This window comes from Dipodomys merriami, unplaced genomic scaffold (genome assembly GCF_024711535.1).
Source record: "Dipodomys merriami isolate MVZ:Mamm:240054 unplaced genomic scaffold, mDipMer1.0.p SCAF_20, whole genome shotgun sequence".
NCBI lineage: Eukaryota > Metazoa > Chordata > Mammalia > Rodentia > Heteromyidae > Dipodomys > Dipodomys merriami.
This window is the reverse complement of record NW_027203382.1, coordinates 26027757-26099845: the sequence shown is the minus strand read 5'-3', so window position 1 is coordinate 26099845 and position 72089 is coordinate 26027757.

The following is a 72089-nucleotide window of genomic DNA, read 5'->3' as shown; positions in this document are numbered from 1 at the left end:
ACATTTTACTGGAAATTTCAGTTCCACTTAGTGAGTTAGTTTACTGTGGCATCATATCACTGATTGCTTTTAATGTAATTTAACATTTTTGTCATTAGATAAGGCTTTGCTTACTCTCTATTCCCTTTGGTTTTCTGAGACAAGATCTTACTATGTAGTCCAAGCCAGACTTGAATTCATGAGTGTTTGGATTCTAGGCATGTACCATTCTGCCTGGCTTTAGGTAATACATTTTAATTAAACAACACCAGCAACAACAAAACCCCAGAAAATAAAGAAATCCAGGAAAAACTAAAGTTATCTGTATAGTACCACTACAAAACATGGCCTTGTAGATTATTTCTCTCTCTCATTCTCTTCTCTTTCTCGCCCTCATATTTTTATTTATACTTTTAGATGCTTTAAAGGTTTAAATTTTTTCCATTGTGCAATTTCTTCATATCTTCTTCATATCAGTTGTATTTTGTCTACTACTATTATGGCTTGATTTCCTTCATTTAAATTTTTTATTTTAATAGTCTTGGTTTAGGAGTAAATGACTGGCCATAGTTTGTTTCTTTTAATTGGTGACTAGTGACTCTGACACTGCTTACAAATAATCTATTTCCCCTGTTGAAGTATACTTTTATCACATGGTCAATACCTCAAGGAGCCTAAGGTTTGTTACTAGACTTTTCATTCTGTTTTATTGACACATCTGCCTATATCAACACAGAACCATATCTATGATTTAGATTAATAAATGTATTAGTATTAACTTGGTGGGTATTATTAGAAAATAAGTGAAAAGGGAAGGAGGGGTTTGGGAGAAAAGAGGATAATTGTTAGGGCAGCCAACAGTCAACAGACAAATGCTTTCAGGGTTACAGGAACAGGATCTTCTGAGAGAAGTTTAGTACTGTTTAGTCAGCTCCTGGCATTATGTTGCAAGGTGAAGAAGGGGTTGGCAAAAGGCTGGAGCCAAATTACTCTACTAGTGGGGATTTGTAGAGAAGTGGGAAAAGGGGAAGGAAATGGAAGGATCAGCTAGAAGCTGAAGAAATCCTTCAGGGAAGAATCTCCATGTTCAGTGATGATTTGTTATAAAAGTTCTGCTCTGTGGAGGATGATTTCCTGGTTTCCTTCAGCCTTCTGTAAAAGATCTATTTTCATTATTGTGTTATACAGCTGTGAGCTGCACAATTTAAATCCAGTAAGAGGGACTTACAAAATAGCTGATTGCAAATGCAAGTTGTGAACAAGGTATGAAAGAGGTTGTTAGTGGAAGTCTGCCTTGCCTGGGTCATAATTCTGAGATCTTGGTAGAAACATATATGCCTCTAGTAAAGGCATGAAGGGAGGCACTAGGTAGGGTGGATGAGATTCTGGATCCATTCTGCTTTCCCACTAACTCTATGAGGGGAGAATGCTGACACCAATTGACGAGCTCAATCCTCCTGGAAAAAAAAGATCTCTGTCTATAGATCTAGATCTCTATATTTCTAGAAATTGATCTATCTGTATCTGTATCTATCTATAATCATAAAATTCAACTAGAGAGCCCAAATAAAGCTGTTTATCAGAGTGCCCACACAAGCAGTATATGCAGCCAACAGAACAAGTAAGTGAAGGAATAAATAAGTCTCAAGGAAATCCAATCCTGCTGAGCAAGGCTTAGATTTGTAGCTGTGAGCAGGTTTATTTCATTGCCATTGTCTATGTCTTCCTCATTTGACGTCATTTCATTAGAAGATGCTCTTAGAGCATCACAAGTCATAACACTGGGTATGCAGTTTCCATACTGATAGAGTGAGATCCTCATAGTTGTTGCACTCAACATCTACAGTCTTGGACTCAGTTAAATGGTCTATTCCTAATTACACATACTGCAGCCAACAAACTCTATAAGACCCACCATTCCTCCACATTAGCTGAGGTAGCAAACAGAAAAACAATCACATATTGTGCACTTTTTTTTTTGAGGCAAGATCTTGCTATGTGGTTTAATCTGGACTTGAACTTACAATCTTCCTTTGTCTGACTCCCAAATGCTGGGATTATAGACATGTGTCATCACACCCAGCTGCTCTTCTGTATTTGTTCTGAGTTTCCTCTTGACTTGATGCTATTGATATTACCAGCTCAAGAGCTTGTAACCTGGACCAACCCCAAGGCCCAGGGTTACTTTAAAACAGAACGATCCGCTTATGAATTCATCAGGGAGGGCCAAGCATGTTTAAGGATGCCATATATTCTTCCTTGAATGAGGACGGAAAGGCATGATACAAACAAAACTGTCTGTCTGCCAGATAGATTTGAGTTTGACCATCTGTGTGAACTTGGGCTAGTTTCTTCATGTCATCAGTACAATGAGGCTAATTGTACCCCAACATATTGTTGAGACAATTTATGAAATCATGTTTGGAAGGGCTTCTTTCTCATAGGGGAATATGGAAGATGTAAACGATGAAATATGTCCAGCCAATGGTTCCTTAGCATTGGGACTTTGAATATGTGATTGAGGTTTGGAACTGAATGGCAATGTTGACTCTGATGCTCTTTTATTAAGACCTTCAAATTAGCCAAAAAATTACTCCAGATAGTGAGGACACAGCGGTTATTTATTGCACTGTTGTTCAGCATTTAAAAATTCTTTGCTCTGCACTAAATTGCTGTCTGTCCCTGTTGTAACACACAGTGAGAGCTAATGTTTATGGATTCTTTTTCTGTATGTGTGTTCCAGTCCTGGGCCTTGAACTAAGGGCTTGGGTGCTGTCCCTGAGTGTTTTTTGCCCAAGGCTAGCCCTCTACTACTTGAGCCACTACTCTTTTTTTTTCTGGCTTTTTGGTGGTGAAGAGGATATAAGAGTCTCATTGACTTTTTTGCCTTTGCTGGCTTTGAACTGCCTCCTGAATAGTTAGGATTATAGGGGCATGAGCCACCAGCATCTGGCTGTTTATAGGTTCTTTTAGGAGGGATTGTGCATTGAAAGGGATAGGAAGGCACAGAGGTCCAAAGACCCAAAGAATAAAGGAAGCCAAGATGCTGATAAATAAGAAAAACATATCTTCATTTGTTTTTTATGTTTTTCTTCTGATCAACTGGTAGTGGATATTCTAACAAATGGGACAATCTCTCAAACAGTGATTTAAGAGATGTGCTTGTTAAAAAAAAAAAAGTAAAATGGGGTAACTGAAAAACTGAATGTCCTAGTGCTGGTTAACCGAGAGTTGGCTCTAAAAGGAATGGAAACATCTGTTGGCTTCACTGAAGGGGGGAAAAAAAAACCCAATCCCTTTGGGTTTTTACTACAACAAATCCTGTTCTCAATTTTCTGTTTGGGAGTCATCCAGGAAAAAAATGACCTCTCCCATTCTAGTAATGAATTTCTGTTCCCTTTTGAACTTTAAATATGTTAATTTAATCCCCAGATGGCCACCAAAAAATATGTATTGTCAAACTATCTATCTCTACACGGTGCTCCAGACCTTGCCTTACCTTTCACTCCAAGTTCTCTGATTCTAAACACAGAGCTCATGGAGGGGGAAAGACGGCCCTGCCCAGCCCAGCCCAGCTCAGCCCAGCCCAGGCCTGTCCTTCCAGTGTTTACAAGAATTTTGCCTTTTGTCACGATGTCCCTTTACTGAGTGGAAGCATGCCCAACCCTTCCATAATATCGGGGATTGGCTAGGAACAGTCAGTGGAATGCTATCAAAAACCACATCTTGTTTTAGGACTTGAAATCACCAGCATTTGGAACACATTATCCTACAAGATAGTACCTCCCAACAGGAAAGTAACTTAGTTATGCCTGAAATAATTCAAGTGCCTGTTTTCATAAGACAAGAACATGAGGTAGATTGCACTGAAGGCAGAAAGGCCTTGCACGAGTCTGAGTCTGTGTGGAGAATTGAGGCTGTTGGAGGAGCTTGTGCTCCTGGTGATACAGATCCTTGCTCTTCCCTGTGTCTGGCATCAGAGATGATTCCTAGAGCGGTCAGGAGTCATTTCTGCAGTCTAAGATGCATTTGGCAAATATGATGTTTTATAGCCAGTCCGGAAGCTAATCTTGACCCTGTCTTTACCAGTGTCTAGATCTGTTTTCTTAAGCACCCTGAGTCCCCCAGAACTCATGTGAAAAGCATTTTTCTTTTTGTGGTGAACATTTGAGCATCATTATGAGCATTTGTAAAAACAATATATTATTATCAATAGATAGATCTAAGCTGTTAATTCACAAGTTTTATTGAACAATAATTTGTTTGAGCACTTGTGTAGTCCATGTGTCTCTTTTTAAGGTATCATTGGCTGAATAGAGCAAATTTGAAATATACTCATCTCCATACTATGGAAAGAAGCTAAGAACCCCAAACTGTCTAATCCACATAGTTTTGGCCACTTTCTATATCCAATGATGACCTTTCTATATAGTTCATCTTGCTGGCTACTTATCATATTTCCTCTTTACAAGTATTGGAATTGGCTTTTAACAAGAAGATATACAATAAAACAATGATAAACTATTACCAGAAAAAGACAAATATTGGCATCATCATGAGTGTCATCAAAACCTACTGGTACACTCTTTCAACAAACTTGCCTGTAGATGATTCATGTTACAACTTGGGTCTTATATGGCAGTACTATGCCTCCATTAAAACTTAAGCCTTAATTTATTAACTGCTGACAAACTTAGTATCCTTCCTCCTTTCTTCTTCCCATACTTCCCTTGTGAATGTTATTCAACATCATTCCCTGCAAACTTCCAGTACTGTTTTCCTTCTCTACTGATGATCCTGCCCATGATTTGCTTCTTTCCTTCTCCAAACTGGGAGCAGAATCATCACTCATGGTTGATTTTTCTGTTGTATCTGCGTCTCTCACCTCCAAATCAGAATCAACTTGGCTATCTTCTCTTTCTGTCATTGAACATTACTGTCCCTATTTATTTGGGGTCTCCAAATCCAGCTTTGCCCTTGAGGTGCTGGGTGTCATTTTAAGATTTCTTTCTCATTTGCCACCTGGGTTGGGCTTTTACTGTAAGCGGCATGCTACCCTCAACACCATTTCTGTCCATTTTTCTCCCATAGGAAAAATGAAGTTTTCCATGTGAGATATTCCTGAAACTCAAGGACTTTTTAAAAAATGAAATATCTACCTTTTTACCACCCTCAGCTCATTATCTACTAATGCAGTGGAAGGGCCATCTCTTTCCTGGACCCCTCTGTGTTGCTGAAGCAGCTTTTACACAACATGGGAAGACATGAGCTTTCCCTGTGTCAGCTGGAGTCTGTGCTTCTGTCTAAGGTCCCCACTGGTAACAGATTTTAACATTGATCCTCATAGCTGAATCTCACAGCTACACTGAGGATCTCCTAGGAACCAAAATATTATAAGACACCAGTGTGCTAAGGTTTTGAATAGCCTATTCTTTATTCTATTGTGGATCCTTCATTTCAAATCTATGCAGGATTTATACATTTTTATTTTTTATTTTTTGTTTCCTTAGTCTTTATCAAACCAGGAGTTAAGAGAACAAGGTCCACGTTTACTGAAACAGGGAACAATCAGGACCAATTTCAATTTGTCAACAATCTAATGATAGGAGAGAGTGAGGGAAAGGCCTTGTAAACATGACCACAAATGGAACTTCAGAAGAGACATGCAGCAAAGAAAATTATCTCTAGAAACAGGAAGCCCTTTCCTCCAAATAAATATAGCTCAACAATATTAAATTTTATGAATGTACCTGTTCTAGAGATGTTTTTGCAAGCATAATTTCCAAGTCTTCTCTGGTGGGAAAGAATGACCCTGGTCAATCTACTTTAGATAAAGTCCCAGCCAGCTTGGAGTCTGACATTTAGCAGTTCAAAGATCACTCCAACCATCAAACATATAGAATCTATTTATTGAATCCAAACTATTATCAAATGGAGCCAAACTTCTAAACTATTTCAGAGAGAAGGACATAATTCTAAGCGTATGGAGCCCATGCTACCAACTTTTGTGATGAATGCACAATCACATAGCAGTGGGCCAGGAAGAAAAGAAACTTTTTTCTTTTTCTGATCCTGGGACTTGAACTCTGGGCCTGGGCTCTGTCCTTGAGCTTTTTGCTCAAGGCTTGTGCTCTACCACTGGAGTCACAGGGCCACTTCTCCCTTTTTCTGAATAGTTTATTTGAGATAAGAGTCTCATGGACTTTCTTGTCAAGGCTGGCTTTGAATGGCCCTTGCTCAGATCTCAGTCTCTCAAGTAGCAAGGATTATAGGCATGAGCCACAGGAGCCTGGCTAACCGAAACTTTGGGAAAGAGAAGTTTAGTACTTAGAATTCATATATTGCATATTTACTAAATCTCCTGTAAGAAACTCTCATAGACTCAAGCAATGTGCACAATGCTAGCAGGCAACCCAGGGTTTGAATCAAACTAGATACTCTGTAAGTCCTGCATCTTTATCTGGAAATGTGATGGCAGTAATATCTATCTAAAAGGGTTGTTTCCAGGGTTAATTATGAAGCTGATAGTTGTACAGCTAATAGTGTTATCTATGACCTGTTAAAAAAGTGTGTCTGTCATTATTTGCCATTGGGCAGTATGCTGCAGAGCTATGCTTGAATCGAAGCTGCTGGTTGAATGCATTGGCTTGCTTTTAGTAGGCCATGTTCATTTCAGCCAAGACATAGGGATCATCCAGTTCTTTGTGGTAGGAAAATCTGAGGACTTCCTGGACTGGGTTACCCACAGAGGCCTGGCTCTGTGGAGAGGCCTCAGTGGGGACAGTGGAGCTGGATTGGATTGGTGGGGAACAACCCAGGGAAATTTAGATTCTTAGCAGGGAGGGATTTGGGACAGAGCAAGGTAGGTCTTAATCTGAATGCGAAAGGCAGATTATAAATCAAAATATACCTTTCCACTCAGTAAGGTGCCCTAATTCTAATTGTATGCAGTTTCCTTGTGAGTCCAAAGGTGTAAACATGACTTTATCTGTACTTACAAAAATAACTGTATCTACAAACACATGAACATTATAGCTATAATGTATTATGTACATGTATAATCTATATCTCTGTCTAAATGTTTTTCAATAAGTAGCATAAAGTTTATATAACAAAGTTGGGTTTTCTTTTGGTGCTGGTCTTGGGGTTTGAAGTGGGCACTATCACTTGAGGTTTTTTTGTTCAAGGCTGGTGACCTATCACTTAAGCTGGCTTTTTGGTAGTTAATTGGAGATCAGAATGAACTGCTAAGGTTACAGGTATGAGCCACTGGTGCCTGGCTACAACAAAGTTTTTTTTATACTGGATATATTTAAACACAAAGCCTTACAAAGTTACTAAGGGGTAAAAGAATTTAGCAAAGAGATAAATTTTGGTTCTATATGATTTTATAAGCAAGTTTATCATAAGTCAAGTATTTGGCATATACCAATCCAGTGGTTTTACACCTGTATTTCCTGTCTGATGGTCATGTCTTCTTCTCTTTTGAGGATACAGCTACACTTAGGAAAACATGAAAGTTACCTGATTACTCTTGTGGGCTTTATAGGAAGCCACTTCGGAAGCGGGAGAGGTAGCACAAAGTGATTTCGTATGAAAGTGATAAATGAGTGGGATAACCTAATGAGCAGTGGCCACTAATGGATCTCATGTTTTCTCCTTGTACAATTTGCTGTGTCAAATTTGGTTTTCAGATCCACATTCAGTTAAGGATTTCACATTTAGAAAATGGCTATTGCCTCAGTAACCTCCAAATCCATCAAAAATGTCTTGGGGATAGCTTCACATATGACTTGGAAGGAAGGAAAGTAGAACCATGATCATGGTCAGGATGCAGCTGTGACTCCATTCCTGTCTGCTCTGTCTTCTCATTGCAGTCAGCGAGCAGCGAGCACATGCTTGTTTGTTCATGTATCTCTTTCCTGAATGATATTTTCCTCTGTGGTTTAATCATCTCCATGGGGGAGATGAACATTTTATTTTAGGTTTGATGACATGACAATTTGGGTTTAAGTAGAGGAGTTGCTTATTGATTGTTGTCACGATTTCATGATAAAGCGGCCATCCTAGAGGAATATTTGTATATCAAATGATGGTGTTTACCTATGTTACTTTTCCTAGAGCTGCCATAAAAAATTGCCTAAAACCTGAAGATTTCAAAAGAAGACTTTTCAGAGGGGAAAATTAAACACACATACATTATATGCATGTGTGGAGATATGACAGTGAATTCCTTTATACAACAAATATTCGTTCATATAGCAAGGAAAGAGTAGTGAATTGTATATTTGCATAGGATGCTAGAAATCCAGTTTAATACATTGTGGAGTGTAAATAAGTAAAAATACCATATTTGGGCTTTTGAACTTTATCCTCACCCTTTTGGAGATCAGAAATACAAGGTCACAGTACCATTGAGACCATATTCCTTCGAAGGTTCCAGGGGAGCTAGAGCCCTTGCCTTTTCTAGATTCTGATAGTTCAGGTGTTCAATGTCTTGTACCTAAATAGCCACTTCCTCTCCCTGTCCCATCTTCACAGGGTTCTGTCCTCTTCATGTCTGTCTTCCTTGTGTTGTCTGGAAGGTTCCTTGTCATTGGATATAAGGGCCCTCCTGGGACAATCCATGGCTTTCTCATCCAGAGGTCCTTAACTTAATTATCCCCCAAAGTGCCCTTTTCAAAATAATGTCTCATCCACAGATTTCAGGAAATAGGATGTAGATTATCTTTGGGGGGGGGGCTACAAATTACCCTACTCTAAGACCCACGATGAGGAAAGCACAAAGGTTTTTCTCAGCAAAAGTGATGGATTTCTACTTTTGTATCTCCACCCTGAGGTAGAAGGTTAAATCATTTCTGATAGACTAGCCCAAATTAGAGATTAAAGAAGGTGTTGTAGCTTGATGGATTCAAATCCAAAGTATTTTAATGTTTGAATTAAACTTTGGAAAAGGTCCTAAACTTCTATTTAAAATTGTCTTTGTCACATGAAGAAATGTTCATCCTCCCTAGCCATAAAAGAAATGCAAATCAAAACAACATTGAGATACCACCTCACTCCAGTTAGAATGGCTAAAATCAAGAACTCTAATAACAACAGATGCTGGAGGGAACCTTACTACATTGTTGGTGGGAGTGTAAACTTGTTCAATCACTTTGGAAAGCAGTATGGAGGTTCCTCAAAAGACTTCACATAGAACTCCCCTATGACCCAGCAATCCCACTTTTGGGCATTTACCCAAATGATCACAAACAAGACCACACTAAAACTACCAGCACGACTATGTTTATTGCAGCCTTATTTACTATAGCTAAGATATGGAACCAACCCAGATGCCCCTCAGTAGATGAATGGATCAAAAAAATGTGGTATATATACACAATGGAATTCTATACCTCCATCAGAAAGAATGACATTGCCCCATTTGTTAGGAAATGGAAAGACTTGGAAAAAATTATATTAAGTGAAGTAAGCCAGGCCCAAAGAAACATAGGTCCCATGGTTTCCCTTATTTGCAAAAACGAATATATGTCTGAGTCGAGCAGAAAAGGTCAGATAAGGTGATGTTAGGGAAATGAACCCTAAGATATGTATTCAAATGTTTTTCTTTCATGCTATTGTTTCTAATGTATTTATAAGGTGTTTTTTTTTGTTGCTTTGTATGTCCCTCCCCCACAGTATAACCCCTGCTTTCACTGTATTTAATGTCGGTATAATTTGTGGAGGGGAAGGGGAAAAACAAATCGTTTAAATAGCGATACAGGTGGACCCATTGCAACAATGAGATGTACAAGTCGTTATGTAGAAAACGAATTTTACAACTTTGGTGGGGAGGGGAGCGGGGAGGATTCGTTGGGGGGCCGGGGGGGAGGATGGGAAAGGGAAACAAAGGAGGAGGCTACAATGCTTGATAAGAAATGTACTCATTATCTTGCCCATGTAATTGTAACCCCTCTGTACAGTATTTTCACAATAAAAATAAAATAAAATAAAATAAAATTGTCTTTGTAATCAGATATAATTCTGGCCCCAAATATTCTCTCTCAGCAACAAGATTGGTACTCATTCCTTCTGTTGAGGTCCATATTGCCTACCACTCCTTGCTGTATGTCCTTGTCCCATTTCACTCATTGCCATTATTTTTTTTGGCTCCCTGGAGCTTTTGAATGAACAATGTTTAGTCCTTAAACATAGGACAAAGGGCAGCTAAGCATTCAGTGTAAAATCCTATCAGTTGACTCTTGACTCATGGTCATCATGGAGCTAAACTCTGAAAGTTGTTTTCTAAGGAGTTTGTGCTGCCAATAATAATGAGCGAGGTTAGAGTCTCTTGATATATTCCTTGGTAGCTGAAGCCCATGATCCAGTGATCTACAGTTCCATTACAGGGTGATAAAAACCCACAGTTAATGAGTCTCTTTACTTGGAATAATCTAACTTTTTTCAGGCCCAGCCTTGCATAAACATAATTTTTTAATCTTGAATTTTGCAGGACTAAAGTAATGCCAGAAAACTTGCTCATTGCTTTCTAGACTAGTTATTTTACCTGTTTTATTCATATAACACGATAAATATCTTCCTGGGGCTAGTAAAATCTGTTTGTCATGCTTATACTCACAGAGCTTACTCAAGCTAAACTTCTTAGTATTTACTTGCTTACCCCTCTTTCTGGGACACATGGAGTTGGGGAGGGGTCTCTTTTTAGTAGGAGTGGGTGAACAGACATTTACTGCCTTTTCGTTTGCTCTGAAAGTCTGACTCATGCAGTGTCAAGAACAGTCCTGGACCACAGAGATATAGAAAGACATTCAACATGCAAGACCAATCTATTATTTGGGATTAGACTGACAGTTGGCAATGAATAATTAAGGAAACACTGACCTAGCAGTGTTCCTACAGAGCCATTTTCCCTAAGATTAACTGTTCTTGCATAGTTTTTCCCATGTCATTCTCATTTTTTTTAAAAGCACGATTCTTGTCTTAGCAGAGAGATATGTCATTTATAAAATCAAATTTCCTTCATATATATTGTGCCTTTTAAAATACAACCCAATATAACAAAGGGAGGGTTGTTTAAAATTATCCACAGGCTGAACCTGTGGCACCTTTGGATATCAAAGTAATCAAGGGTTGATCTAGGTGGAGTGACATTTTAAGAGGTAAGTGGACAACACACAACCACAACACTTGAAGTACATTTAACTTACTATTTTTTTTGTAACCTTACCAATGTATGTTTTACAGAAAGAGGGTTGTGACTGGCAAAAGACTCATTGCAAAGCCACCTGCTTTAGCATGTCAACTGAGATAATGTATAGTATGTAAGCTGTACTATAATAATTAATAATAATTAGACAACATCTATTGAAAGGGGCATTTCCTTGTACTTTCACCACCCACTCAGGCATTTCATTGATAATATCTTAGAAGAAATTCTTTTAACTTAAGTAAAGCCAGTAAGTTTCCTTTTGATCTTTCATGTGAAGTTTGAGAAAGCTCAGGGATTCTCTGAAGACTGACTCTAGATTTCTCTGTTAACTTACTATGAACATGGAGATAAGGCATAAATTGAACAACAGGTAAGCCTGAAGAAATGAAATGCTAATTAGCAAGACCTCCCATTCTCAACATATGTCATTGATCTTTGTGAGTAATGAATTCCATTCCTATGAATTACTTTGAAATAGGTATAAAGTTGCAGTGCAATCAGTGATGATAAATAGCTATATCTGAGGGTACTGCAGCTCAATCAATCTTCATTTTTCAAACTGTTGCTTACTCTTAGGGAAAATGGACATGGCCATTATCTACTGGCAAGATGAGGTTATGAAGCAGGGATTGGCAAAGACAAAGGAATGACTTTCAAAATGTGCATTCTGTTTACACCTGAGCTATAAAGCTAGTGCATATGGTTTCGTTCATTTCTTATAACAGAACAATCCTGAGCAATAAACACTTGTGTTTGAAATTTGTTTCACTATGAATGCAGATTAATCTCAAAAATTAATCTAAATTAATCTAAATGATTCCTTTTTTTGTGAGACGGTGTATTGCTATGCAGTTCAGTCCAGCCTCAAACTGGTGATCCTCTTGCCCCAGCCTTGCAAACGCAAGGACTACCTGATTGCATGACCCTAGAGTTTCCCCCCATCCATTTTTAAGTTACAAACAACTGAAATGTCCTGATCTCCATCGATGTGACATGTAGTTAACAGTGGTCTGATGGATGCCTGTCACTGTGGAGAGGTCAGGGAAGAGAATGATGAACTCACGTGACAAGATCTGAGATCCTGAGTAGCTTGAGATGTAGTGAAATTGGAGGGACCCACCAACAGAACCATAATTTAAATGGTTACATTAGCATGTACAACAAAGAGGGGCAGAAAGGCTGTTATAGCAAGTGTCAGGCTAAGACACCAGTATACTCAGAAATGGGGTGAGGGGGAGCATTTTAGAGAAGATACAAGAAATTTACCACCAATATAGCTAGAGTTGGTGGAGAGCCTACTGGCTGACTGTTGAGACTTGGGAAAGCAATCTGCTTAGGTTGGACTAGGACATCTCTAAGCACCAATTTTGTTGTATATAAAATGGGCATAATGATAATCACCATCTCATGGAGCTGTTTTGAGAACTGATGAAGACAGCAAATCTCATGAGGAGCTTACTGTCTAGGCCAAGGAGACAATGATCACATTTATGATTATATGTTCCCCAGTTTTAGCAATAATTTAGTGTCATATTCAATATAGCTAGATGTGTTGATTTTGGTTTTCCCCAATTGCAGCAAAAAAAAAAAATAACCTAATTGGATCCTTCTTTTATTTCTTGCCTCCATGAATTTTTATAAGTTGAACTCCTAGAAAGGTCTTTGGATAAATCATTATGAGATAAAGCATTTTAATTGGGGTGCATACTTGATTTGACAGATACTGAGTTTGGCTGGGCCCCAGATTTGCAGATTGATAAATTATCAGCTTCTCAGCCCTTATGTGTTTCTATGCTCATCTTTGTTGTTTTCTTCCCCCTCCCCACCCTCCCCCCCCAAACTGTGAAGGCCTGTGATGTGAGAAATTTTCTAAATGTACGGCAGCTTTCCAATACAAATCATTGTCCCCAGTGGCTGTAACTGGCCTTAGTTGGTACATGAAAAATCCTTTACCATAACCCCCTTTCTGAAATGAAGGAACACAGAGAAATCGTGACTTTGATATAAGCGGAACACCCAGCTCTCTCTTCTCCTTCCTCCCTCACTTCTCTAGGGGTTTGGGTTAGATGGGAAGATTGAACCTTGCAGAAAGAACAGAAGCAATGGATATAAAAAGAAATGTGGCCATCATAGACCACCTCCTTGAACTGTTTTGGTGCATTGCACAGGTACACAGGTGTCATTATTGCTTTTCTTCCTTTCCCATCAGCTGAGGCTCCATCTGACTCATTGGCTGTGGACAGAATTCCACCAGTGTTACAACACTGGGTTTAAAGTTGATCTCCTTTAACTCAGGTCACCTCATCAGCTCCAGTTAGGTGCCAGCAAACTTGCTCCAACATGGTTTCTTTTATTGTTTCCCAACTTTGCTTGAGACCCTTGGTACTCACATAGATACCAATAGCCCTTCCTTGGAGAAGGTTCTAAAGGGGAGCCCAGGGGTCTGACTTTTGTCCACTGGGCAATAATTCTTAGGAGATGGGAAATTTGAAAAGCACTATTTAGTCTTTCTCTGGGTCCCATGGCATTCTGACATTAGGATTTTGCTCATGAGGGATTTGAGGGGGGGAGTGAAAGAGGAAGGGGGAGGAAGGGAGGAAGAAAGGAGAGAGGGAGAGAAAGAAGGAGAGAGAAGGAGAGGGAGGGAAAGGGGGTTTCAAGAGTCTGACAGCAAGCTTAGGAGAGAGATGCCATCCCTGTGAAGGTGAGCAGTGGGGTATAGTACAGCAGACAGCAAATGGGCTCCCATCTTCTCCTAGTTGTACCTTAATCTTGGTATCCCTGTCTTGACCTATCTCCTCCATGCTCTGGGCTTCCTTGAAGTTGGGCCACCAACTCATTATGGTTGGAAGCCTTGAAGACTTCTTGAAAAAGTGCCTAATATAGTTTTTCTGGCAATCAAACCATTTATTTGAGACATAAGAAAGTTCCTCCTCTTCCTCCTCTTCCTCTTCCTCTTCCTCTTCCTCCTCCTCCTCCTGCTCTTCCTCTCCTCCTCCTCCTCCTCCTCCTCCTCCTCCTCCTCCTCCTCCTCCTCCTCCTCCTCCTCCTTCTTCTCCTTCTTCTTCTCCTTCTTCTTCTTCTTCTTCTTCTTCTTCTTCTTCTTCTTCTTCTTCTTCTTCTTCTTCTTCTTCTTCTTCTTCTTCTTCTTCTTCTTCTTCTTCTTCTTCTTCTTCTTCTTCTTCTTCTCCTCCTTCTCCTTCCTCTTCCTCTTCTTCTTCCTCTTCCTCCTCCTTCTCCTTCTCCTTCCTCTTCCTCTTCTTCCTCCTTCCTCGTCCTCCTCCTCCTCGTCCTCCTCCTCCTCCTGCATTTCCCCCTCCTTTAAAAAATAAGCCCACAGATTTTGTCAACATTTTTCCAACAAAGAAACACAAATGGATAAGAAGAATGGAAAAGATGGTCAACACCATTAGGCCATTAGGTAAATGTAAAGGAAGGCTGTCATGCAATAGCACTGCAAACCTCTAGCATTGTTTTTTTTTTTTAAAAGGAATGAAATAAATGTTGGTTAGCATGTGGAGTATACTTTTTAAAAAATGAAATGGAAGGGCATGAATGGGAGCTACCTTCTCCTTCACCTCAAGTCAACATACAAGGGCCATAAAAAGCCTAGCGGTAGGTGTTTGCTATAGTTTACAGGCCTAGGATGGTGGCTTCACAATCCTTTCTGAAAAATCTAGGCAAGGAGAGGTGGCTGTGATAGTAACCATTGGAATGGTCAGCACTATGATGCTTGAGTGTTTCTCAGGGCTTGGTAGGAGCATGCATTGGCGCATGGTCATCCTGGATCTTGTTCAAGAGGACTACCTGAGAGGGTAAAAATATCAACAGAGGTAGATTGCCACATAAGCTAGAGTGGAAGAAGCAGCTTAAGCTTATGACTGGTCTTACTTAAGAGAACTTCAAGTGAAAAAAATCTTTAAAAAGAAGAAAGAAGAAAGGAAGGATGGAGGGAAGTAAAGAAAGGACAGAAGGAAGGAAGGAAGGAAGGAAGGAAGGAAGGAAGGAAGGAAGGAAAGAAGGAAGGAAGGAAGGAAGGAAGGAAGGAAAGAAGGAAGGAGGGAAGGAAGGAAGGAAGGAAGGAGAAAGCTACTGAAGTGTCTGTTTCTGGAAGATGGCCACCCCTAAATACTAGCCAGAGAAAATTCATACCACAATATTGTGATAGTGGGACATTTCCTGCCACTTTAGATCTTCTTCCCACTCTTGACCTTAGAGGTGGGAGTCAGAAACCACACCTAACGAAATGGGTAGGAAATGGGAATGTACAATATTGGGAACAGGAAGGAAAAAGTTAACTTTTCTTTCTACCATCACTTGTGGATTGCTATCCTAGGTTGGGCCTGTTCTGGGAGAAAGAATTAGCTCTTAGATAGTTTATATTTTAGTTATTTCACTGGACTGTAGAACTTCATATTAAGATGGACTATAAAGTCTTGGGATTATCCTAGTTTCATTCAGGCATGCAGAAAAACTAGACCGACTGGATAGTTGTTAAAAGGGGTTTCAGTTTAACTTGTCAGTTTGTAAGTACAATGCATCTCCATCCCTTTCTTCAGTTTATTTTCTTTTTTTCCTTTCTCAACCAACTCAACAAGAAAAATTCTAACATAAAATAAAAACCCTGACATAGAAACCAAAGAAAAAAGACTTTAGTGTATAATAACATTTAGAAGCCAATCGGAGGTTTGTGGGCAAGAGGTGAGGAGTATGATACAGGTAACTAATACAAACTAACTACATACTGTGTTTTCCTCCACTTTCATGATGTGACTTCACTGGGAAGTATCTTAATCACATAACTCCTATAGAGCAGAGACATCCTTACCAGTCTTGTCTTCTTTGTACACATTCTTTCTTACATTCTCCTTTGATAACAAACCTGTAGGCTATAACTGAAGTGCAGTAGCAAATAGTAAACATTGCATAAGTGGTAAGTTTTGACCCAACATCATGCCAATCAAGTTAATGAACTTGTTTTTGTGTCCTCTATCACTCATATGTTCTCTCCCCATCCCTATAGATCAGCTCACATTTGCTTGAATTTTATACCAATGGAATCAGGCAACAAGCATTTTCTTTTAAGTTTGGTTTATATCACTCAGCACAATTACTCTGAGACTCACCAAGCCTGCTTCCTCTTTTTTTTTTTAATCAACACCTCACTCCTACTTACTGCCATTATATGCATATAGCACAATGTGTTTATCCATTCATGTGTTGATAGATATCGGGGCTGCTTTTAGTTGTTTGCTATCATAAATAAAGCTGCTATGAACATTCTTGTATAAGTCTTTTGTGTGGGCATATGCTTTCATTGCTCTTGCATAAACACATAGGAGAGGGATGGCTGAGTTAGTATGGCAGGTTTACATTGAACATTTTATGAACTGACATATTATTTTCCAAAGTGGTGGGCTACTCGAAACATTTAACATATTTGCAATATTCATTTTGGGGAGGTAAATTCCATGAATGGGAGATAAATTGGATTAAAGACCGTGAACAGTGTTAGATAAAGTTGCTAAAGAAAAATTATGTCTAGTCAGCCATGTCAAGTCATAGGAATGAACCCTTTTGTGTCTGCCTTGCTCAGCGACAGACTGTAGATTTTCAGCAACGTGAGGACACATGCCAAACAGAAATGCATTCACCCCCCCCCCCCAAATAGCAGCTGTCCTTGGAGGGCTGTTGATTAACCAGCCGGCCTGTGATAGCACTGAAGCTTAAACAGGGTGGCCCTGGGCCAGGAACATAACTATCTCATTCATTTCAATGGTTTTGGCAACATTCACTACTCATGTCATCTTATCTTGATGAAGCTTCCAATTTTCATTACTCCTTTGGGAAATCAATATCAGAGACACTACTGAAGGCACGGGGTATATGTGTGGAGGTATGTACATGTGTATACTCACCCATGTGTCTATTCATTGCAGAGTTGGTTACACATAAGAGTGAAGGTCAATAGTTATCCAAATCATGACCATTTGAGCAACTGCTCTCATGTGACCGAATAACCCTGGCGGGAAGTCTATGGCATTGATTTGCAAGCTTCCAGAAGCAGAATTAAGAAGGATGGAAGGGTAGGAATATGGGAGAAATAGAAGGACTTGAACAAGTAACTATGGATAGAGGCTTGGGTTTGCCTTACGGCCATGAGGGTTGGGATATCAAGGCACAACAGGTGCTTGGGAGGTCCTTTCCTGGCTTACAGCCACTGCTTATCCTGAGAACTGAACTGCTACTGTGGCTACCCATTCTAACCAAGAAGCAATTCCTTTTGAAAGCTGACTCCTAGGGGAGAGCTACTGACCCCCTTTAATTCTGCTACATTATTGTCTCCCAAGATGGGCAACAGGAGGTTGCTGCCAATCCCAAAGCTGAGCCTTTCAGGGCTGCCAAGTTAGATAGAAATTTGGTAAATTGTATATAAGTGATTGTTTAGCTCACGCTTTAAATTACTCACTTGCTTTTCTTCTTTTGTTCAGGCCTTCCCTGTCTTGCTACCCCTTTAGGGGCTGGTTCTTCCTTCAGGCACCATTCTAGAAGCTTTGTTAAGTTTTCAGTCTTAAAGCAAGGCAAGGATCCACATTTGAAGGTCATGAGCTTTTTTGTCCCTCTTGCTCTCTGGCTTCATGGGAAGAAGTTTCTCCTTTCACTGGCCTTTACCTTGTCCCTTTAAAACAGGAGGGATTTTGTCTTCCTTTCTCCTCTGATCTGGCCACACAGTATCCATCTTGGCAATCCTAGGGGCATCCTCCAATTTTGGGGTAACCCCTCAACTTTCTTTTTTTTTTAATTTAATTTTATTTTATTTGAGAACATACTGTACAGAGGGGCTACAATTACATGGGCAGGATAATGCATACATTTCTTATCAAGCATTGCAGCCTCCTCCTTTGTTTACCCTTCACATCCCTTAACCCCTCAACTTTCACATTTTTTTTCAAATCCTCTTTGAGGAAACTCCAAATTCTCGCTGACCTAAATACCTTTCCTTTTAGGAAGTCACATCTTCAGGCTTTGCTTCCTTCGGGGTGATCATCATAACAAGCTTAGTGAAAACCTGATGTGGTCCACTGGGAAAGTGTTGCCATGAAGTCATGTTCTGGAGCTAGCATGGACTTTTAAGTCAAAAGGCTTCAATTCGCTTCCTAACTGGGTGGCTTCATGCAAGTCACTCTGAGCCTCAGCTTCTTTTATTTTCCTTCTTTCCTAATATTTTTCTATAGAGTGAGGATAACTAGCTGGGTGCTGGTAAATGATGTCTGAGAGCCTAGATGATACCTGAGAGGTATCAGGCCATCCTGAGGAGTGGGGTGGAATTTGAGAGACCCTATCTTAAAAGAATAAGCTAGATGTGGTTGTATGTACTGTCATCCTAGCGATAGTGGGAAATGTAAAAAGGAGGATCATGGTCCAGGCTAACCAGGGCAAATAAGGGAGATCCTATCTGAAAAATAACCATAGCAAAAAGGGCTAGAACAATGGTTTAAGTGGTAGAGTGGCTGCCTAGCAAGGGTGAAGCCTTGAGCTCAACCTCTAGTTTCTTTCTTTCTCCCTCTCTCTCTCTCTCTCTCTCTCTCTCTCTCTCTCACACACACACACACACACACACAGAGTCACTATCTACCTCTCAGGGTAATTTATCATGGTCATGTGGGACTATCTGTGCAAAGTTACTTTAAGCTATGAGAACCTTTTAATGCATATAGCACTGTCTGGTCATCACCCAACCCAAGTAGAGTCAGGCTCAGGTTGATCCTGATACTGATCCTGTCTGTGACATGGAGCTTAATTTTTAATTCTTGGTTTCCCAGTCTGCATACAGGAATGTAGCTCTGATTATAACAGTGATGTAGAAGTCTTGTAAGGATTCAAAGAGCTGCTTCATGTTTAAACGCCTGGTGACTAGTAGCTTACAGAGGAATGGCAGACTCATCTTCCTCTGACCCGTATTCTTCTAAGAGCAGAACATCTAATTCTTGCTACCTTACAAAGCTGATAATTTTCAGATCTAGAATAGAGTACAATGTAACCAAAAGATATATTACTTTAAACATCAGTTGTAGACAACTAGAAACAATTGGACAGGAAGGTGAAACTAATACTCATTTTAGTTCATGACAAAAAAGGTTAGATTTGGTTAGACAGGAATCTCAGGGTTTCAGTGGCTCCAAAGCCTGACTTTGCATTACTCATGCTTGTTTGGCTCTTTTTCTGGTTGGAACTGACTTTCATCCCGACTGTCTCCACACTTAGAGTTTTGCTCCTATATCAGTGGAAGAAAATGGGTTATCCAGTACCTGTATCTTCCATGTCTGTACCTTCTACCTTCCCTTGTTTGTCTGCACCCATTCTCTCTTCTCTCTTTTCTTCTCTTCAAACTCAAGACACTCACATGTCTTATTCTTTTGTATATCACCACAGGCCTCAGGAAAATAACTTCTCTTGAATCATAACTCCTCTGTTTACTTATTTCCCCGGGCATTTTCCAATTTTTCTCCCCTTGTAAAATCGTTCCCTGCCATAACTAAAACTCTTCCATGAGTAATTTCTGTACCACAAACTCTACTTCTTTACCTGCTCACTCTACTTTCTCTGTATCTGCCTATTCTGACAGTCTTTCTCACTTTCTGACTGAAGATCCCTTTAAAGAAGGATCCACATTCCTCTCTTCCAAGCTCTTTCCTCCCTCCCTTGTTCTTTCCCTTCTTTCCTTCCTGCCTCCCACAACTTTTCCCATTGGCTTTCTTCCTACCTTTTGCATCATTATGTCCTTGCCTTCTTCAGAGTTAGTTTTACTATGTCCATGTTTCTGGCTGGGTTTGCCATTGCTCTTTGCCTCGCTATTGCCATTGTCTCTTGCCTTGCCAGTTTTTTAAGTTATTCACATCTCTTGAGCAGTCTCACTCACCAAGGTCTAGACACAGAATTTTTGAGCTAGTATGAAATGAAAATTAAGGGTGTATGATTTTAAAATGCTCAAGCATTCCAAAATAGCTACTGCAGAACATCGAGCCAAACACAGTCCATTCATAAATGCACAAATGCTTGACCATGAGGCCAGCCAGGTGTATTCAACTCCAGATCTTCAAGTATAGTCTATTCCAAGTTCCTGTATGTTCCAGATCCCCCTTCTAAGCACAAGCCTTAAACACTATTCTCCAAACTGAACAAACTTCAATCTCTATCTCCAGAGAGATTTCACTTAAGTCTGGGAACTTTTACTTAATTGGTACATCACATAGTTGGTACAAGGCATAGCCTATCTCAACTACACTTCAATGGTGTAAGTTTCCAAGCTGGTAAATTAATAATAGATATTGATTACTTTGCATCTTGTAAATAGGTATAAACTGTTCACATTCACAGAACATAAGAAGATCTTGAAGCAGAAAGTTTTGTAACTGCTTCAGCACCAATAGTTGCTGTTTTTTCAGTTGTTTGAAACTCATGCAGTTTGTTTGTTTTGTGCTGGTACTGGGGCTTGAATTCTGGGCCTTATATTTTTGCTTGGGTTTTCCACGTAAGGCTGGTGCTCTACCACTTGAGCCACACCTCTACTTCTGGCTTTGTGCTGGTTAATTGGAGATAAGAAGTCTCATGGACTTTTCTGCCAGGCTGGCTTTGAAGCTCCATCCTCAGATCACAGCCTCCTGAGTAGTTAGGATTACAGGCATGAGTTACCAGCAGTCATGTAGTTATACCAAAGAACAAGTAACTCTAGCTTCTGACTTTTCTTTTTGTTCCAACGGTGTCACTGAAATTGTATATAATATTGTATTAAAATGTAAAAACAAAAGATCTATTAGGTAGTGAGCTCACTAGCAATACCTCTTAGTCTGCTTCTAGGAGCCAGATATCACATGCTTTGAGGTAGTGGCCTGGCTCCAATAGAGGCCAACACAAAGCAGATTTCCATAGCAAGACTAGGATATGAGCACTAGGCTCAGGCTGAAAATATCATAAGGAGATTGCTTCTTTGGAGAGAAATCGGCATTATAGCCACAGGATGGTCAGTGGGAATTTGAAATTCAACATACCCCCTTTTGGAAATCAACAGTTCTCCTCCTTCCCAAACCTTTAACCTTCTATGTTAGTGAATCACCAAGTCACTGAAGCTAGAAACTATGATCCTTTTTATTTTTTCTTTCTCTTTTCTTTGCTGGTCCTGGGGCTTAAATTCTGGGCCTGGGCTCTGTCCCTGAGCTTCTTTTGCTCAAGGCTAGAGCTCTACCATAAGAGCCACAGCACCACTTCCAGCTTTTTCTGAGTAGTTTAATGGAGATAAGAGTCTCAGGGACTTTCCCACCTAGGCTGGCCTCAAACTGTGACCCTGAGATCTCAGCCTCCTGATTAGCTATGTAAATAATTTCTAGGATTACAGGTGTGAGTCACTGGTACTTCTCAATATGATCTATTTGTTTTCTGCTCTGCCTTCTCCACCCCCCAGCCAGAACCCCCTGCCCCCACATGCATACCCAGAAACAATAAAGACAGGAAGTATTCTAGATATCAAAGATATAGTGATGGGCAGAGTTAACTAGAAAAAATGGAAAACAGCTGGGTATGAGAATAGGCATAATAAGAAAAATTTTTAAATAAAAATAAAATCCCTAGACAAGTGAAATATTGTTGAAAATTAACTTGATACATACACACAGCCTTTTAACTATTATGTGATTACTATTACTTTTAACTACGACATGATTTTTCAATATTATTTCATAGAATTACTACTCAGACTACTTAAAATGTCTATAAATTAACAAGAAAAAGGCCTAGAGACATATAAATGTAAAAGTTAGCAAATAGCATGAACAGGCAATTCACAGAAATAACAATGTTGACTTCTCAAAAAACAAAATCTCAATCCAGCAATGATTAGGTAAGTACAGATGAATAATATAAAATACAATTTTCATCTATAATGTTGGTCAAAGAAAGATCATTTTAGTGAGGGTTAAAGGGGGGTATCTGAAAATAATCAGTCCTTAAAAGTGTTTTAAAATAAAAATAAATACCTTGTGGCTCTAGTTAACTATCCCAAAGAAATCCTTAAAATAATGATCTATCGTTAAAATATTAAATAACAAGAATGAAGGCCCATATTAATTATACAACTTAAAACTGTAATAATTTTCATTTAAAAATGGCTGTGACATTTTATCATGTCACTCTTGGATCAAAACATCTGATTGGATCTGACTGGGATGTGCATATGTCTATAACCCCAAAGTAAGGTTTATAAACTATCTACTCACAACCCCATGAGGTACCAGACATAAACAAGTCTCTCAGGCCAGGCTTTACTCCCAGTGGATTTAATTCCATAGATGTAGGATGATCTCAGGAATTCACATTTTAAGACACTCATGATCAGAGCTGAGTAGCACAGTAACAGTGATTCCATTAAACCCAATGTTAGTGGGGTTTCAGAGCTCCTTGGCAGGTTTTAAATTCCTGGTTCTCTTTAAGGAGGCCATAAGACCAGAGTAAAAGTAAGAGGGTATTTGGGAACAGGAGACTGTAATTTAGTAGCTAATTTTTCAAAAAGCTGCCCAACCACCTGTGTTTGGGGATGCAGGTGCTGACAGACGCCCACCTGAACTGGCTACTTGTATGCAAATCCACACCTGCCTGATCTGCACCATAGAATGTGGGCTCTATTCTGCTTCCCGTTGGCAGCCGTGGGCTCTGCACCTAACTAATTATGGCTGTACTTTGCTTTTAAATTCACCGAGTAGATTTATACAGTCTCACTCTTGCTGGTACCAGGAGAAACAACTTGAGATGGGTAGCACTTAAGTATTATAGTTATTTGTTTATTATTCCTCTTTGAAGGCTTCAAGAACAGACAGGCCTACTAATTCTACAACTCCAGTAGACAGCATATAATTCATGCTGATCCATATAAAATATTGTGTTATTCATAGTTGATTTCTACCAGAAGCTATTTTCTGTTTTTAGGAATTTAATCTAGAAATTACAGTCTGTGCCCAATGAAAACCATTCTCAATGTTTATTTTTTCTGCTTTTCACATTTACATACAAAGCATGCATTATTATTGTTGTTATTTACCATTTTGATTTGGAAAATATAATAAAAATGATTTACTGATACCAGTTTTTAAAGAAATCTTTGTATTTTCTCCACTATGTTTTCATCTATTTCTTTTCCATACATTTACACCTATATCACAAAACTTACCATGGTTTATTAAAATCTTGTTGAGGTGTCTGTTTTCTTTCTTGAACTGTTGGTTTTTTAAGGCAGATGACAGACCCCTGCCTGATATGTAGAAATTCAAGAGATACTTGGTGAATTAGAGCATCTTGAATATTTTACATGACTTTCTAGGAAATCTTCAAATAAATTAAACTTACATGCAATAAGGCAACAATCTTCTATTTCTCAAAAAAAAAAAGGTCTCAAAGGACATAGCATATAATGTCTTTTTTGAAAAACAGCTTGGGTGATTTTTATACTAATATGGAATTTCAACAAGAAATGCTAAAGTGATCAATAAGGTAGTGCCAGTAGAACCAGTATTTAATAAGTACTTTATTTATTAATATAATATTTGTACTTCCTCAGAGCATTTGTTGCCAAGCCTCGAAAGATAGCAAATTGGATTAAGTAAATTGTATGCATCTACTGAATTCTAAGACTCTTTAACAACTAAAATCTAGCTTTTTTGTGATGGTAACTTAAGAAAAGTGACTCATACTTTAGTCTTGTTCTTTCTGTTGTTCTTAACTTTCAATGCAGTTTCTGCCCTTTTCCCTGGCCCTTTAGCATTTGAAGATTGAAGGGAGAGGAAGAAAATCAATTGTCCAAATATTGACCCACTTTACAAAGTTGGAGCCACCTGACTCTTCAGCTGCCTGAAAGCTGATAATCCCCACCTTTTACCACCTGCCATTACTGCATTGTCCCGAGTTGAAGGCCAGTGATTACGTCTCATGCTGTGCTGATTTCATGAAAAAGCAATTGAGAGTTACCTCAGGGGCAACTTGTCCAGTGAGGACATTAAGACGGACTCAAATTTCAGTTTGTGCCTTGATTGGGGATTTTGAAGGACCAGATGTGCTAAGCATAACACAGCATATTGTTATCTTTATTTATTAGTCTCAACAAGAATTAATCATTGCTAAGCTGATTCTAGTCTCTCCAGATTTTACAGACCATCCAAGCTTTGGCATTCATCTGCCACTCATGATTTCATCTGTTTTCGGTGCCAGTCAGAAAGTCCATTTTCAGGCTCTGAAGACACGTGCTTCTACCTCTGAAATGCTGCTGAGTTAATCAGGACCGTACTATGTGCCAGGTGGCCCGTGTCAATCTAAGTGCCTTGAAATGCTTTCTAACTTCAATGGCCCAGATTGGATGAAAATGTTCAAAAATCAACTCCTAACAATCTTACTCATTCCTATATACACAGTTCCTAAATTATCACCTGAAACTCAATGGATATTTGTTGAAAAATAGAAAATAGCTTTATTTGACTGCCTAGGCAAATTGAATACAATCTGAGATTATATAAATTTGGCTTTCAAAAGGAGAAAAAAATATTTACCCTTCTTTATATGCCCCACCTCTCCTCCTCCCCCTGCTATTCCTCCTCCTCCTCCTTCTCCCAATCCCCACCCCCCTCCTCCTCCTCTTTTTCCTTCTTCTCCTTCCTTCTTCTTGCCAATAGAATCTTACTGACTTTTCTGCCCTGGTCTGGCTTTGAACTATGATCTTTATCCTCTTGAATACCTAGGATTATAGTTGTAAGCCACCAGCAAGAGGCAAAATATCTTTCTTCTTCTTTCCATGTCTTGGTAACTGTTGCTGGGTAACAGATAACAAGTTTGGCAACTTAAAACAGTATGAGTTGATTAGCTCATAGGTCTGTAGGCCAGAAGTCCTTCACACCATGACCAGATAGATCCTCTACTCAGGGTATCCCCAGCCAGAGATCAGAGAAAAATCCACTTCCATACTTAGTCTTCATTGGAAGAGGTTGGCTGCTTGAGGCTATGAGACTGAAATTCCCATTCTTTTCCTGGCTGTCAGCAGGAGTTTATTCTGTCTCTAGAGGTGATACATACTGCTTACCATGTGGTTCTTTCCAAGTTGTAGCCAGCAGTGGCATGGTACCATGCATCCTTGTGATTCAAAGTGTTGGATTTTTTTTTCTTATCTCCAGACCCAGATTGTAGAGCTTTATGTGACTGGGTCAATTTCCAGCTTTTAAGACCAACTGATTTGGGAATTTGAATCCATCCACAAAAACCCTTTTGATATGTCATTTTACATTATCATCATTTTTATAGATTGTAGCCACAGTTGATGGGGTGATATTATAGAAGGGTGGAGTTTATTGGTTATCATTTTGGATATCTGTCTGTAAAAGTTCCTTATACCAGGGTTTGGGTCTGAGTTTAGTATTGGTAGCTCTGTGTGTGTGTGTGTGTGTGTGTGTGTGTGTGTGTGTGTGTGTATGTATGAGTGTGTGTACATGTATGTATGGGGTGATATTATAGAAGGGTGGAGGTTATTGGGTATCATTTTGGATATCTCTCTGTAATAGCTCCTTATAACAGGGTTTGGGTCTGAGCTTAGTATTGGTAGTTCTGTGTGTGTGTATGTATGGGTATGTGTGCATGTATGTGCACATATGTGTGACTGGTACATGCACATGTGAAAGAAATTGTGTGATGTGTGAGAAGCTGGATTATTCTAGCCCTTGAGGTCAGTTCAACTGATTGATGTAAAAGTTTATTTGCAATGGCATTATTTTAAAATATAACTATACTTTTGTCATGAAGGCTTTGGATGGCTTTTTTCTGCCTTATTCTTGACTCTTTCTTTCCTATTTAGTTTTTTTTTTTTTGTATGTGTGTGCCAGTTCTGGGAAAGAAAGTCCTTAAAACTCTTTATCTCCAGTTAACCAGCAAAAAGCCTGAAGTAGAGGCATAGTTCAAGTAGAAGAGTGCCAATGTTAAGTGAAAAAGCTAAGGGACAGTGCCTAAGCCCTGAGTTCAAGCACAAAAAAGAAGGCAAAAAAGAAAAAAAGTAAAGATACTACCACCACCATGTTCATTATAGCTTTATTTACCAGAGCCAAGACATGGAATCAGACCAGATGCCTCTAACTACCAGTAATGACGGTGACAATGCTGATTTTGATGTGCTAGGCACAGCTGTGCTAAATGATTTCTCTGTCATCTTATTTAATTCTCAACAACATCCCATGATTCAGATAGACATTCTCACCCTATCTACAGATGAGAAAACCAAGGTATTAAAAAGTTAATTTACTTGTCAAGGTCAGAGTTAGTAAATGGTACATCAAAATTTCAAGCCCTGATTGGCTGATAAAAGTGTGTACCCTAACCACAAAACACAGGTTCACTTCCAATAAATTGGAATAAAACATTGGAATAGCCAGATTTTTAAACAATTCAATAGTAATAGCACTATTAATTATCTTCTAGGTCTCTCTCCCCCAAGTATACATATCAACATTTCTCTTTAGGATTTACTTCAACTTGCTATATAGTTTCCTTTTGTTTTATGCCATTTTCCTTTGCAACCAGGATCAGCTGAAGTCTCAGAAAAGTTATATATCTATATATCTATATGTATATCTCTCTATATATATAGATATACAGATATACCAAAGTCTCTTAAGAGCAAAAAAAAACCCCTACATGAATAACCCCTAGAGACAACAGAAAAGTCAAACCCTAAGGACAGAGGAGGTAATACCAGCTTTTTTAAAAAGATGAACTAAATGTCTTTTCTTAACTTGGTATACATTTGATGAACAACATCTAGGTTTGCTACTTGAACAGTGGATTTCTCTTTGTCCTTAGTGTTAAAATATGATGACAGTTAATCCATAATTAAAGAATGCTTTGTATAAATAGACATACATGCATACATGGAATAAAGTGCCCAATTAATGAAGTTTTAAGAAGTTGAATTGTGACAACTTTCAGGGACACTTGAATCTGAGTTCTGGGATAGGTGTTTGACAGATGGCCATGGAGAATAGTTCTAGCTGCTTGGTGTGGCTTTATACTTATGCTCCAGTAACAGGAACCAAGAGCAGGGATAATGTGTTCCAGACAGTTCATATTCAAAAGTAGCACAAGGAAACCTTGAGTGACCAACTATTCTAATGAATTTACATAACACCACTGCTGTGGGAGGCTTCAAAATACCAACGACAGCTGTTTGAATGTTCCAGAAAGATTGTGAAAATAGCCGTGGAAAATGGTAATGATTTATTGGGGCCAATTGACAATGCCAAACCAAGCCTGGCTATTAAATATCAGACAGAGGGAAGGTGAAGGTCCTTGATTCTCACCTGCCCTTTACTGAACAAGTTCCTGATTTCTCTGTGGCATTTTCTCTCACCAAAAGTGAAGGTGTTGGTCAGGATCAGTGATTTCAATGAAGACTTAGAGGGAAGGAAGATCTTCCCATTTCCCTAGTTATCAGGATTTATGGAAAAGAGGGAAATAAAAAATAATTTATTTATCACAGCATTATTTACCATAGCTAAGATATGGAACCAACCCAGATGCCCCTCAGTAGATGAGTGGATCAAGAAAATGTATATATCCACAATGGAATTCTATGCTTCCCTTAGAAAGAATGACACCACCCCATTTGTTAGGAAATGGAAAGACTTGGAAAAAATCCTATTAAATGAATTAAGCCAGACTCAAAGAAACATAGGTCCCATGGTTTCCCTTATTTGCAATAGCTAGTATATGTCTATGATAAGCAGAAAAGCTCAAGAGCTATGTACATATGACTATATAAGATGATTCTAAGTGAAATGAACCCCAAATAGGGGTTTTATATTTCTTGCTGTTGTTTTTAATGTACTTATTATGTACTGTGTGTTTTTTTTGTTTCTTTTGTATGCTCTTCTGCCATAGTATAACCCCTGTTTTCACTGCATTTGATTCTGGTGATGCCCTGCATCTTGTATATTCATTTTTCTAATTTGGGGAGGGGAAGGGAAATAACAAAATGCTAAAATAAGAATACAGGTTGACCCATTGTAACAATGAGATGTACAAGACACTATGCTGAAAACAAACTTTACAGTTTGGGGGTGAAGGGAGAAGTTGGGGAGGTGGGGAGGGAAGGGGAAAAACAGAGGACGGGTAACAATGCTCTATAGGACGTGTACTCATTACTTTACTCATGTAACTGTAACTCCTTTGTACAGTATCTTTACAATAAAATATATATTAAACATAAAATAAATAATTTAAAAGCATGCTCAATATGCACATTTTTTATATTAAAATTGTGTATTTCAAATTCAAAGTTCAGAAAATGTGCGACATTTATGTGTTTTTGATAGGGAATATGAGATTTCAAAAGTTGGGAACTGATGTGTCTGAAAGTCCATTCTAGTCCTGGGTAATAACTTTGGCTAACAGCTAGAGGAAATACCTCTATCTCTTTGGGTCAGTAAATTCAAGAATTTGGCTGGTGCCTGATTATGTATTTTGTATCAGGTACCAGCAGCTCTTGGAATACAGTGGTGAACAAAGGACACTCAACTGTTCCCCCGACTGTTCCCCCTCCCCCCATCCCCAAGAGACAGCTATGTATAGGTTGAGTAACAACTACATAAAGAGAGGCTCAGAAATATGGAGGCAGCTGGGAGGTCCTGCTCAGAGCCCCTTTCTCTGAACTACCTGTTGTCCAGCTATTGATAGGCTTCTCCCCATAAATGAAATCTTTACAGAATAAATAACCTCAGCAGGATGCTGGCTCCAGGCAAATTCCATGACTGAGGAGAAGAGAATGTTAGCAGGTGAACAGTACCTAAACACATTGCATCTGAGAATGAAGTTGGTGACATGAAACTCCCTAAAAGCTGTTGAATAAAAGGGGTTTGGAGGGATGAGGGAAGTGAGAGTAAGCAAGTGGATTAATTGGATTCAAAGACTGAAAATGCATGTATGGAAATATGGGAATGTCAAATAGGTCTTCTTCCAAGGTGTGGTAACAGGGAAGGTGAAAGGTGAAGGGTGAAGAAGAGGGTAAAGGAGGGTAAACATGGTCAAAATGTGTGTGTGTGTGTGTGTGTGTGTGTGTGTATGTGTATGTCCTTGAGGATGAACTCAGGACCTAGGCACTGTCCCTCAGATTTTTTTTGCTTAAGGCTAGTGCTCTATCACTTGTCTACTACTTGAACCACAGATCTACTTCCAGATTTTCTGGTGGTTAATTGGAAATAAGAGTTTGACAGATATTTCCTGCCCGGGGTGGCCTTGAACCGTGATCCTTATATCTCAGCCTCCTTCATATTTAGGTACTTTGAACATTGAGCTCAAAATAAAGTCAAAAAATATGTTAGGAATGGGTGACATTGTCCAAAAAGAAAGATATTCTTTTATTTTCATTTTTTATTGTTCTGCTTGAGTTTTTGAGCATTTCAAAGACTCTTGTCTATGTAAAACACTATGTAAGACTAGGTAAGGCTGTGCTACTCAGACTGATCTTAAGCTTATTCTCTTGCCTCAGTCTCCCACATGCTGCTGGGATTATAAGCATAAACCACCATGCTCTGCCTAAGGTTTTACCTTAGTGAAAAATAGTAAGTGAAAATTCAGAATGAAAATTTAGATTAAAATTCAACCTCATATTGATGCCACAAATGTAAATCACTTGAGAGATATTTATCAAGTTAATAAATGGTGACATTTAGGCCTAGGTTGCATTGCACATATATAGGTGATAATAAATTGATTATAACTCTCTCCTTGATTGGAAAACTGCCAAGCATCTCTTGATGTCAACTGAATAATAGATGCCTGTTAGAAACAGAAAATGAAGAAGATGGGACTGAGTGTTGAGGAATCACAATAGTAATAGTTAACTGTAAGTCCATTAACTATATATTCTGTTAAATTTGCATGACAGACCCATAAGGTAGAAGTGATTTATTTTATTTTAAGAATCAAAGATTTAAAGCTCAAAGAGTTTACATGTTTTATTTATCCAAATAATGGAGTAGACTAGATCACAGACTACATTCTAACTCAAGCCTTCTGGTACCAAGTTGCTACTATTTCCATGGCTACAATGTTGGAAGGCAATCTCTTCAATGAGTCTCAATGTGCATCCATATTTTGACCCTTAGAGTTCTCTCTTTATAAATCAATAGGTTAGCTCAGTAAGGTCTGACATTCTAGTCAAACATTAGTCCCCAATCCTTTTCAAAAATAGTATTATCAAATTACATAAGATGATTCAATTGGGTCTATGTAGTTATTAATTAATTAATTAATTAACTTACTTATATTAGATCTCACTATACAGCCCCAATGGGCCGCAAACTCACAGTCTTCCTGCCTGGGCTTACGTGCCCCATTGTCCCTCTTTTCCATTTTATTTTATTTATTTATATTTATATTTATTTTTTGTTGGTCATGGGGCTTGAACTCTGGGCTTGGGCACTGTCCCTCAGCTCTTCAGCTCAAGGCGAGTGCTCTACCACTTGAGCCACAGCACCACTTCCTCCATTTTATATTTTAGATGTCTAATTAATTTACGCTACTTTCAGAATTAGATTGTAGTTGTAACATAACAGTATTGGATTCTTTGGTTGAATTTGGACTTTTCATGTAAAAATTTAATTTTTTTCTTTCAATATGATATTTTAATTGCCTGGAGTAGATGCATATGACAAATGGGTACCTAATTTCAGCTAAAACTCCATGTTGGAGAAAAAAAAATCCATGGATATTATTGGGTGTCTCACACAAATCCTTTTGCCTGGAGAAGGTACTTTTGCTGAATGGCATTGTGTGAAGAATCTTAGAGAAACTCTGGGAACCTATTATTTCCTCAGAAACAATATGACTTCATCCACATGGAATTCTTCAGAAAATACTACAGGAATTATAGAACAAGGAGACCAGCTTTTATAATTGAAAAAGTAGTTGATCAGAAACATTTCTAAATAGCCAATATATTTGTAAAATGTGCAACAGAACCATAATGTAAACTATAGACTTTGTGATAGTGATGTTCGTGAAATATAACAAATATATCGCTTTGGCACAGGTGAGATGTTGATAGGTGTGTGTGTGTGTGTGTGTGTGTGTGTGTGTGTGTGTAGGAATTCTTCCTACTGATTTTGCTGTAATTCTGAAACTCTTCTAAAAATAGCTTACCAAAACTCTTAAAATCAGGGCTAGTGGTAAAGCTCAAGTTGTAGAGTTCCTTCCTAGAAGGTGCAAGGCCCTGAGTTCAAAGCCTGGTACTGCCAATAAGAAAAAAAAGAATAAATATTAAAATGGTACTAGTAAAATATTGTAATGACCTGATTCATGAGACACTTCAGTTCCCCTTTGACACTTCTGGCTGGGTCCTCTAGGCTTTCCTTAATTTAGTGTCCTAACTGATCAGATTCTTTCCTGTGTTTGCTCTACCCAAGGTAGGGAATGGCCAACTTCTGAGGGCAGTTGTAAGGCCTTGGAAACCATTTGGTACATATAGGAGAGACCCGGAATACTTCTTGTTGGCTGCCTGAGGCCAGGCCTGCAAAATTAATATTACAAATATCTAAATGGACCCTGGCAAACAAAACAAAAACAACTTTTTCCCTGAGAATCCTACCTCCAAGCCATTATTCCTGCTGTTTTCCCACAGGTATTGTTGAAGTTCCTACCTTGTTCATATGAAGCCTACTGAGCGATTAAGGCCTAATTCAAAGAGTTTCTTCTGAGAATATTTTTTCATCTTTCTCCAGACTCATGTGTATTTTATTTTGTGGAACCATTTTTATAATTTTACTTTATGCTTTTTAAAAATTGTTGTTGTAAAGGTAATATACAGAGGGGTTACAGTTGCATAGGGTCAGGTAATGAGTACATTTCTTTTTGAACAGTGTCACCTCTTCCCTCATTTTCTCCCAGGTTTTCCCTCCTGACTCCCCTCTCCTACAAGTTGTATAATTCATTTTCAACATAGTGTCTAGTGAGTATCACTGCTGCATTTGTTCACCTTTTGTCCCACCATTTCTGTGCTCCCCTTTACCCTCCCCCCAACAGATAAACTTATATACAAGATGGAAATTACAGAAATATAAAATAGTGATAAAGGACAAAACAAATAAACAAAAATCAAAATAACAAAAAAACCTCTTGTTTCCATTTCTTGGAGTTCATTTCAATAAACACCATTTTTATATGATCATATGCACATAGCTATTGAGCCTTTGTGATCCTCTCCTGAGAACATCCTCTTTTGGTCTCTTAGTGTATAATTTATGATATCCAAATTAAATTTTTTTGTGAATTTATAGGCACATTCTAGTTACAATAAATAGGGAATACATGCAATGTATTTATTTGTGAATTTATAGGCACATTCTAGTTACAATAAATAGGGAATACATGCAACCCATTTTTCTTAGGGTCTGGCTTATGTTGCTTCATATAATTCTTTTCAAGCCTTTCTGTTTCCTTACAAATGGTGAAATATTCTTTTTGAAAGGAGCATAGAATTCCAATGACTATATATACACCGCATTTTTGTTATCCATTTCTCCACTGAGAAACATCTCGGTTGATTCTATATCTTGGCTATAGTAAACAATGCTGCAGTGAACATGGTTGTGCTGGTAGCTTTGGTGTGGCTTTGTTTATGGTCTATTGGATAAATGCCCAGGAGTGGAATTGTTAGGTCATAGGGAAGCTCTATGTTTAGTCTTTTGAGGAACCTCCATACTGCTTTCCAGAGTGGTTGAACAATTTTACATTTTCACCAACAGTGTAGTGAGTGTAGTAGCATTCCTTTTGCCACATTAGTGTTAGTTTTCATGATAGTGGCCATTCTAACTGGGATGAGGTGGATTGGCAATGTTGTTTTGATTTGCATTTCTTTTATGGCCAGAGATGTTGAACATTTCTTCATGAGTCTAATAGTCATTCTTACTTCTTCTGGGAGTCTCTCTTTAAGTCTTTAGCCCATTTATTAATTGGGTTGTTTCTTTGAGGGTTTATTTTTTAGAACGGGTTAATTTTTTGAGCTTTAAGTATATTTTAGAGACAAGGCCCTTGTCTGATGCATAGCAGGTAAAAATCTTCTCCTCTTTGGTGGGCTTTCTGTTTATTTTGCTAGCTATGTCCTTTGCAGAAACTCTTTAGTTTGATGCAATCCCAAGCCAAAAACACAGGATGGAAAAAAGACAGCCTCTTCACCAAATGGTGCTGGCAGAATTGGCTATGCACATACAGACCACTGAAACTAGGTCCTTACATATAACCCTGCACCAGAATCAATTCCAAATGGATCAAAGACCTCAATATAAGGCCAAATACCATGAAAATAGTACAGGAAGGTGTAGGGGAAACACTAGAGATCCTAACCATGGGTCACAACTTCCTAAGTAAAGAGCCAGAATCATAACAAATCAAAGAGAGTGGATAAGTGGGATTGCATCAAAATGAGGAGTTTCTGCATGGCAAAGAACATAACTAGCAAGGTAAATAGAAAGCTCACAGAATGGCAGATTTTTACTTACCTTTTTATAATTTTAGCCACCATTACACTTTTGTATTTTCATGCTCATTAATGTCTCTGTGTTTGAATTTTAACCCTCTCTGACTGGTTCTAAGTTACTTACTGCCAAAGACTAGGCTTCTTTATATACTTTCATAAGGCTGAGTACAGTGATGAACATGTATTAAGAATTCAATAAATTCCCTTTCATAAGTTACAGTGCATTCATTGGGGCTATTCAGAAAAGATAGCCAATGACTTTTTTTTTGTTTGGTTGGGAGACAATATGCTTAATCTACTAAAATTTTCTCAGGGGGTCAGTAAGCATGTGAACATAATTTCTTTAACCTTTCAAAAAGCCTTGACAAACTTCCACACCAGAGGTTATTTAAAAATAAAAATGAGTCATGATGAGATTGTAGGGAATGTTTTGTCATGGTTAGGGAACTGGCTTAGGGATCGGAAACAGCCCAAACCAACTCTTCTAGTAACAAATTCCATATGTTCATAACCTTCCACCCAAAGAAAATAAGGGCCCTTCTCTGAATGAGAAGGTCAGATAGGGGAGGGAGCCCTCAAAATGATGCACAGCTTGGTTTTAGCTAGAATGTTTTGAAAGAGTTTACAATGAAATCTTCCTTGGAAGCAGAATGCCACGTCAAAAGAGAGAAAACTTGAGAAGACTGTGGGTGGATGCATGTCATCAGAGGAGTGACTGATGAGTCTGAATGCTGGCAGTGGCCAGGGACAACATTAGATCAAAAGGAGCATAGGCTCATTCTAGGTGGTGCTGCGTTCTAATCTATCATGCTAGCCTCAAACAAGGAAACCCAGTCTTTTGGTTTTTCTCTTCTGGTTAAAAATATTTGGTAAACTTTTATTTAGAAGTAAGGTCAAAGGGTGCTTGTGATAAAAATTAAGAAATTAGCAGCTTTTGGCTTTCTTGACTGAGAAATTCAGTTCAAACCCAAATTGCTTATTTATCATCAAGGACTATCCATAGTACTCTGCCATGAGTTTTGGATGCTCGTCTTCTCACTGTAAGAAACACTGGTAATTCCACATTTATCCCCATGTGGGAAGGAGGGAATTTTGATATAAGCACAATTACTAATTGCTGAAACATTAGTCTTAGAAAAAAGTGCAGATAATCTGAAACATGTAGATAAATCATCAGAAAAAGAAGTGTTCATTGTAAGAGGAAGTATGACTTTCATCTGAAGAAAGAACTAGCATCTAGAATTATTATGAGGGGATGTTATAACATGTACTATATGTCTGGGACTACCAGCCCCTTGGATTCATAGTTAGGGCTGATAGGCATGACTTATGGGCTAATCATGAGCTGTGTATTGCAGCCTTCCAGTTTGTATGTTACAGCTGCGTTGTTTTTTTTTTTTTTGGTCCGGTTGTGGGGCCTGAACTCTGGGCCTGAGCACTGTCCCTCAGCTCTTCAGCTCAAGGCTAGTGCTCTACCACTTGAGCCACAGCGCCACTTCTGGCTTTTTTCTTTTTGCTTATGTGGTGCTGAGGAATCGAACCCAGGGCCTCAGGCATGCAAGGCAAGCGCTCTACCACTGAGCCAACTTCCCAGCCCCTAAAGGGTTGGTTTTTTTTTTTTGTTTGGGTTTTTTTTTTTTTAACTGTATTTTTTTTTTTTGTCTTTTCTTTTTTGGTACTGGGGATCGAACCCAGGACGTTGCACGTGCTAGGCAAGCGCTTTGCCACTGAGCTACATCCCAGCCCACAGCTGCATTTTTGAAGTCTGGAAATTTCTGCAACAAATAATCACAGAAAATGTGAAAATTCCAATCCTTAGCTTTTCATCTTCCTTTTTTAAAAAGGATTTAAACAGACAATGAGTAGGCGTGTGGCTAGTCTTATTTTAGGTGTGAGCCCATCTGCTTCTAAAGCTGAGATTAGAATGGTTCCCAGGAAAATCATGATTTTGAATTACACATATAACAGTGACTCTTCTGTTTAGCCACCCAAATATAATGAGGCAGAAGTTGTGCTAGTTTGAGCCTCAGCTAGCAATGTGGAAGGATTACTCTGAAAAGAAAAAGCAGGGCTGATTTACTTCCTTCCCTTTCTTCCCTTCCTTTTTCTCACCTGCCTTCCCTCCCCTCCCCTCTGCTTCTTTCTTTCCTTCTCTCCCTGCCTCCTTCCCTCCCTTTCTCCCTCCCTCCCTCCCTTCTTCCTTCCTTCCTTCCTTCCTTCCTTCCTTCCTTCCTTCCTTCCTTCCTTTCCTTTCCTTTCCTTTCTTTCCCTCTTTCTCTTTCATTCTTTCTGCCCTGAATTTCTTTTCCAACAACTTAAGAACACATTATTAGTATAAACAAAAGAACTGAAGGGAGGAAGAAGCCAAAGTTAGAGTGGTGAACATAGAAGAGGAATTTGCCCTTGGCAGGGCCCAAGGGATAAAGGAGAAGCTGAGTCAGGGATCCAGGCAAAAGGGGACCAGAGAGAGAAGCAGATGGCTGAGATGAAAGCAATCAAGGCATCAGAAAGAATGTTTCTCTCTCTTTTCTCTCTCTCTCTTTTATGCTTAAGAGCCATAGATAGATATTTTAAGATGGGGCAAAACATAGCGGTTTAATTGTTCTAGTTAAAAAGGATTACATTAAAAGTTTACAAATACTGGAAAGTAAGAATTATTCAAGGGTCATTTTACTTTTGTAAAGCAATTATGAAGTCCAGTCAATGTGCTATATCCTGAGGACATCTTGTTGGACAAGGGCCTACTTTAGCTTTCATGGGCATTATTATGCAGCCTCTTTTAGGAGCGTGGAAGCAGAGACAAATGTACAGAAGGCCTTCAGTGGTCTCATTTCCATGCTTACCTCTCTCACCCCTCTTTCTTTTGTTCTTTTTTTTTTTCAGTTGTGGGGTTTGAACTTTGGGCCTGAGCACTGTCCTTCAGCTCTTCAGCTCAAGGCGAGCGCTCTACCACTTGAGCTACAGCGCCACTTCCGGTTTTCTGGTGGTTTATTGGAGATAAGAGTTTCAAGGACTTTCCTGCCTGGGCTGGCTTTGAACCATGATCCTCAGATCTCAGCCTCCTGAGTAGCTAAGATTACAGGTGTGAGCCACCACCTCTTTCTATTCCAGAACTTTGTCAGCTTGGTCAATCTTCCATCTGAGCATTAGTCACATTATTGCTATTTGCTTTTGTGGAAGCCCTTGAAGTTGCACACTATACTTTGCAGAATGCATATTCATTGATCATATAGGTGTTGAAATTAACTGAACATATGCTCCAAGGGGATTTGAGCCATACAAAAATACCCAAGAATGGCATAATAGAAATAAATAAATATACAAAGAAATAAAAATGAAAACAGATTAGAAAAAGTATTCTGTACTTAGGAGTAAGAAGAAATGCTACAAATGGGTTTTTGAGAGATGGATAGAGGTATTCCAGGCAGAGAAGTGGGATGAAGAGAAAAAAGAGGAGGAAGAGGAAGAGGAGGAGGAGGAGGAGGAGGAGAAGGAGGAGGAGGAGGAGGAGGAGGAGGAGGAGGAGGAGGAGGAGGAGGAGGAGGAGGAGGAGGAGGAGGAGGAGGAGGAGGAGGAAGAGGAGGAAGAAGAGACTAGAATCTGTTAGGGTGGTGGTGATGAAATTGGAGAGAAGCTGCATTATGAATAACTCTATAGAATGAGCTATTGCATAGGACTTCATTTTTTCAGGACCTTGGAACCAGATGTCATGACTAGTCACTGGTTTAGAAATATCTTTTTCAGCAGCAGGTTTCAGGACAGACAACAAAAAATTGTGGAGCATGGTTAGTTCCTCCTGTAACCTTACCTTTTCTCAAAATCTCAAAGTTCCTTATGAATTTTAGACAGCCACTGCACATCTTATTTTCCTATTTCAGATGAAAAAGTGGGCCATTTGTGAATTCTTGAACTCTTGCCTAGTCTTTCAGTGAATGAGAAGTATACCACAGTTCTTACCTTTTGCCCTCCCAGATCATGAAACAGCTCTTACTCTGCTACATTTGGGCAGACATGGAGCTGCCTGTTTTTCTTCTTTATCCCATTTTCTTCCCCACAGTTACATACTGCTGGAGTGTTTCTACATCCAAAGTCTTATTTCTTCTTTTCTGGAGCCACTCTTGAAGCAATAAAATCTGGATTTGATCTCAAATTGCTCTTGCCAAGCCATCACTGTCCTGCAAGTAGCTAAATCTGAAGAGCACTTCCATTCTTAGCTTATTTGATATGATGTCGCAGATGAAACACATGACTTCTTTTTTTGCCACTCTCTTCTTTCACTTCTTTATTCCTTCACATAAAATATTATAAGAACATCCTTGCCTTTTTGCATCCTTTAGAATCCTACACATGTCCCTTACAGGATCAAAATGTTCAGAAAGACTCCTTTGGACCCCATGGAAGAGAGGGATTACAGGGGTTATTTGGTCACTATTAGTACACGGATCAGTATAAAGCCACCAGTGACATGATTTGAAGCAAAGAGAGAAAAAGAACAGTGACAGGATTCCAAGGAACACCAGCATTTATGGAAGTAGAGAAGAGAAATCAGGTAAGACAATTTAAAGAGCAGAAGAATGAAGGGTAGAGAAGCATTAGGAAAGCAATGGGAGAAGAATTTGGAGAAGAATGCCCTATGTCAAGTAGGAGGGGACATATAATATGAAGAGTCAACTTGACATGTCAATGAGGATGCTGGCATGGCCTTTGAAGGGAATAATTAATGGAGTTGTGAAAACAGAAAACCTTATACCATTTATAAGCCCTAGGCAATCTTTAACACTGTTGAGAAAAAAAAGGTACAAAAAATAAAATGAAACCTTAGTTATATGGAGATTATCCATAGTTACAGTGTTCATAAATGGGTGTTTATGACAGGCTTATTTAAATGGATTGGAACTGTAACAGGTTAGAGGATTTGCTGCCAGTGAGTGTATCAAGGGTAGCTTGTGGGAATATTTGCTGAATCAGCAGGCTTTGCATTTTCAAAGTCTTGATGGATTGATTATGGCATCATAAACCCTCAAACACCTTGCAAGTGTTGGTACAATAGAGTGGACACTAAAATTGGATTCTAGAGACTTTTTTTTCTTTTCTTTTCCCTTCTTAAAAACCTCTTCGGGTTTACTGCTAGCCTCTGATCTAGACCAGGATTACATAACATTATTCTAAGCCTCACTCTCCAAGTCCTTACAATCGAATACAGTCCCAAGATATTGAATGCATCACATGTCTCTGCCTACCAAGTTTTATAAAAGAATAAATACTGGTCAGTGACTTCCCACAATAGGGAGACACAGTAGAATAAGCACATGGACTGCACAGCAAGACTCTTTCAGAAAAGCAAACAAATATAATGTAGTATCTGCAGCATCTGCTCAAGTCACCTATGTGAGGCCACTCTTCTGAATATAGAGCACACACAGGTAGCAGCTACTGACCAGAGTCCCTGATTCCAATGCCTGCCTCCCATAGCTATACAAGAGCCTCCTTGATCTGGGAATATGGGACATACAGGTCTCTCCCTATTTACATGAGAGACATTAATTATAGGGAAACTCTTCTATAACTCCCCTGGAGATCAGCTGGAATCACAGGTGTCCAAGTATCCTAACTCTAGATTGTTGAGCAGGGGAGCTACTGGAGACCCTAAGGAGCTTGCCTCCATTCTCCTCTGAATTCTGCAGCCAGAGTGCCTCTCATTAGAACTTGAAACCTACTTTGAGGGGCTCTCTTCAACTCCCAGACAAACCAGAGAAAAGCTGACAGTATCTGAAGTGACGCTGACAACTGGACCCAGGAGAGAAGTTTGAGTGTATGTGTCATTGTGACTTGTAGTTAGCCTTTTCACAGAATAGCTGATGGTGTGAAAACATGGGAAGAAAAAGAGGAGAAGGAGTAAACTCATTATACAACCAATTAAGAAGTGAGGTCATTTTGCAAATCATCTATTAATTAATCAGTCACTGAAAGCATCTTGATTACCCAAGCTTTAGAAGAAACCCAGCAATTCCTTTAGTGATGTTAACTCTTGGTGGGCCCGGACCTCTGGAATACTTTTGTGAGAAACATAATCAAGTCATTCAGCATCTCTAGAACTAAGTCTCCTTATCTCAACAAAAGTAGGACTTGTGGGAAATTAACACTCTGCTTCCTGTCTCAGGCACCATTCTGTGATTAAGTTGAGCCCAGACATGGAAAAGATTCCTCCAGGGCTTGTCAACTTACCATACCTCCCCCCATTTATCGAAACCTATGAGAAGTCTCAGCAGCAGACCTGGAAGTAGAATGTGCATTTAAAATCCCCCCACATACCATTGGCCAGAATTCACAAATAGCCTCCCTCATCTGCAGGAAAGGCTGGGGTAGAGTTCAGTTGTGTGCCTACAAAGAGGTTAGCCAAACTTTGTCAAGTTATCATTGAAAATTGCTCTTCTCCCAAGTTGACTGCAGAGAAATCATCTCTCTCCTTGGAGCCTTTATTCTGTCTTAATCCTGCTTCCATCATAACACTGCCAATGGAATGTTGCACTTATTTGTCCCCTTCTCTACCTCCTCTTGCTATTTGGACTGTGAAGATAAAGTTCATACCTTATTTATCTTTTGGCTCCCAAAGACTGGTAGAAGACATTGTAATTTTTCAGTATATAAGGTAAAGAGGAGTGTGTGCATATGAGAGAGAGAGAGAGAGAGAGAGAGAGAGAGAGAGAGAGAGAGAGAGAGAGAGAGAGAGAGAGAGAGAGAGAGAGAGAGAGAGAGAGAGAGAGAGAGAGAGAGAGAGAGAGAGAGAGAAAGGAAGGGAAGGAAATAGTCAATAGAATGAGAAAAAGAAAGAGACAATATGGAAGGAATAAAGAAGGAGGGAGAAGTAGGAAGGTCAGTTCCAGGAGCTTTGTTCTTGGATGCCAAATGGAAAATGGCTCCCTTTACTGAGACAGAGAACAAAGAAACAGACAGACAGAAAGACAGTCTTAGCTCTGACAAAACTGAGCTACATGAAGAGATGGTGGCAGACAGTCTGGTAGGTCTTTAGAGAGCTTTTCTTGCATTGAGGAATTCATGCCCAAAGAGATTATATGTATGAGTGAAGCCCACCCAGCTGGTGAAAGGCAGCGGTAGAGTGTTCCTTGGTCAGGCAAGGCTAGGTGTCCTGGGGAGCTCCTGTGGTTTACCTGTACAGGGCTGCCTTTGCCTTCAGTGGCTTTCAGCAACAACACAAGGTCTCTACCTATCACATTCTAGTAAATTACTCATTAGTTTCTACCATTATAGATTTAAAAGATGGGAGAAATGAGCCTGCAGAAAACACCCTCATTAAGTAAAAAATCATTTTAGTTTGTGGGCACTTAACAATTCCTCATAGATATCGGATGGATTTATTCTATTTTGAACTCCAATTATATGGATCCAGTTTACTCAGAAGCTGCTTCTTATTTCTCAAAGTCTGAATTTGTTGAAAATATCTTCCTTATGACTCAAAATACCAATCTTAAGGAGATGTGGTAGGAAACAAACATTGTGATATGTTTTCCTGAATATTCTACCTACCTTCTACCTTTGTAGTTCAGTGCTAAGTATAAAACACATGTAGTGGAGACTCTGCCCCTGGAGAGGTGTGTGGATATCCCTGTTTCAGGAATGAGGACATTTGGGGAAATATATTTTATGGAAATCTGATGATCCTCAAATTTTCCTCACAGTAAAGTCAGAGACAAATGTCACAAGGAAAGTCACATTTTCCTAACACATCTGACACAGTAATGATCCCCATAAACTAGTTTTCGTCTGAACTCCTCAGAGACTTATGCCCGGTGTCTGAACTTTCAGGAAAGTAGCTTAAGAACTAAAAATGCATAGCCAAAAATGTCATTTGCTTTTCCAGGCTAATGTTTTCCAGGTCTGGCTGTGAAATCATTGCTCATTAAATGGTTAAATAACAGTTGAAACTGTAAAATTATACATGTGAGAATTTCTCAATCTACCTTGCAGAAGGCCACTGTCCACTCCTTCTCATTCCTTTTCCTTTTCCTCCTTTATTTTGTCAATGCTCTTTCTAAGGAGCATTCTGATGAAACAGAAGCATGATGGCCTTTAGCAAGGACTAGAGACTTGATAGGAGGGGAACAAACCCCTGACTTTGCTGAGCAGAGCCTGGGGTAGCTAGCTGCTGGAAGAGATTACACTCCTGAGTAGAAAGTATTAGCAAATACTGAAAATAATTTTCTGTATGTGAACATTAATAATAAGAAAGAGAGCCTAATATTTACATAGCTCCTTCCCTCAGAGAACTCCAAACATGACCTCCCTCCCCAGAGGGCAGTCTTGGCTCCTTTGATTCAGCCTTCCCCACTGAGGGCAGTTCCCTCAAAGTCTCATGGGAAGCTCTCTTAGCCACATCCCCAAATGGAGACCTCATCATTGTCTTCCATCCTGACTTCTTCCTCTTATTTACTGGTGTACAAAAATAACTCTGTTCAAAACTTTCCTATGGTTACAGTATGTTCTCAAATAAAATAAAATACAATTAAAAAAAAAAAAAAAAAAAAAAACTTTCCTATGGTGTAAATGGACCTAAAAAACTGATTTTTAAAGCTGAAAACTGACTTCAGAAAAAGATCCATGAGTTCTTTCAAATGGTATCAATATATAACCTTATTGCTTCAAGTGGCTCTACAGTTTTTCCCCTATTGCATTAGATGTCGATCTGCTGGCTACCATCTTGTATAATCACCCCTTGCTAAGTTATCAACCAAAAACAATTCCTGATAAAAGCAAGCAAGGTGGGGTATTCTTATAATCCCAGCTACTCAGGAGATAGAGACAGGGGAATCACCATTCACGGCCAAGCTAAGCAAAGGTAGAAACCATATGTCAAAAGCAAAATAGAAAATGAAAAGGCTGTAGCCATGGCTTTAAAAGATGTCCATACATAAGGTATGAGAATCTGGTATTGATTTCATAATCCTAATGCAAAATGAAGTTAAACAACTTAAATTATTACCTGATTTAGTTGAAATGTTTCGTAAATATCCATAAGCAGAAATCCAGGTGTATATTCCGTATGCCTATAAGGTTTTCTACAACTATCAAATCCAATTAACATCCTAAATTATGTATAAACCACGACCAAAAAAATCAAATAAAGTAATTTACTTTGGACAATGATGTTGTTTGCTGAAATGTAATCCTCTCATTCAGTTAGCTAAAAAGGCTACTGACAGCAATTGGTAAAGTTCTTTTAAATTTCACACACATAAAAGTTCTTTTAAATGTTGTGATGTGATGGTGCCATTTTCCACTATGCTATTCCATCCAAATCTCATCAAGCCTTTATTTCTTAACAGCACTGAGCCACATTCTGCCCTTCATTTGGCCTGCATATATCATTTGGGAGAATGTTTGCCTCTGTTCTTTTCTATTATTATAATTTTATTGATGTAACCTCAACAATTCATTCAAACATAAATACAACTGTAGACATAAGACATGGATTTTAAAATGGAGCCAACTAGCCAGGAACTAATGGCTCATGCTGTAATTCTAGCTATTCAGGATGCTGGGCCTGAGCATCATAGTTTGAAGCCAGCCCAGGCAGAAAACTCCAAGAGATTCCTTTCTCCAATTAACCACCAAAAAGCCAGAAATGGAGCTGTGATTCAAATAGTAAAGTGCTAGCCTTGAGCATAAAAACTCAGGGACAGTGCCCAGGCTCTGAGTTCAAACCACAGGACAGGTACACAAAACAAACAAACAAACAAAAATACCACAACTCTCCTACGTAGCTAGTGATGCTTTCCAACGTATTAAAATTTAGTTGAAGTCATTTGGGCTATCAGTGTGATACCCTAAATGTACATTTGTAAATCCAAAATAAACATAGGTGCTAAAGCCTAAATGCTTAGAGTTCATCATTCAAATAATCCAGATTTTTAAAAATGTATTTTCTTGTCAAGATACTGTACAGAGGTGTTACAGTTACTTGAGTAAGGTAACAAGTACAATTCCTGTCTAGCAATGTTACCCCTCCTTTGTTTTCCCCCTACCATCCCTTCCCTCCTCACTTCCCCAACTCCTCCCTCTCCCCACCAGGTTGTAAACTTTGTTTTCAACATAGTGTCTTGTATATCTCATTGTTACAATGGGTCAGTCTGTATCCTTGTTTCAGCATTTTGTTATTTCCCTTCTCCTCCCCAAATTAGAAAAATGTATATACAAGATGCAGGGCACCAGAATCAAATACAGTGAAAACAGGGGATATACCATGGGAGAAGAACATACAAAAGAAACAAAAAAATCACATAGTACATTAAAAACAACAGCGACAAAGATAAAACCTCTTTTGTTACTGAAAGGAAAACAGAAAAATTAAGATTTTTATTTTGTATTCTTTTTATTAAATAAATATTTTTTATTGTAAAAAACTGTACAGAGGGGTTACAGTTGCACGAGTTAGGTAATGAGTACATTTTCTATTGAGCATTGTCATATTGGAAGCTCAAAACACAGGCAAATATGAGAAATGTAGCCTGAAGACAATCAGATTACTGAAATTCGAAGGAACCTGGAAACTATCTGAGGAAGATGAAGTCATGTTATCCATCCGTTCATCTGGGCATATATTTATATTTGTTTGCTTTTTTGAGACTGAGACTTGCTCTGTAGTCTATGTGCTCTTTCTACGGTGTCTCCCTAGTGTCAGGAGTGTTTATTCTTTTATAAAATTTGGTAGGCAGATACATGTGCTGCATTCAGTATCTTAGTTGGCCAATGGGACCATATTTGATTGTAAGGACCTGGAGAGTGAGACTTGGAATAATGTTATGTAATCCTGGTCTAGATCAGGGGCTAGCAGCAAATTATGGGGCATAGTTGTAATCTGACCCACTCACAGCCATTCTTGTAAGTCATTATTGGAGCACAGTTGTTTTGAGTATAGTGTATGACTATTTTCTCACTGAATGGGACATAGTCTGATACTACTAAACGTTTTTAACTCTTTATAGAAAAGATTTGTTGATGAGAGAATACCGTGATTTTCACCTTCTCAAGGTCCCATATGTGAGTGGCCCAATCTTTGCTCAAGGACCTGTGTATAACAATTAGTTCTGAAATTCCCAGCCTGACTCATCACCATTTGGTTTTAATAGTGGATGTGGTGGGGTACATGGAACCATCAGCCACAATAGCCACTGCTTGAGGCTGTGGATTTAAATTACAACAAAAGTGATTGTAGTATGTGGATGTGCAATGCATTTAACAATATTTAACTTTGTAGGTTTATGTAGGACTACTGTCTTTCTGAATGGGCTGGGTGATAGCCAGTATCCAGGCTAACTTTCATACATAGGAGAGGGTCTGGAGTCCTCATTTGAAACCCATTAAAAGTGAAGAGAGGAGACAGAGCAATCATTGCCTATGTCTATAAATTATGAGGACATCCATGAATCCACTCAACAGCATTTATGGAGCACCTGACTGTGCCAGGCTTTGTGCTGGATACTGTGGGTACCACAGTGAACAACCGAGACAAAAAGCCCTTCTCCTGACCTTTGCTTTGGTCAGTTCCAAGGCTGAGAATGTCTGGCATCTCTATGGCCTTTGCAGTCAGAGTGTATGGTGGGAAAGACATGTATGCTTTTCATGTGTTTCTTATCTGCTGCCCCAGCTGTCTGTCAGCCTATATTGATACACTTGTATGATGTTAGGAATATCCGAATGGTCCTTGACACAACAAAGATTCCTCACTACTGGTCTCATGATAAACTACCTTTGGAAAGACTAGGTTACAATTTTCATTTAAAACACTGTATTTTACCAAGAGGCTCTCACAGAAAGCTACCTATCTAATAATCATTTGATATTCAAGCTTTATAAAGTTGTACAAGTCAATAGCAGGAAATCAAGCAAACCAAATACAAACAGAACACTAAGACATTTCTCCAAAGAAGACATAAAATTGCCAACAGGTATGTGAAAAGGTACTTAACACTATTAGTCAAAAGGGAAGTACAAGTTAAAGACCATGGAAGAAATCACTTCTGTAAGGATGATAAGGATGGCAGTTACTAAGGAGAAGAGAGATAATAAGGATGGCCAGGGTGTGAGGAAGAGGAAGCCCTACAACACTGTTGGTGGGAATGGAGACTAGTGTAACCATTTGCAAAAGAGCACAGAGGCTCCTATGGAAATTAAATAAAACTACTGTTTGACTCAGGAGCTCCTCTTCTGGACATATTCCCAAGGGAATTATAAAAACATCTACACTCATATGTTCATTACAACATTATTCACAGTAAAATATGGAGACATCCTCAATGTCCAATGTGTACAATAGAATATTACTCAGTCTTAACAAGAGATCTTTCTATTTGCTATACCATGGGTAGATCTGGAGGATATTAACTAAAATTAGCAAGACATACAAATAGAAATACTGCAGGATTTCACCTATATGTGAATTGGAAAAAAAAATAGAAGAAATCAGATAAAGACAGAAAATGTGGCTCCCAAAGGTGGAATCAGGGTGTGTGTGTGTGGTGGGGGGGGACTAGATCGTCATGTTATGTGTTGAATGTCACATAACAGATAGGTAGAATGTATAGGTTTAGAGACCTCAGGATTGGAAACCCAAGGACTAACGTCAATACAGTTAGTTTTTTATTGGGGGTTTTTGTTAAGTAAGTAGAGGTAATCACTCTTTCACAAAAAAGTAACTATGTAAGCTGGTAGATATGTTAATTTACATTCTACAGTAGCTACTTTACTATCTGTATGTATCTCATATAATTATATAACAAATCTCAAATGTAAACCATAAAATTTATGTTAAAGTGTTTCCCAGACATTTCTATTTTATGTGGAATTCTCAGCAGATATGTTGTACAAAAAAGAAAGGAATAAAACCTGTGGCATCTTCAAAAGTCAAAAGTAAAGTAGTAGTTTAAGAAATTGGTGAGTGTCAAACTGATTAATTTCAGGCCCATTGTAACCTGGCTCCTGAACTCTGCTATTGGTAAAATGAATTCAGGGTCTGTCCTTCTCAAAGGCTCCCAGACATGAGTATAGGGTTCCTCACAGTGTTAAAACTCCACACAATAAAAGTTCAGGCTATAAATTTTGCTGTGCTTCTAGGCTAAATGGACGCTTTGAGTGGAGACAGACTGGCGGGAGCTGGCATAGTTATAGCTTTGATTGACCACAGCTTTATCATTCCATTCTACTGAGAGTCTCAAGCTGTGTTGAGGGTTGAGCATGCAATGGGCTGCTGAGCAGAGACTAAGGTAGTACTAGGATGTCTGGCCTCGGTCAGTTTGTAGCAATACTGCCTTGACTTATTGTGGCTTAGTCTTGTGGGTATTAAGAGGCAGGAAGGGAAGAAGGAATAAAATGCTTGCCATTAAGTTTGTTGACAGATTAGTCCTTTGGCTTCCATTGATTTCTAGGAAGTTTTGTAGGAGAGACACTAATCGGAAATCACTTGTGAGAATGTGCTAATTGCACTCAATACAGTATATAATGTGAAGACCAATTAATAACATTTACTTTGAATACTGTAGATCTGGGGTATTCCTACTGGTGCTTGTTAGTTTTTTTAATCCTTCTTTGCTTTTTATTTTTTTTTAAAGTTGGTTGTTTTACTGGTATTTAAAAAAGCCCAAATAAAGCCTGGCCAAACAAATATAAATATAATATAAACTTTAGTAAACAATTACATCTATTATTTAAATTTTTAATATAATTTTTTAACCACCTGCAGATGCTAGAGATGAATTTAGTTGGCTAGTAGGTAGCTAGCATAGAGCTCAGGTCACCACCAGAGTTGTATTTTCTCTCTACTTCTGGACCTTCTTTTTTGGAAGACATGAATATATAATTGAAATCAGTAAGATTCTGTGGCTGCAAGATTTTTTAAAAAATTATTATTCAGTTCTCTGTTAGTTTTTCATCAGCCTGTTCTTTGGTATGTTTTTATTTACTTTGATGTTGGCGAATCTCTCTTAATGCTGTAATTATAGGAGTAAGACTGAATATATTTTGTTTCACATCTGTGAGGAAAATGCAGTGTTTGATTTGTTTCTCTTTTAATTTGCAGTTTGGAAGAGGTTGATTAATCCTCTGGTGGAGTCATGTGTTTCATCTTAAGTTACACCCACCAGAAGTTGTTATAAATCCATCTGTGTAGTTAACTGGAATTGTTGGTAACTAAATGACTATATGGATCTGAACCTATATTAAAAAATCATTGTTTCATATTTTTGTTAGCCAGGAGTTTTCTAAATTGCCCATGAGGAGCACCAAGAAATTCTACTCAGTTGTTGGTCTCATGATTTATAGGCACACCAGTCACTCTCTGTCATCTTGGCTATGGGACTATGTTGAGTCAGAATTTTAATATTCATTTTCTTAAATTCCAAATATTTGATCCTGTTACATCATATTTGGAGAGATCTTGGTTCAACTGTCTTTTGAAGGGTACTCTGTAGAGAGGAAGTACATGTGCATATCTGCTAGCCACACTTCCTTTACTTTTTATGGTATGCGGGAGTTACCCAGAATCTCCTGCAAGCCTGGCAAGTGCTCAACCACCAGGCCTCATCTCCAGCCCATCACCTCTGTTATATGGCTGTTCAGCCAGGAAATCTTATATTAATCTCAGAAGACCAACAGTGTCAGCTAGTGAAGACAACTAAGAGACTGAGATCTCAGAAAAATCTCAAGGGGGATTTGTCAGATCCATGTTAAATGTATAAAGACATGCTTCTGATTACACAGTAAAAATAAGACTTGAAAAATTTTCAATTAGATTCATAATTATTTTAAATTGCTTTTTGAGCAGGGTCTGTGTAGTTCAAGCTGGCCTCAAACCTGAGATCTTCCTGCTCCAGCCTCTCAAGAGCTTAGTGCTAAGATTCATTTCTTATAAATGTTTAAAAAGAAAAGGAAAGAGAAAATGGATCTATTGAAAATAATTACTATCTGTACAGAGTTGTAGGGTAAATGGATTATAAAATTAGAGTGTAGAGGTTACATTAAATGAGCACCCAGAGAGACTCCCAGTGTTACTTGGAGAACAGAAATGGTCTGTTGAGTATTCACGTTCAAGTTATTCCCAGGTTTTCCTGGGGAAAATCTTAGAAGCCAGATTAAATTTGCTCTATTAACAGATATTTTTTATTTCTGTGCATAGATGATAGGTGTGATGGTATTTTAATAATTTCAAGTGAACTTTGGAATTCTGTTTTTATGTGTCTACAGGTATTGGGGCTTACACACAGAGCCTTGAACACTTTTGCAAGGCTTTTTCTACTCAAGACTGGTGTGCTACTATTTGAGCCACATTTCACTTCTCACTTTTTGTTGGACAATTGTAGATAAAAGTCTTTTGAATTTGTCTACCTGGACTGACTTCAAACCAAGATTCTCAAGTCTTGGCCTTATTAATAGCTAGGACTAAAGGCCTGAGCCATGAGTGCGTGGCTTGTACTTCTAAATTCTATGAACAGCAATACAACAAGTTTTCAACTTCCCCAATAGTAACCAGGATAATAATAAGTTGATCCGATAGACCAAAATATTACTTGGTCAAAAAGAGTTGCTTATCTGTCATCTACACCTAGCAGGTTTTCACTAACCTCTAGTTTAATAAAGGTAGCAAATCCTCTGTTCTAAGCTCAATAAAATCTGATAGTGTTGAATACCCTGGAAAATAGCATTTAGTACTTGACACAAAGGTATTTTATGCATAAATACATTTCAACTTGAATTGGGAGATCTTACTATTTATGTAATTTTATAAAATTTAAAAAAATTAAAGAAGTATAAAAACAGACATACAATTGTAACAATTATACTAGGAGTGAATTCCATATTGTAGCCACTAACTTTTTAATACATGTAGATTTAGGATAATGATGCATTTGGGCCTTTTCCTGAGAATACTCAGAAATTCAGTTTTGAAGCAATTCTACCTTATATTGTTAAAAAGGAAACATGTTACTGAGCAAACAATTGGGATACCAACTCAAAGAACCCCACTGAGTTCAGGCAAATGGTATTTGGTGGACCAGAGAAAAAGTATGAGTGATACAAAAGAGGATGTGCTCATTGAGCACTGTTCACAACTATCTTTAAAAATGACACCATTTGAGTAAATTCACAGAGATGAAGGTGTATATTAGTCTCAGTGCCTAGCGTTGTTAACTGAGGGTAGATTTTATTGCTTACCCAGCAATGTACTTGCTTAGAAGTCAATGCGTAGCTTCTGAATTTCAGCTCAGTCAGGTCATTGTAGTTTGTCCATGGCAATCTGATGCAGGCCTGGGCTGGTGATTCAGAGGAAACTTCTGCTGTTGTTCATGGCATTGGCTTTAAGGGCTTTAACAAATGACATTAGAAAATGCGTCCATGTAGAGCCAAAATGCCTGATGAAAACAGCATGTGGCATCATTACCATCCCTTACAACACCAAAATCATTATTACATTTCTGTGTCCCAAATTGGACCCTTGAAAGGATCTTGAGCAATCACAGCCTCTTTTACTACTGCCCAAACTGACAATCCTTTTCTATAAAAATATTTGGAGCGCTTTCTGCTGTCATTTCTGAATTTAATTTGCTATGGATTTTTGCCTCTAGACCTCACTTTTGGAATGTAATTATAGAATTTAATGTTTAAATAGTTGGGTTGTAGGAGAGGGGTTCAAATCATCAAAGATGTTCCTGGAGATCATAAGAGAAAGTTTTGTGTTTGCACCACTGTATTTTGAAGAGAAGATAGAGAGAAGGGAAATGAGGACAAGAACTCTCTAGGCCCAGCCCAGCCCAGCATGAAAACATGCAGGCATAGACATGGATGTGGTTGAGTGGGCTTGGAAGACAAACCTACAATGCTGAAGCTGATTCTTCAGAAAGGCTACCAGATAGAAATGCCCCATAGTTCAGAGAACCACCTGGATGTGAGGTTGAAGTGTCACCAGGGCTCCTGGAGAAGATGTAGCAAAGCAGTAACAATCATTTTTGGTGAGGGTGGGGTGAAATGTTAGTGCTAACAGAGCTAGGCATATCATGGTTGCTGATCAAATTGTAAGAAATTGCTGGTTGCCAGTGGCTCGTGCCTGTAATCCTAGCTACTCAAAAGGCTGAGATTGGAGGATTGTGGTTCAAAGCCAGCCCATGCAGGAAAGTCCCTATCTCCAATTAGCTACCAAAAAAAACCAGAAGTGAAGCTGTAGCTCAAGTGGTAAAGTACTACCCTTAGCAAAAAGGTTTAGGGACAGTGCCCAGCTCCAGGGCTGGCACACAAAAAAACTGTAAGAAACTTCCTGAGGCAGAGATAAAGAGGATCAGGAGCTCAAGGGCTACACAGACCGCAGTTTTTTAAAAGGTAAGAAACTGTGTTTGGTAAGTCTTATATTTTCAGGCTTTTGGAAGTTAAATTCAATGGGACTCTTAGACATCAAAAGATGGATGTTTAATAGAAAGAACATGACATGGGAAGCAGGTATTATAATTTCATGCTATGACCCTTGATGTCTGATTTTGAAATCATTTAGCATTTTAAAGAACTTATCCTCCCAGAGATTAAAAAATTATCTACATAGTCTTTTCTAGTTCTAAATTTTAATTTTTTCCCTTTTATTTTTCTGGCTTCTCTTGTCCAATAGTATTTAAATAAGAAGTCAGAGCATGGGCTGCAAGTGTGGCTAGCAGGCATGAGGCTCTGAGTTGAAACCTTAATGCCACCCAAAAAAGAAAAAAAGGCAGAATAAAGCACACTTAATGGAGATCTGGTTATTAATTCTACTTCCCCATCCTTTTACTATCACAACCCCTATAAACTTACATCTCCCAAAGTGCCTGCTAATCCTATTGTATTTTCTCATTAAGAAGATTCCAGGTTTAAACAGTAGATGAGCATATTTTACTCAGTTGAAAATACCTTTAACAAGGTCATTAGGTGATTAAAACATCTAAAACTTAGAGACTTAGATAAATAAGCCACTACATAGTCACTTCATTATGCATTTTGTATGTTTTCAAGTGAAATAAAGGACTCTGGTTTCCAGTTTTAGAAATCAACCACTAAGTTCTTAACAAACAAAAAAAAATCTCATCCAGCTAAACACCAACTCCTCTTAGAAGAGGAATTGTAAGAGAAGGTTAGACTATGGTCTTCAGATTTTTAGACAGGTGGGTACAGAGAATTACATTATACTAGAGCAGAGAAATCCCACAGGGCCAAGGTAAAAGAACCCGAACTGTAACTGACCTATTTCCAGAAGCTGATGTGTACAAGTCAGATTGTTAAAACTTCAGGGAGGCTCAGTCCTCAGTGACCACTGGAAACTGACCTAAGTCTCTTGTGAGGGATTCCTGTGAAGTATCATTGAACAATTCCATGGTTCATTGAGAAGAGGGAGGGGAGCAAAGGAACTGTTTTAAGTATGTTCAAGCAATATGTTTTTCACGAGGCTTGTTCTCCAGAGAAACTAATCAGAGCTTATTTTGCTGGGGTTGATCAGAGCCTAAGTGGGCAGCAAGATTTGGTCTTCCACACAGGGGAAGGGAAATACCCAATTCTAATCACACTTCAGCAAAGTGGCTTGAAAATTACACAGACAACATATAATTACATGCATTATGGAACTATGTAATCATTTAAAAATTCTTACATTATACAACTTCACTTCATTCCCCAATCTTGTTTTCCATACTCCTGAGCCAACCACTCCTAATGATATGGTATGTGTAACTCTCAAACCATGTTTAATTGATGTACAGGCATATGCCAACAATGGACTTATAAATATTTGAAAAAATAAACAGAATTATGTTATGCACAATCTTTGAAGAGCTCAAGATATATACCCTGTTAATCAGGCCTAACTTAATTCACTTGACATTTTTCCCAGGTCCTCTCATTTTTTTTCAGATCGTATAATGTTTTAAGGGATGAGTAAATTTGCATTATATATACATATATTATATATATTCCACATTTTCTTGATCCATTTCGTCTATGGAGGGGCATCTGGGCTAATTCTGTACCTTGGCTCAGGTGCATAGTGCTCCAATAAACATGGTTGTGCTAGTGGCTTTAATATCTTTTTTTTAATCCTTTAGATAAATGCACAAGAGTAGAATTACTGGATCATATAGTAGTGCATATTTAGTTTTTTTGTAGGAACCTTCATACTGCCTTCCAGACTGGTTAAACAAGTTTAAATCCCCATCAACAGTGCATTAGGGTTCCTTTTTGCCCACATCCTTACCAACAGGCCCCGAGAAACAAAGGTTACAGGTTTTTCCTCTTGTATGGAATCTAGATAAACATATAAGTGAATATATTGGGTAGTATGCAAATGTATACAAAAGCATTAAGTGAAATATGGTATCTTCAAGGGACAACTCAAATAATATAATTCCTAAGAAAGGCAAAGACAAAGTTCAACAAAATAAACACCAGGAAATGGGTACTTGAAAGGGAGTTTGGTGGGGTCAAGGAGAAAGAAGTAGATGAATGAAGAGGAAATGGAGAGAATGCAGTAAGTAATTTAACATATATTCTATAAATTAAGAAGGGAGGGAAGGGGTGGGTTACGAGGGATAAGTGAGAATGTTGGAAGGGGTGACAGTGATCAAGAGGCATTACATTGATCAACTGCTTTGTTAAATGGCAACTCCTTTCTTTGTACAACTACTTAAACATAATAATTATTAAAAAAAAGATGTATATCCTGGAAAAAATTCCAATGGCCCTTGTTTCATGGAGACCATTCAAAGGTCATCTTTCAGAAAGATGAGCTTGTTGATGGTTAGTGAAATCCTCATATCCTGGTTTCCTAAAGACTTTGAAAGTATCACATTTAATTGTGTAGATTAAAAAGTATATGATGACAGTCATAGATGACGAATCTTGGAGTTAACTTTACAAGTTACTTCCAAGTATGTTGTAAAATTTATAAGACAATGAGAAGACTAGCTCAATAGCTATGTACACATGACCATACAAGATGATGCTAAGTGAAATGAACTCCTCTTGTAAGGTAAATCATCCCAGAAGCCACATTTTAAAATATAGAATATTGGAGTCTTTATTATACAGTTAACAGGCTGCAGGCCGCCAGTTGTTACAAAGGCCTGCAGCATGCAGATACACATAACACAGCTAGGAAACATGCTAAAGAGGAAAGAAATAACAAAAACAATACCAACAAGCCAATTCAGCTCCAATGGAGAGCGGAATTGGGACGCCATGATGACTGGAGACGGATAGGACACAGGACACAGGTGGCATGGTGTACTGGCGGCCAGGTTGGTCCAGGGCCTAAATAGGTAGGCAGAGGGGGGCAGATCCTCAGGAAATTCCCAGTCCCAGGCACAGACTGACAGATTCTGTAACCTATCAGCCAAGTGCCTGCCCCTGCCTTCAGGGGTCCCAGCATTCCCATTACCTGGGAGGCAGGTGGTAAAGGGAGGGGGGTTCTTCCCCAGCATGAATCTAAGATGCCAGACCCTTCAATCCATCATGTGGTCAATATGGTGCCAGCCAGACTTGGCCTCCTTACTTTGCTCCAAGACAGGCACACAAGAGGTTTTTCTTTGTTGTTGTTGTTTTTAATATTCTATGTAATTTCTTATTTCTTTTGTATTTTTCCCCTATAATTTATCCCTGTTGTCACTGTATTTGATTTTGGTACCCTGAGTATTGCATATATGTTTATCTGAATTAGGGGAGGGAAGGGGAAGAACCAAATGGTGAGACAAAGGACAAAGGGGGAAACCAATGCAACAGCGACACTCACAAGACAATATGTTGGAAATGATCGGAACAACTGGGAGGGAGTAGGGGCTGGAAAAGTATAAGGGAGGGAGTAACAAGTTTGACAAGAAATGTACTCATTACCTTACTTATGTAACTGTAACCCCACTGTATATCATCTTTACAACAAAATAACATAAAATTAAAAATTTATAAGATATAATTCTCATTCACCATATTACTTTTCTAAATGTCTCTCATGTCACAGTGAGTTAAGGCTTCATGATGGGGAAAAGGGGTAGGTTCATGCTTTAGGAACAACCATATTGCTTTACGAACAACCATATTGTTTCAATTCTGATTTGCTCCATCTTAATTACAAGCCTAGATTGGTTAGTTCCATCCCATTGCACCCTGGGCATAACTTCATCTTAACATTCTTTATACAGCAAAATAAGATGCAAAAAAGTTGTTAGGATTTATGTCTACTTTGATCTGCTGCATCCTGGTTTCTAGAGTAGTATGTGGTGCATCATGGGTGTTAGGTGGATACCTCATTCGATGAGACTTTATACGTCTCTTCCTAAGGTGGACCACAACTGGTACTAGAATATGATTTTATTGCTTGAAAATATTTGGTGAATGTATATAAAAAACAAATGAATAAAGACTAAGTAAATAGATCAATAAAGTAAGAATGTACTGAACACCAGTTATGATTATCATTGTTAAGTAAAATTGTCTGAGCTCTAGTTAGAGGTTTGAACTGAGCTTCTTTGATTCACTTTTAGGGCCTGATTTTTTTTCTTCAGCTACTTTGGCTTGCTATTGCTTTTTTCTTTACAAAGAAAATCTTGTATCCTTCAAATATACTAATATGCTAATGGATCAATAAGTTTAAACAAATATTCATTTTTATCACATTTACTGTACGAGGGATTTCATTGTAATATTTTCACACATGTATATAGTATATCCTCCAGCACTCTCTCTCTCCTCATTGTTTCTTAAAATTATTTAACAAGTTTTATTGTTGCATTTTCATACATGAAAATAAACTACCTAGACCATATTCATCCTCATTAATCTCTTCATTAGCTCTCCATTATCCTGCTTGTCCTTCCTCTCTCCCTCTCATTCAAAATCTGGTTTGCTTTTTAAACAAATCCTTTTTTTTAGTTTTTAAAAATTATTTTTAGGAAGTAGTACAGAGGAGGTGCCATTTAACAAAGCAGTTTATTAACAAAATATATCTTGTAAACAGTTACTCTTAAAGGAACTGTGCTTAAGAAGTCTTTACTTCAGCAATAGTTTCTTTGGGAGATTTCTTCTGCACAACATTCCAAAGGCTCATTGTGCACACAGGTGAGATATGCTCATTTTGTCTTCTATATTCCTTAGATTTCCTTTGAGAGTTTGCTGTGCATGTCCATGTGTAAATTAACACTTTATGTGTACAGTTACTGCCATTGAGTTTGTTTCTGGATGAGAACAAAAGAGCATATGAATAACTCTATTGGGAAAAGAGGAATTCCTTGCACTGAAAGTTCCAGGCAGCCTGAAAAAATTCTTGATTGTTATTTACTCTACAACCTAGTCCTAAGAAGTTGCTACATGAGATGTTCCCAAAATTCTCTCCACTGATCCACAAAAGAGGTGTTGCTCTATGGTGTACACAGATACTACCTTTTCACATACGTATCTAACTGCATTTACTGACAAGCAACTGCTTGTTTAACATTGCATTCACAAAAGACATGTATGACTGCCATTCTGATAATTAGCCTAGGCTCACCGAATTTAGCAAATCATAACCAAAGGGAAAGGAACTAGCATTTGGGTATGATAGCAAACGAATGGCATCTGTTAGGACTGTTGAAAATAGTTTGCTACTGAAACCTGTTGAGTACTAGGAGACAGTGGGTATGAGGAAAGTAAGAGTGAGTGAGAGATCATTCTGATTAAAGTACTGTATTATGCACGTGTAAAATGCCAGGACAAAATCTGTTTCAACAATTAAAACAATGAATGACAAGGAAGTCAAACATATCCACTCTGGAGCATGGGAACTAATGAAAGGGAGGAGGGCAAATGAAGAATGTGAAGTAGGGAGGATATTGCAAAATGTAGTCTCTATATATCTGAAATTGGGACAACGAAGCTTGGTAGGACTGATTTGGGAAGTGGGCAGCAGGAATGAGGGAGAGTAGAGTAATGGAGTGGATGAGTCTGATCAAGGTATGTTGCATGCATACATATGTGCCAAAATGAAACTCCCTTCTACAACTAATCAACGCTAATAAAAACATGAGGATAAAAGAAAATAGACTATGAGTCTTGATCACAATCTTTATGAACTACTATAGTCCTGAGGGGGAACTATTTTATAGAATTTCTGACCAGAGAAGGAATAGAAGGGATAAACAAAGACCATGAAAAAGAAACAAAATATTAAGCAGAATCACATCTATCTATCTATCTATCTATCTATCTATCTATCTATCTATCTATCTATCTATCTATCTATCTATCTATCTATCTATCTATCTATCTGTCTGTCTGTCTGTCTATCTGTCTATCTGTCTGTCTGTCTGTCTGTCTGTCTGTCTGTCTGTCTGTCTGTCTGTCTGTCTATTTATGCATTTCATTCTCTAACTCCTAAGTTTTGTTCTTTCTGGGTTAGTGCACTGAAATTTATTTCTAAAACAAATAATCATTCTAAGAACACAGACATCTTTGTCACGAACTTTCATTTTTGTATCAAATATGTAGCAACCGTACCGATAATAGGAAGTAAAATAAGTAAATCTATATGATAAATTTATTTGTCTGCTGGCTGAATCCGATTTATTTGTTCTCTTCTAATTTGTGTAAAGTAATCTTTTTGTAATGTTTTAAATGCAACACAGATTAGAATTATATGTTCTTGTGTGTGTGTGTGTGTGTGTGTGTGTGTGTGTGTGTGTGTGTGTGTGTGTTTGTGTGTGTGTGTGTGTATCAGACATGGAGCTTGAACTCAGGGACTGGGCATTGTCTTTAAGCTTTTGTGCACAAGGCTAGCACTTCGCTACTTTGCTACTTTAAGACACAGTTCCATTTTCTAGAATTATACATTTTATTTGATTCCATAAAGTGAGTACAATTGAAATTATTGAAGATAAGGATATATTTTGGGAAATATGTTGGCATTCAGTAGTTAGTATTTCTTAGACTTTTGTGATTATATTATATAGAATTTAAAGAGCTTGATACTTACCAAATACTTCAGGATTCTATCTGAGGGAGTCAAACCAATACTGCTGTAGAAGATTTATCTTATTAGGAAGTCGGGAAATCTCTGGGAAGAGTTGCCTTGCATAGATCATGGTAATTGGTGATATTATACAGTACTATATAGTATATACAAGCCTCATTTTTACCCTCATGTTCCCTTTCTTATCTATTAACCTCCCACCCCTTTTTCTCTTAGTACCCACTAAATAATTTTCTTTAAGTTAGTTTTCTTTCATTCTTTTATTAAGGCAGAAAAATGGAAAGTTATATAGACGAAAACAGATGGAGAGTAAAAATACTTGGCTTAAAAAAAAAGAAAATATTACCAAAATAATTGGTCTATAAGGAATGGGAGTACTGGGTTAGAGCAGATCCCCATAGGTCTGACTCACTGGGGACGAGAAGATGAAGATAGAATAAGACCAGAATGGGTGTGGTGGAACAAGTGGGCATACATTGGTCCCACATAGAAGGGTAATGTCCTGTCTGAGGCCTATGTATCATAAGTCCTTCAGTCCTGACACTGTTCCAGACAATGACCAACCTTCAATATTTAGGTGACAGTTGAAAAGAATTAACCAACTCAAAGGCTTAAAATTGCAAATGAACTCCCAAAGGCATGAAGTCAGGAAGCATGGACAGAAAGGTCCTACACAAAAGTACAAGTGTACCAATGGCCTGCATTTTCTTTTGGATTTGTGGGATCACCATGTGAAATCTTTGAGGTGACTATCACCACAGGCTTAGAACAAGAACAGAGCTCAGACTAACATTGCAGCCATCTGGGTGATAGAGAAATCTCTTTTCAAAATGCTTTCCTATCAACTGTCCATTCAAATTTAATTCTTCCAGGGAAGTAAAATTAATGATTGTCCCCTATTTTTGTATGAGGGAGCCTTCAAGACCAGAACAGTTGTTTCTTACCCCTAGGCAACCAATGCAAGCAACCAAGTATTCAGCAGGATCTAGCATGCTCTCTGATTTCTTATATAAAATACTATCTTATGCAGAAATCCTGATCCTTTTTTCTTGCCTTTTATAATTACTAAGGAGAATTTCAGAGAGTAACCCTCCAGCAGATAAGTTCTCTGGATTGGAATCCGTTGTTTCAAAGGCCAGTGGATGGATGGCTATAAAAGATTTGTTCTTTACCACCCTTTTATTCAACCCCAAGCATAGACTTCCTGCTTTGATAAGAAGATCCTGGCTCCAAGAGGCAGGGGTGGGAGTAAAGTTGCAGCAAAGGAGATTTCCAGTGTGTCTTCCACTAGCCACGTGGAATGCCTCAGTGACATTCATCCTTAAGCAATTGCTGGCCTTTTCCAGTGAGTTTTCTGTGGCAAATAACTCCAAATGATTTATAAAGGGAATAGCTTGCAGATGTGGGTATGATAACCTGCAGAGCAGACTTAAATATAGTAATTGTCTAAAGCCTGCTCTTAACTGTGGCGACAGAGTCTCTACTGTGTCATTAGGGGAGGAATTACCAAGTCTTGGAACACAGAGAGACAAGCTTCTGGCATCAGCTGTTTTTTCCATGTTTTTTTTAAACAGAGTTAATTGGCTTCTAGCCCAAAAAGATTGGAGCATAGGGTTAAAGCATATGGAGATAGAAAAGAACTAAGATAAATGGCAGACCATGTTGCTATTGTCATAATAGCTTAGAAATAATCACCTGATCTCTTTGTGCTTCATGGATGGTCTCTTTTATTCTCATTTTCTGTTATCTTCCTCAGTGAGATAACTGCAGTCTATAAGTGAGTGGTTTTTCTGTGCAGAATTTTTTCATCAGCCCTTTTTCCCTGGCTTTGTCTAGTAAAATCAAGTGGCAAGAGATCCATAGAACTTTGGGGAAGATCAAATTTAGAGATTATCTTTGTCTCACCTAACAAGGAGATACAAATGTTATTACAAAGAGAATCATGACTGATTAATAATGTCTGCCATGGATGGAGGGGAGAATGCTGGCACACATGTTACACACTTTTAAGACTTTGTCCTTAAAGGTAATCACTGAGTACCTTTGTTCCCTTCAGTTGTGTTGTATAGACCATAATGAACTACTTCACAATTCTGGTTGATTTTCTCTGGTCAATGTTTTTCCTGAATAATCCCCACAGGTGAACACAATACTTCCAATGTGGTCTTAATACACAAGAAAACAATGGAGGTGTGATATCCATTAAAACATATTATCCTCAACAGAGATAACAATTGCATGTATTTCTTGGCAGCCAATCTACTCTTGTGACTCATAAGTATGTGGCCAAGGTTATTTTCGTACAGCAGTCAGAAATGTAGTCTAATTTGAGGGGTACCACAAGGCCTTAACCACCCCCAAAATACATCGTCCAGAGCTGCTTCTCAATCTATGTGGTCTCATATGAATGGAATCTAGGCCGTTCCTATTAAGATGTTAGAAATCATGAACACATTGATTCAGAATGGCTTTTCCATTGCTTCAACAATTCATTGACCTTACTCTGTGCTAAGTATGTTTTAGCTGGGAGTGAGAATAAGGCAATAACAAAAGAGAAGCACTTCTTGCCCTAATGGAAGCTACCCTACCATGTGGGAAGGCAGAGAATATAACACACAATAATACTGATGGTCAAAAGAGCTTTGAGAAATATTGGAGCAGAAGGGAAGAATGGAGGGAAAGGATAGTGGGAGAACAACAAAGGAGGGGGGTAACAATGCTCAACAAGAAATGTACTCATTGCCTTACTCATGTAACCATAACCCCTCTGTACAGCATCTTTACAATAAAATAAAATTAAATATTTTTTTAAAAAAGAAGGGAAGAATGGGATGTGATAAAAAAGAGATCGTTCTAGCTGGAAGTATAGGGGTCAGAAATGAAACTAATAAGAGATAATGGAGCTAGCTAGCTAGTATAGACTGGGCCTATGCCACTATAACTCACAGTCTATTTGTGTCCTTGTTTAGGACAATTTATAAAAAGCCCTGAATTGAGAAGATTCAAGAAAAAACTGAGGGGATAAATTTGAAATAGCAAGTGTAAGAAGAATTATTTTTTTCTTTTGTGAGCTAGGCTAGAACCCAGGGCCTTATACATGACAGGCAAGCAGTCGACATCCCCCAATGAGCTATATCCTAAACCCTAGGAAAAAGCTTTGAATTAATTTTACTGTAAAGAAGAGAATAGAAATGTGGGCAGGTGGAGCCATAGCTATAAGGAAGGGTGAGGTCAACAAATTATCATTTTTAAGATGAGAAAATTGGGATTGGAGGCATGGCTCAGCTGGTAGATTGATAACCAATGAGCAAAAGGGGCCTCAGGCACAGAATTTGAGTCCCAGTCTAAGACTCTGAAAACAAAACTAAACAAAAAAAAATTACAGTATTTTTCTCTGATGGAAATAATCTAGGAATAAGAGTGTTCAGTTAACTATTTATCATCATGTTCTTTAAGGGATTAGACTCAGGAGAAATATTTTTTGATGTGAGGAAGAAGACCCTAATACTTGGATTATCCTGAAGTAGTTGTATGGAAAAATAGCCTTTGGTAACCTTATTAGCAGGATGTCAGTGTGAACCTATTGGGGAAGCAGTCTGCTCTTCTTCATACCAATGCTGCATCCTCCTCAGAAGCATGGGAAACTTTACCCTAACAAATCTTAAAAATAATTCAAATTTTCATGTTTTGTCAGCCATCCAGTTAATCAATATACATTTGTTAAGCATCTCCTAATCTTAATATAATTTCCCTTCTTGTCCAAATCTGCCTTCTTCAAGATACATGTCAAGAGATGGTTTTCTAGTTATGTGTTTCTCCTTCTGCTAGTTTCGACCCTGCTCCTCCAAACTATCCTCCTCCCCCTCCCCCTCCCCCTCCCCCTCCTCCCCCTCCCCCCTCCCCCCTCCCCCCTCCCCCTCCCCCTCCCTCTCCTTCTTCTTCTTCTTCTTCTTCTTCTTCTTCTTCTTCTTCTTCTTCTTCTTCTTCTTCTTCTTCTTCTTCTTCTTCTTCTTCTTCTTCTTCTTCTTCTTCTTCTTTTCTTCTGTCATGGGGCTTGAACTCTGGTCTTGGGTACTTCCCCTCAGCTCTTCAGCTCAAGGCTAGTGCTCTACCACTTGAGCCACAGTGCCACTTCCAGTTTTCTAGTAGTTAATTGGAGATAAGAGTCTCACAGACTTTCCTGAATTGGCTGACTTTGAACTGCAATTCTCAGATCTCAGCCTCCCAAATAGCTAAGATTACAGGCATGAGCCACCAGCCACCAGCACCTGTCTCCCCAAACTCTCCTTCTATTCTTATTAATTTTCTCTAGAGTGTTAATCGAACATAAATCACATCTTAACATCTTCCTTGCTATATCTTACTTATCTCCACCTAGTTTTTCAGAGCTAGGATGCCTTTTAAATAGGTGCCTCACTGGCGTATGATACTCTCCTAGTAGGAGAAGACAGCATATTGTATCCATCTACCCATTTACTATCCATCCGTCCATTCATCCATCTACTCATTCCTCATTCCACTTACCATCCACTATCTGTCTACTAGTTATCCATTCATTCACCCAATAGATTTTTTTAATAAGTTTTTTTTTATTGTGAAAATACTGAACAGAGGGGTTACAATTACATGAGCAAGGTAAGGTAATGAGTACATTTCTTTTCAGGCATTGTTGCCTCCTCCTTTTTTTCCCCTATCATCCCTTCCTTCCCACCTCCTCAACTACTATTCCCCCTTCCCACCCGCCTAAATTGTAAAGTTTGTTTTTCAACATAGTGTCTTGTAGATCTCATTGTTGCAATGGGTCCACCTGTATCCCTATTTAAACATTTTGTTTTTTCCCTTCCCCTCCCCAACTTATACCAACATCAAATACAGTAAAAACAGGGGTTATACTGGAAAACAGTGGTTATACTGTGTCACCCAATAGATTTTTGACCTGGAATCTGTTTTGCACCCAGGAGATGTGGTTCCCAGAAAACAGAGGACAAGAGAGGCAGGGTTCTTGCCCTTTGCAATCTTAGATTGCAAGGGACAAAACAGATAATAAGCAAGTAAAATAAAAATTCAAATAACTATTACAGACATAAATTTAAAGGGGAAAGAAATGAAAGGTTGTCAGGGAAGGTATGTGCATTTACAATCATTTTTTTTCTCTGACCAGAAATTAGACTGCATTCAGTATCCATTGTATTGTTTGTTCTTTTATCAGATGAAACAAGACCTAAACAAGCAACTGTAATTACCAAGTCTGAGTAAAAGTATAAGAATTTAGTAAGAATAGAAATATGAGAAGTAGATATTGACTGTTGGGGTATTTTCCCTCTGATATTGGGAGAAATTTGTCAAACGAATTCTTCTAGGTCTCCCCTAGTTTTCAGGAGCTCTACTTAGGACAAGAAAGAAAAAGTAGGGCTGGGAAGGTGGCTCAGTGGTAGAGTGCTTGTCTTGCATGCATGAGGCCCTGGGTTTGATTCCTCAGCACCACATAAACAGAAAAAGCCAGAAGTGGTGCTGTGGCTCAAGTAGTAGAACCCTATCCTTGAGCTGAAGAGCTGAGGGATAATGCCTAGGCCCAGAGTTCAAGCCCCACAACTGATTTTTTTTTTTTAAAAAGAGGGGAAAAGTAGCACTGACTTGAGAGTTAGAACTCTGAGCATCAGGGCTCAACTTTATAAGGAAAAGTGGCCATTGGTTGGATATTAACAATTCAATATTTATTATGAACAGTGTCTAACAAAAAGGATTTTAATTACAAAGATGATCATGAATTAGCATAATCTGATGACTTGTCAATATGATCAGTAACCAAATAGTCTCTTCTCCCCACAAAGAGCAAAACCAATCTGATTGATCAAAGCTAACATTCATAATTCAATAACCGTCCCAGTAAGTGATACTGAGGGGAAAATAAAACATGCATGGCAGATAGCAGAATGTCACTCAAAATAAATGCTATGTTCTAAGAACTGTTAGAAATACAAATATAGAACAGGAGAAGGTTTCTGCTGCAAATGGAACAAAGGAATGGCATGAAGGGGAAGCCTGAGGGGTAAGTATTTTGAAGAAGAGCCTTTTCTGATGGAATTATGAATGTCAGGGTTTCCACATCTGTGCAAGCAGAACAATATGTTATTTTAAAGCACTTCCTATTTAACAGATGCTTGTGTCATATGAAGGGTTAATTTAAGTTCTGTTGGTTGATGTGATGACTGGCATTTATCTTGTCTTCTTCCTAGAGTGTCACCCAATGTAGCCAGGGCTTCTCCCAGCCCAGCTGGATTAGATAACAGGGAAGTCAGTGCTTTTAAGAAGTTTACAGTTCACTTCAATCCACCCTAATCTAATCATGGCTCACAGTGGGTAAAATTACCCCTTCCTGCAAAATGAGGTTTAAACCTTTCGGCTGTATTTCTACTCTGTTCCTTATTGCATGTAACTTGGGTTATGTTAGTCTTCATAATGGCCCTATGCCTTAATCACTCCCATCTGTTCAATATTACATGGTAATTTGGTAGTGAAAGAGCACTAGGCTAGAAGCCAGTTTGATTTTAGTCCCTAATTAGCTGTGTGACTCCAACAAGATGGTTCATCTCCCTCCTGGTTTACAATCTCCTTCTCTCTGACTTAGCTTTCTTTCTCTACTCCATTTTGACCTCCCCAGCTGGCCAGGAGAGAGGCAGTTCTATGGAAGTACTTTGAGAGCTCAGACCTAAGGAAGTAGAGGTACAGATGAGAGGAAAGGAAGGAAGGTGTCTTCATTTCAACCTACTCATACAAACCCTCTTGGTTCTAAGATCTGTCTTCCTTCTCCTACCTCAATAATGTAGGTCTCACTCCTATCAGAGCTCAGACCCTCTATCTGGGCTTGAATTAATCCCTTTTCACAGACTCTTCTTTGTATTCTTCTCTTCTGCTACCATCTCTCCTTTCCTCTGAGTCAGTCCTAAAGCATATGGACATGCTCTGATCTCATTCAAACCTTCTCTTATCCCCTATGGCCTCCAGTACTGCTCCATGTTACAGGCACTGATGTGTGCCAGGCTTCTTCAAGGAGCTGTTCATACCTGCTGTCTTGAAAAACTCCCCAATACACTCCAGGCTCTAGTGTGCTCTGTGCTGATGTGCCATCCCCTTCTTTTCTCATTTTCCTAATGAGCCTAACTCATATCTTCATGCTAAGTATGTACACGTCACATTATTAAATCCAAATAACTCTTTACCTTTGGCTAGGATATATATTTTGTATGATTTTTTGGTATGTCTAACACTTTAAAAAATTGTTCTTAATTTTGTATGCTTCATTACTACTTTTCCTGCAGTGACCCAAGGTTACTGTAAAGCACTCTCTTAATATTTCCCAAACATTGACTACATCTGTTTCTTCTTTTTAAAATAGAGGATCCCTTTGGGAGCCTCTATCCTTGGACTCTGATCTGAACTTCTTGCTTTCTTGGTGACTAGTCAGCTGCCATCTGGGGACTTCTCCATCACTTGGTGACATGAGTATGATTCAAGAAGCTCTATCTGGCAGTCATTTGGGGGATGTAATTGAATCAAGAGAGATAGAAGTTGAAGGACTAATTCAAAGGATTTGGGATGAGTTTAAGCATACAATAATTAGAATTTCAATTACAATTGAAAATATATCCATGTGATTCAGTAATAGCATGACCAGAGAAAAGCTCCCACTCCTTCTGGTATTAGTCAGGGTTCAGTCACATGAGTGGTCATTCTGTGTATTACAGGAAGAAAGATTTACTTCCCTATTAGATTTTAGTTTTCGGAACTATGGGGAGGTTGGGGAGCTGGTGACCAGATTTGCCAGCCAGTCAATCAGAGATCATGTAAGTAAGACTGTGAGGGGGATAGAAAAAGTCTGTGGATCCTCACTCTTGGACCTGGCAATGACCAATAGGGTCAACAATGCGCAAAGCTGTGGAGCAGAGGATATGCTGGATTCTGTAGACATGTCACTTCCATTCATCACCATATCCTCTAGAGAGAACTGACCATTACTATTCTATCTATACCATGTCAAACAAGTACTTCTTCTATCCAAATAATACCAGGAACTATTTAGAGAAGAAGAACACAATTCTAGCTTAAGCAAATTGTTCAACTGATTGTTATGGGCTCATTGCATCCCTCAGCCTCCAAATTAGGATGTTGACATCCCAATTCCCTGTACTTTTGAGTGTGACTATATTTAGGGAGAGGATCCTCAAAGAGGTAATTAACAATAGACCAGGTCTTCAGGGTGTTTCAAAGCTCTTACGAGTGATTTCCTCGTAAGAAGAGTTCATTAGGACATAGGTAAGCAGAGAGAATGGAACATGTGAAGACAGGGAAGATGTGAAGACAGCAAGAGAGACCTTAGAAGAAATCAACCTTGCTGACACCTCAGTCTTTGACTTCTAACCTTTTAGTATTGTAAGAAAACAAGTCTGGGTTGTTTAAGTCATGCTGTGTGTCACTTTGTTATGGCAATCCTGACAAATTAATATAATGATTCATAGAGCACAGTGCCTTATGTTTGCATATTGCTTTACACATTGCAAAGTATTTCAGTACACTAATAACATCAGACACCAATAATCACAGCCAAGACAGTGATAATACATGCTTGGCAATGTTATAAACATTTTTACATGCATTAACTAAATCAATCCATACCACAGGGGAGAGGTAGGGGGAGAGAGAGAGAGAGAGAGAGAGAGAGAGAGAGAGAGAGAGAGAGAGAGAGAGAGAGAGAGAGAGAGAGAGAGAGAGAGAGAGAGAGAGAGAGAGAGAGAGATTCTTTTCATCTTACTTAGTTTGAAGCCATGCAGCACATAAGTACAATGTTGAAAACAAGACTCAAACTCTGGCACTCTAACTCTAGTACTCCTTCTGTTCATTGTGTCATTCTGCCCTTCCTCTTCACATGTGTGATGTCACTTTAGCCACAGGTACATCTAAGTTCAGTCTTCCCCTTTGTAAGTCATGAATCTGACTTCCCCATCCTCTTGTTGGTTTCTGCTTTTGTTCCTGGAGGAGATTAGTCAGGGCACATACGAATCCACATACTTCCCTGGTCACAGCAGGACTGTGATGACAAGTCCTTGTTCTTCTTGGAGGGAAACCTTACTCTGACATGGTGAGCTCATCATGTGATAGAGGGCTACTCAGATGGACAAAAGGAACCAGGTGGTTAACCTTTTGTTCTAGAACAAAATTGGATTTCTAAGTCACTCTCACAGTGGTGGAAAGCTTTCCCCAGCCTGAGGTCATATGATTACTCAGCAGATTTTAGTTCAGAGCCTACAGTTGTTAGAAATCCTACAAATAAAACTTTTGTTTGTACCAAATTACATTAAAGATCTGTTTAAAATACAAAAGGTCTGTCAACTTGAATATGTAAGGGAAGGATCTCTATCTAGTTCCCAAATAGTTGATTAAACTGTACTTGGATTAAAGAGGAAGAAGCTAGCTATCAGAGTGCACTTTCTCTTTGTACAATTTTCACTTTGCAATCCAGTTGCCAGTGAGACTGAGTTACAATTATCCACCCTACTTCCACAAACAGTTGGTACTTTCCACATGGGGCTTTTGATGAAATGTAATCCTTTTGTGATATTAGAAACACATTTTCTTTGCTTTAAAAATTACCTGAGACTTTTCCCATTCACCTTAATAGGAGACAATAATGAGCACCAAGATGAGGAATGCCAAGACAAGGGAACAGCAACACGTCATCACAGCAGCAAAAAGTAACATTTTAGGAGCTCATCACGAATCAGCCACTACTCTGAATGAGTTCCATTCCCAGCACTACAAAAAGAACAAAACAAAAAACTTAGAGGGCTACAGATGTAGCTCAGTGGTAAAGTTTGTGCTTAGCATTCATGAGGCTCTCTGGTGGTGAAGAGACAGTTGTAAGTTAGGAACCTGATTGGGTGGTATTAGTTTTATAGAATAAACAAGAGAGCCCTTCTGCATATGCTTCTCCACCATGCACCTCAGGGCAGCAGTTTGGGTGTCAACCTGACCATGGCCCAGGAACATGGGCAGCTGGTGTTTCTGGAGGGCCTCCAGTCCTCAGTGGACCTCTTCTTCCAGACCCAGGAGTAGCCAGATCCCCTGTGTTTTCTCAGGTCAGTATGGCACAGCTGGCAGGTGGGCCCAGATGAAGCCCACTGTGTAGTATCCCTTCTGCTTGTTATGTGAGAAGGAAAAACTGGCTTCCTAGATCAGACATTTCACCTTGTAGCATTATCAAAAAGCTCTTGGCTCCTGAAATAAACAAAAGAAAGAATAAACAAGAGAAAGATAAACTGAGAGGTTATTTCTACTTTGTTTCAAACTCTTCCTTCTAACAAGCTTTGCTGTTTTAATCTTTAGGACACATTTTCTATTTTGTAGGATAAAAAATTCTAACATCTTCTTTATTGTTCATGGAAAAACATTAATAATTGTCAAAATCCCCAGTATCACTGGTACTATGGGTATTATGGTTAATTGCACAATGTTAAGAAACCAGAGGAAGCCCAGATAGCCATTTAACACAAAGAAGAAAGAAGCAAAGAGGCTTGTGAAGGGAGGTGTTTTATGCGAACTGTTCTTTCTTTCATAGGTAACCCCAAATTTCAATTTCCTGGAATTATTTTATGACATAATTTTAGTTGTACTGCCCTTTTTTAATTCTATATTTTACTTAGAATGTACTTGTACATGAAAATGAAAACAGAGTTTCTACTAGGGGAACTCTCTAGAGAACATAAAATTGGGCCTGGTTTCATCAGATGGCATCTCTGTTGTCACTCACACTAGGTTCTACTTCAGGGAGTGCCCATGCTCAGTGTAATGATCTGTTGTCACCATCTTGGAATTCCTAAAATGGTTTTGTAAGTGGTTTCACATGTCCACTTTGCAATGGGCCCTAAAAATTATGTAGTTGGTCTTTAATAAAATCTGTATCAATGCAGGCTATCGTGTGATCTAAATAGTGTCTCAGGGTAGGCTAATAGTTAGCAAACTTGTTCTATAAATGGCCAGAGAATCAGTCTTACAGATTTTGTAAGCCATTGTCACTTGTCTTTACTAGACTGCACTTGTAGCTCAAAGCAGCTAAAAAGAATGAAGGTATAGCTCTGTGGTAGAATACTTGCTCACTTGCAAAGTCTGGAGTTCCATCTTCAACCATACACACACACACACACACACACACACACACACACACACACACACACACACACACACAGAGCCAGTAGAGTCAGTACACGTGCTCCTGAGTTTTGTAAACTTTCTTTACAAAAGCTAGCGATCTGAATTTGACCTATACATGGTAGTTTGGGCTGTCTCAGGGACTGAATCTAGTATCTTAGAAATATATACACCTCTATTGGTCAGGTTGCTTTTAGACTCTCATACTCTAGATAACCACCCACCCCCCATGGTCCAAGAAGGACAGATTGTTATTTATTGTTAAATTGTTAAATATATTATGTACTGTTGTACTGACATTCTCCTGAATCCAGTGAGCAAAAAGAATGTTTTTGGTAAGATGTGTGCTGATGGAGTGAAAAAAAAAAAAAAAAAGAACACTAAGCTGGGCATTGGTGGCTAATTCCTATAATCCTAGTTACTCAGGAAGCTGAGATCTGAGCATCTTGGTTCAAACTCAGTAGGAAATCAATGAGACTCTTATCTCCTAATTAATGCCCAAAAAATCCCCCCAAAAAACCTGGAAGTGGGGCTTGGAAGGTGGCTCAGTGGTAGAGTGCTTGCCTTGTATGCATGAGACCCTGGGTTTGATTCCTCAGCACCACATAAGCAGAAAAAGCCAGAAGTGGCGCTGAGGCTCAAGTCGTAGAGCACTCGCTTTGGGCTGAAGATCTCAGGGACAGCACCCAGGCCCAGAGTTCAGGCTCTGCAACTGAAAAAAACAAAATAAAACAAAACACCCAACCTGGAAGTGGAGGTGTAGCTCAAGTGGTAGTGTCTTGAGGAACAATGTCCAAGGACAATGCTCAGGCTCTGAATTCAAGCCCTATAATGAGCAAGCACACACACACACACACACACACACACACACACACACACACACACACACACACACACACACCTCTAGAGCAATGAATATTCAGATTGTCTTAAAGTCAGGCAGGTAGAAATTCACATTAAAATTTATTATGCTGGGTGTGTGTGTGTGTGTGTGTGTGTGTGTGTGTGTGTGTGTGTGTGTGTGTGTGGTGTGTGTGTGTGTGTGTGTGTGTGTAGGACCTTTTACAGTGCACACTATAAAAAGTTTGTAGGAAATCAAAGAAGACATAACAAGTGGAAATACCTTTCATGGTCCTGAATTGGAAGAATTAATATTGTGAAAATTGCAATATCACAAAGCAATCTACAAATTCAATGCTATACCCATCAAAATTCCAACATCATTCTTCAGTGAGTTAGAGAGTACAATCCAGAAATTCATATGGACTCTAAAATGGCCCTAAATTGCAAAAGCAATCTTACGCAGAAAAAGTAGTGGAGGTATAATAATACCAAATTTCAAACTCTATTACAGAGTTATAGTAATAAAATCAGTTTGGTACTCGCACAAAAACAGACTGGAGGACCAATGGAATAGAATAGAGGGCCCATAAATAAGCTCATAGACAAGGGGATAAAAAAAAACATAGGCTGGAAGAAAGCCTCATCAACAAATGGTACCGGCACAACTGGACATCCACATGCAGAAAACTGAAATTGTATCCCTATCTATAACCTTGCACCAGCATCAATTCAAAATAGATCGAAGACCTCAATGTAAGACCCCAAATCATGAAACTATTATAAGAAGGAGTAGGAAATTTAGGATTCCTTGAAACAGGAAGGAAGTTTTCTGTGTAGTGGTCCAAAAACACAGCATATCAAAGAAAGAATTGAGATATTGGAATGCATCAAGCAATGCATCTCTGTTCAGCAAAGGACATAGTCAAAAAGCTGAAATAATAAACTGAAGAATGGAAGATTTTTGTCCAGTTACACATCAGACAATGGCCTAATATCCAGAATATCCAGAAAGCTAAAAATATAAACCTCCAAAGAACCAACAACCCCATTAAGAAATGGGCTAATGAGCTAAAGAGAGTCTTCTCAGAAGAAATAAAAATGGACAAGAGATACATGAAGAAATGTTCAACATTTCTCCATGAACCAAATGAAAATCAAAACAACACTGAAATACGACCCTACTCCAGTTAAAATGGCCATTATCAAGAAAACAAACAATATGGTTGCTGGCAAGGATGTGGCCCAAAGGGAACACTACTACACTGTTGGTGGGAATGTAAATTTGTTCAACCACTCTGAAAAGCAGTATGGAGATTCCTCAAAAAAAACTAAACCTAGAACTACCCTGTGATCCAACAGTCCACTACTGAGCACTTATCCAAAAGATTCCAAACTAGGTCACAGTAAATCCACCAGCACAATCACATTCATTGAAGTACTGCTATTCTCTATGGCCAAGGTATGGAATCAGCCCAGATGTCCTTCAATAGGTGAATGGATCAAGAAAATATTATATACATATATATATATAGATATATATATATACACAATGGAATTTTATTCATCCATTAGAAAGAATGATATTATACCATCTTTAAGAAATGGAAAGATCTGGATAAAATTATGTTAAATGAAGTAACTCAGGTTCAGAGAGCCAAGGGTTGCATGTTTTCTCTCATATGTGGAAGTTAGAATTAGCTTATGAACTAATAAGTAAATACATTAGGTTGTATGTAAGTGTATACAAACCTATTAACTGAAATATAGTAGATTCAAGGTGAACTCAAATAGTATAATTTCTTGGAAGGCAAAGTCTAAGTTCAACTTAATAAACACCAGGAAGTGGGTACTTGAAAGGGGTGGTCATGGGGAAAGGAGTAGATGAATGAAGAAGAGAAGAATGTGGAGGGGAGAGAATGCAGAAAGGAATTCAATGTATAGCCTACAAAATTAAGAAAAGTGAGGAAAGGGGAAAGTTGCAGGATGGGTTGATAGTGATAAAAGAGATGACTTTGATCAAGATAAATTGTATTCATTCACTGCTTTGTTAGGACATAGCTAGCAAGATCAATAGAAAGCCCATGGATTGGGAGATCTTCACTAGCCATACAACGGATAAGGATCTCATATCTAAAATATACCTAGAACTTATAAAATTAAATCCCCCAACAACAAATCCTCAAAGAAACTACTGCCCAATAAATAAGTGGGCTAAAGATTTACAGAGAAACTTCTCTGAAGAGGAAAGAAGGATGGCCAATAGACACATGAAGAAATGCTCAACCTGCCTAGCTATA